Consider the following 72,089-nt stretch of genomic DNA (forward strand, 5'->3'; position numbering starts at 1 on the left):
GAACTATTTTCCGTTTTGTGTAAAGCGTACAGATCTAACCTGCATATCATTATATGCTTGGAGCCTGGCCATAGGAGCATCTAGGGTAACGTTCTGGCGGACGAGATGGCCACGTCAATCGCATCGCAAGCTGTTAACCCTACCGCTGCGGTGCCTGTTACAGATCTGAGGCCTATCTTGCGAAGGAGATTGCGAGACCACTGGCAACGCATGTGGGACGTGGAAACAGATAATAAGCTTCACCTGATAAAACCACAGTTAGGATTCTGGCCCTCTACTACAATATCGCGCCGAACAGATGTCCTATTCTGTCGTCTCAGAATAGGACACACGTTTGGCACCCATAATTTTCTACTCACTGGAAGTGAGCCTCCAACCTGTGGTAGATGCGGGGAGAGGCTGACCGTACTCCACGTCCTCCTGGAGTGTCGCGAAGCCGAATCTCAGTGAAAGAGACATTTTTCATTAGCATACGAACAGCACATTCCTCTTCATCCTGCAATGCTTCTTGGTCAAGAACCAGTTTTTAATACAGACACAGTCCTTGGTTTCCTCATAGATGTGGTCTTACATGTTATTATTCCCATGCATTCGTAGCGCCTCCTCTCTCCAGAGGATGACACTGCGATAATTGTTTTGCATAGCACATGCCTCCAGGCCCTTGTGTTTCAAGGGCTGTAAGGAGGCAGTAGTGCTCTAGCATTTCTTATAATCTCATATATCTTGCCTATCGTATCATTCTCTTTAAATGCACATAAATGTTCATAGTAGAAGTCATACGTCATCGCCATAATTTTAATATACAGATTTTACGCACTTTAGAGCGTATATTTTAAGGCCCCTTTACAGCCACGTCACACCAACTTCATGGTAATCATATTTACACTGCAAACTCATTAGCACAGACATGACGCTCTTTGGCCATACCTGGCCCTTGCGCCATAGAACCCCATACATCATCAAAAAAGACGCCGCTCTCCCGTGGGGCGATAACGAGGCCTCTGCATTCTCGCATCTAATGGACCTTCTCACAACGCCTCCCGTTCTGGCCCATTTCGCGTATTCTGCTCCTAAGGAAGTCCGTACTGATGCCAGTGGTCACGGAATTGGCGCAGTACTGGCACAACGCCAGCGCGCCCACGACCGTGTTATCGCTTGCGCCAGCAGGTTCCTCTCACCCGCGGAGCGCAACTATTACTTTACTGAGCGTCAGTGTCTGGCCCTAGTTTGGGCGGTTGCGAAGTTCCGCCCATACTTATATGGCCGATCCTTTTCCGTTGTAACAGACCATCAAGCGCTTTGCTGGTTATGCTCACTGAAAAATCCTACAGGAAGACTTGGTCGCTGTGCCTTAAGCCTCCAAAAATATCCGTATTCTGTCACCTACAAATCTGGCCGACTACACAAGGACGCTGACTGCCTGTCTCGCTAGCCGGTAGACCAGCCTGACGACGCCGACAGTAGTACCACCAACGGCATTTTTTCTGTGTCTGCCTTCGCTAACATCGCCGATGAGCAGTACTGAGACATATCGCTGCGAGCACTCATCGAGCGTGTGCGCTCTACACCTACCGACGCACCCGTGCGCCGGTATGTGCTCCAGGGCGGCATGCTGTACCGAAGGAACTTCCTCCCTGACGGATCTGATCTTCTTGTTGTCGTGCCAAAACATCTACGACAGACTGTGCTCTTTCAGATGCATGACGCACCCACTGCAGGACAACTTGGGGTAACCCGCACGTACAACCGCGTCCACCGCCGCTTCTATTGGCCTGGCCTCGCTCGCTCTGTCCGACGGTTGCTGCTTGTGATTCCTGCCAGTTTCCGAAAACGCCTCAGGTGCTACCTGCCGGTCATCTTCAGCCGATCACCGTCCCTGTGGAACCGTTCTTTCGTGTTAGATTAGACCTCCTCGGTCCCTTTCCCACGTCATCCTCTGGGGACAAATGGGTAGCCGTCGCAACTGATTACGCCACCCGATGCGCTATCACGCGGGCTCTCCCTGCCAGTTGCGCCAATGACGTCGCGGACTTTCTCTTGCGTGGCGTTATCTTGCTTCATGGCGCCCCGCGACAGCTGCTTACTGACCGTGGTCGTAACTTTCTCTCGAAAGTTATAGCCGACATTGTGCGTTCCTGCTCCATTCAACACAAGCTGACTACCTCATACCATCATCAAACCAATGGCCTGACAGAGCGCTTAAAGCGTACTCTTACCGATATGCTGTCCAAGTACGTTTCCAAGGACCACCACGACTGGGACATTGCCCTTCCTTACGTCACATTTGCGTACAATTCTTCTCGGCACGACACCGCCGGATTTTCTCCATTTTATCTACTGTACGGTCGCGAACCGACCTTGCCCCTAGACACGGCACTTCCTCCTGCTGCGATCTCAACAAGCGAGTATGCGCGCGACGCCATCGCCCTCGCCGACCATGCACACCAGCTTGCCCCTACTTAACTGACGGCCTCGCAAACCGCTCAGCAGCCTCAGTGCAACGCCCGCCACCGTGACGTACAGTTTTCACCTGGTGTGCTCGTGTTGCTGTGGTCGCCCTCTCATCACGTCGGACTTTCATAGAAGCTCCTTTCGCGATACACAGGGACCTGCCTTGTGCTGCGCCAGGTGACGCCTGTGACGTACGAAATTGCTCCTGTGAGTTCAACCTCGTCCTCTACTCTAGCATCTAGTGATGTCATAAAATAAAGACTAACTTTAGAGAAGGGAAACTGTACCTTCCGCAGTGGTACGAAAGTAAGCAGCGGCAGCGCATGGAACTTAGCGGGGGGGACGCCAGATGGCGATGCTTAACACGGAAGCGGAAACGCAGTTTCTTTTTTGTTTAGAGCAATATCCAATATGGCCGCTTCTCGCCGGTAGCGTGCGCTGTTACGCGCTGTGCTCGCCCTGCTGGCTATGCATTCTATGGCTCTGCGGCATGCCTTGTTTTGGCTGCCGCGTAGCTGGTGCGCTCTAATTGCCAGGAGACCAATGAGCCTCTACTGACGCCCATACAAACAAGACAAGTGAGTGAACTGAACGTGCGACTTTATTGGCAGAAGAAAAGCAGTGTCCCTGTACATCCTCGTGCAACAACAAAAATAAAATTTGCATGTCGAGATACGCTGGAATAATTAACGCGAGCTCCTATTTCGTTGTCAGACCTGGCGGTCTGGTAACAAGCGACAACCAGCAGTGCAAACAGGTTGGACGGAGCGTCCCACCTGTTTGAACCGACAGTTGCCGTTGAAAGTGAGCAAGTTGCATTGCGAGGCAGTCGGGTGATGCAAGCATCTGCTGCCGCAGCCAACACAGTACCATGGACTACCCGCCACTTTAGAGTTCAAACTCCTTTCCAACCTGCTTGTTTCTTTTTCTTCTTTCGGGGGCCACTAAAGTGTCGCTCGCACTTCGCGCCCTACTTTGTCTCAATGTGTTCATCGTTCGTTTCGTGGGCATCACCTCTGGCAGCCACTTTTGTGGGCCTTTCCACCCACGTGGCTATCAACGTCACACACTTCAGACCATGCGAGCACGTATGCTGGTCTCCATTCATGCAAGACCGCGGCCGCCGAGGAAGGCTTAAGCACAATTTGCCCACGGTGCATGTGAATTGGGAGCCCATGTCACTGTGCGCACTGCAGCAGCAGGTGCTTACCTCGAGAGACTGCTACCCAATGCAACTGACCAGGCCGCCACATCCGAGAACCATGGCCGAGAAGGACAGCATCTCAACGAAACTCTGCAATCAATCACTTCAGTGTACCACTCTCATAAGGTTCACTGTATACTCTATACATTGGTTAACATCAACATGGCATCAGCGAGCATTCGCGTACATGGGTGGCTTGCGGCACAGTCAGCCGTTAGAATACAGGTATAGCGCTTGCCTTCCGTCGCACCTGGCGGTCTGGTAACAAGCGACAACCAGCAGTGGAAACAGATTGTTTTGAACCTGTTTTGCTTCAGTAAATGGCAAAAACCCAGTCTTCCCAGCAAGGAGAGCAATTCTGGATGAGACCAGCAATGCAATATGGCGATGAGAAATCTTGCATTTAAGTAGGAAGCCACTACGCTCTGTAAGCAACGAAGGCCAAAAACAAGAAGGCAAATGCTACATAGCAACAATTGCTTGACCTGTACGTTTTGATGAGGGGGAAGAATTGGCTCGAAGAATAATTGAGAATGAAAAAGCTTTTATACTTGACACAAATGGAATTTGACAAGGCCAGGAAGCTAATTAAGAAAAGAAAACCAAAATCCACGAGTCGTTGAAGTGAAAAAGAAAGGAAGTGTTACCCTTACTTTTGCAAGGCACCCCAACAGTTGCCTACTGCAGCTTCTCCAGTTTTCTTTTCGCAGCAGATTTAGGTGCTTTTGACAAGCTTAACTTCCGGTTTTTCAACCGCAAATGCCAAAGAAGTCTAAGGTGGACATAGAGCTTCAGAAATCGCCGCTTGCAGACTGAACTACAAAATGGCAGATTGCCGGTCTCCTCGGCCACAATGGAAAACAATTCACTTGTAACAACTTGATGGTGTACAACAGCCTCTACCGGGTGTGTAAATTTGTCCTCAAGCTTCACGACATACGCATATGCTGCGTCAGTTGGAACAGTTAAATGGCCTAGGGATTTGCCGCTTATGGGAACAACTTCAAACATCATAAATAACTGACTAGGTTTTGCAAGGTCCTGGTTGCTTTCCTTCAGGAGGTCGTGGCACGAGCTGCACTGACTTTTCTTTAGGAATGCATGTATAAGATACCCACACACATAGCAAACTATGACCCATTTGCAACCATGCTGCTGCCGAATTAGCCCGAACATATTCTCAATTGGGTCCTGATTGAGTCGCCGGGTTAGCAAGAATTGAAAATTAAAAGAGTAGTGCAGATCTTGCCACAGCAACAAGAGTGCCTTGATTGTTACCTGCCATCCATATATAGTCGTAGGCCGGCGAGGGCTATCGAACTTCCAGGATTTCATCCAAGGCACGCAAGCCTTTAAAAATTCAATGTGCTCTGTGGACGAGGTCATGGCATGTGTCATTTTTCGCTCTTTTATACGTACTGCGGAGCTGTTCAAAGCATCAAATAGCTTATCCATCCTTTCTACAAAGCTGCCCGTGTGTGTGGCAGTAGGAGGCAGAACATTAAAAGCAATGAAGGCCTCAATTGCCAAATACACACTGTTGCTGAAGACCTGCGAGGCGAACTTTACTTTCATGTTGCCGAAAGGAGTCTGGTACAAATGCTTGTTAGTGATTTTAGGCAGGTATTTGAGCTTTAAGTGGTGGGTGGACTCGTATATCTTGAGTATGTGTTTCCATGAAACAACATCCTTGCCAACCTTGAGGTCACACTTCCGTAAGTTGTTCCTAGTACACTTCAATAAGTGTGGCGGATAAAAAATAAAGTATATTTTCGTCCCATCCATTTCAAAAAAAGGATCTTGTGGGGTTATTTTGAGGGCTCTCCCTAGTGCACAGTTGTTGGCAGCTTGGTCACAGATCAGTGCCTTTACAAGGAGACCACTGTCCTTCAGCTTACGAATTAGTTGTCTCAGCAAACTCAAAATTGCTTCAAAAGGAACTGTGCCGTCATCTATCATAAAACCTTCAGGTTGCAGCCACTGCTTCGCTATACCAGACACAAGAAACAAGAGTGCTGTGTTTGCTACACGACCAGACCTTTCAGTGCCACTGTCAACATAACCAAGAACATCATGCTTAGAGTCATAGTGCACCCCGCAGGGGCGTCTGCGCAAGCAGGCGTTTGGTGTGTTGCGACACCACGTACCCGAGCACACGAGGGTTGGACCCTCCCGCGTGTAGCCGTGCGCGGCTTAGCCGTGTCTGGGGAAAAGGGGATCCTGGGGGTTGAGCCGATGCTGGGTGTTTGGACCTTTAAGGCCCCCCGGCTGAGGCAACACACCCCTTTGGCCTCTGCTTCACATAGACGGCACCCCCGGACTGACCCACCCGGGGGAAATCGGCAGTCGCCTTTTCCTGTCTCTTCCTCTCGAATCTTCGTCTTTATCTCTTACTTTTTGACCTTTCCTGTCCTCTCCTCTCTTCCATTTACTTCATTCTCCTCGGCGGCAAGGGTTAACCTTGTGTGGGATAGCCAACCTTGGTTATAACAGATTTGGTTATAGTAGTGTCGTACAGCTGTCGCGTGCAGGCCGTCTTTTCACGGTCCTGCAGCGTCCCCTTGTTGGGCTCCATGGTGGGTGGCTGGCGGCGCTGCCGAATTTTTACACATATCTATGGCAAGTTCTTTTCCAACCCTTCCTGATCGCCCTCATAAACGAGGGCGCACCGAAGAAGTTTTCAAGTTTTTTGGCCGAAATAATGACAATTTTCCAAGATTTCATGTAGTACATTCAGAGAAAAAAGAAAGGGCAGCGAGAATGATCTCACCTTTTCTTGTTGCGAAGACACTTAGTGAAGCTTTTGGCCCAGGCTATAAAGTCTCTAAGTTGGCAAGTGGTGACCTCCTCTTAGAACTGCGTGATAAGACACAGTACGAGAAACTCTCTAATCTAGTATCCTTTGGGAATCTTCCAGTGACGGTCACACCGCACCGCACAATGAACACCACCCGCGGAGTCGTTTCCGATGCCGATCTCAAGGAACTGACTGAAGCCGAACTACTGGAGGGCTGGAGCGATCAAAATGTGACCAATGTCAAGAGAATAAAAATCAGGCGCGATGGCAAGGAGATTGAGACAAAGCACTTAATTTTAACTTTTGCATCAAGTATGCTACCTGAGACCATTGAGGCTGGCTACATAAAGATCCGAGTCAGACCGTACATCCACAATCCTCTCCGATGCTTTAAGTGTCAAAGATTTAGCCACAGTACACAGAACTGCCGAGGCCGCCAGACTTGCGCAAAATGTAGTGCCCAAGAACACCCATCTGACAATTGCGAGAATGCCCCACACTGCGTGAACTGTGATGGGGAACACGCCGCGTACTCGCGGTCCTGTCCATCATGGAAAAAAGAAAAAGAAATAGTCACAATCAAAGTCAAGGAAAATATATCGTTCAAAGAGGCACGCAGGCGGGTAGCATACCTGCCAAAGAAAAGCTCTGCCGAAGTGGCGCGTCAGGGGGCAGCGTCACAACGGCCTCCGGCGGCTGTCCGACCCACACGCAGTGAGTCGGCAGTTACGCCATCTGCCCCCACGGTGGTTGCAGCTAGCGCTGCTCCGCCAACTGAGCAGAAGGGACCATCGACCCCGAAGGTGGGCGCAGCCGAGGCTGCCACAACCTCCCCGGCCCCTTCCAGCGCTGGCCACAGCCGGCGCAGTCAAATCCCTCAGGGAGCCCCATCGACCTCCGGGCTGGTGGGCGCAGGGGTCTTGCCCTCCAAGGCGGGACTCCCTCTGAAAACGTCTCGCTCGCAAGAGCACGTGTCCGGAGCCTCACTAGAGGCAATGGACACAACACTTATCCTCAAGGCGCACCAAGCGCCTAAGGAGCGGCGAGGCTCCCTCGAACGCTCCAGAAAGGGCAAAACTCCCGTTACAGGGCCTCGAAAGGGCTCTGTAATTTAATCTCTGTAATTTTCATGATCACTACTTCTGTTTCTGTACACACAGCACCTACTGACTTCCAATATGGACACACAAATAATTCAGTGGAACATCAGAGGTCTTCTAAGGAACCTTGATGATGTGCAAGAGCTTATCCAAAAACACAATCCAACAGTGCTGTGTCTGCAGGAAACACACCTAAAACCACAACATACAAACTTTCTACGACCGTATGTCAAGTTTCGCAAAGATCGCGATGATGCAGTCGTATCATCAGGCGGTGTTGCCATTTTGGTTCATAAAGGTATTTCCTGTCAGCGTTTACAGCTTCAAACGCCCCTTGAAGCAGTGGCGGTTCGAGCTGTTCTTTTAAATAAGCTCGTCACCATTTGCTCGCTTTATGTACCCCCACACTTCAAATTAAACAAACATAAATTTCAGTCATTTATAGACGAATTGCCAGAACCTTATGTTGTTCTTGGCGATTTCAATGCGCACAGCTCCCTGTGTGGCGACTCTCGTACAGACGCACGAGGTCGTCTTGTTGAACAGTTCCTCTTTTCTTCCGGTGCGTGCTTGCTGAATAAGAAGGAACCCACGTATTACTCCCTAGCAAACAGAACCTTTTCTTCAATTGATCTGAGCATAGTTTCCCCTTCCATACTGCTCGAACTTGAATGGGAAGTTACGAAGAATCCTTACAGGAGCGACCACTTTCCCATACTGATAAGAACATCTAAAGAAAACGAATATCCACCACAGGCTCCTAGGTGGAAGATTGACACAGCATACTGGGCGAAATTCCGAAACTTAACTAGTATATCATGGGATGACGTGTCCTCGTTAGAAATTGATGCTGCTGTGGAGTACTTCGCAGCCTTCGTAATAGATGCCGCATCTAAATGCATACGTGAATTAAGCGGCTCGGCATGCAAACGGCATGTCCCGTGGTGGAACAATGAATGCAGAATCGCACGTAGGAATCAGAACAAAGCGTGGGGGTTGCTACGCGCTTCGCCCAATGCAGAAAATCTTGTCAACTTTAAAAAAGTAAAATCCCAAGGTAGGAGAACCCGCCGACAGGCCAGAAGAGAAAGCTGGCAAAAGTATCTATCGAGTATTAACTCGTTTAGGGATGAGGCCAAAGCCTGGAACAGAGTAAATAGAATTAGAGGGCGACAAACATATTCACTCCCTCTGGTAAATACACAAGGCGATACACTGCAAGACCAGGCAGACTCACTTGGGGAATATTTTGAGAGCGTGTCAAGTCCAACAAATTATGCACAGTCCTTTCTCAAATACAAAGAAACCGAAGAACGTAAGCCATTAACAAGAAAAGGTCGAGAGAATGAGCCTTACCACCGTCCTTTTTGTATTGCTTAATTGAGAGCTGCCTTGAGCGTATGCAACAGCTCCGCACCAGGATCTGATAGAATCATGTATGAAATGCTCAAAAACTTACACAATGACACGCAGGTTACACTACTCACACTTTTCAACACCATTTGGGATGCAGGGTACCTTCCAACCGCATGGAAGGAAGCCATTGTGGTCCCTGTTTTGAAACAAGGCAAGGACCCTTCCTCAGTGGCAAGTTACCGCCCGATAGCCCTCACAAGTTGCATTTGTAAGGTGTTTGAAAAAATGATTAATCGGCGACTCATCCATTTCCTTGAACTGAGCAAAATCCTTGATCCCTATCAGTGCGGCTTCCGAGAAGGGCGCTCCACAACTGACCATCTTGTACGTGTAGAAGCAAATATCCGGGACGCATTTGTACACAAACAATTCTTCTTATCCATATTCCTCGATATGGAGAAGGCGTACGATACGACATGGCGTTACGGAATCTTAAGAGATTTGTCAGAAATGGGCATCCATGGTAATATGCTAAACCTAATAGAAAGCTATCTGTCCAGTCGTACGTTCCGGGTAAAAGTAGGAAATGTACTTTCGCGTCCTTTTACGCAAGAAACGGGTGTACCGCAAGGAGGCGTGCTCAGCTGCACACTCTTCATCGTGAAGATGAACACGCTTCGCGCTTCATTACCACCGGCAATCTTTTATTCTGTCTACGTGGACGACATACAAATAGCTTCCAAATCCTGTAACCTCGCAGTGTGCGAGAGACAGGTACAGCACGGCCTGAACAAAGTCTCAATGTGGGCAGACAAGAATCGATTTAAGATCAATCCTAACAAAAGCTCTTGTGTTCTTTTTACAAGAAAGAGAGGCCTGGTTCCGGATCCTTCCTTAGAACTGTGTGGACAACGAATACCTATCAGCAAACAGCACAAATTCCTAGGAATCATACTTGACTACAGACTCACTTTGATTGCACACATTAAATATCTGAAAGAAAAATGTCTAAAAACAATGAACTTAATAAAACTTCTATCCCAGACTACATGGGGTAGTGATAGGAAGTGTTTAATGAACCTATACAAGAGCCTAATTCGGTCTCGATTGGATTATGGTGCTTTAGTATATAACTCTGCCGCCCCGAGCGCACTAAAGATCCTAGATCCTGTCCACCATCTAGGAATCCGACTGGCCACTGGCGCTTTCAGAACGAGTCCCATACAAAGTCTATATGTAGAATCAAATGAATGGTCTCTGCACCTACAGAGATCATACATTAGCTTTACATATTTCCTTAAAGTACGCTCTAATCCTGAACATCCATGTTTTGATACCGTTACTGATATGACGTGCGCTACACTTTTCAGCAATCGTCCTTCCATAAGACAGCCTTTCTCGCTGCGTGTGAAGGAGCTTAGCGATGAAATGCATGTCCCACTCCTCGAGCATCGCTTAATGCACACAATCAAGCTCTTACCTCCTTGGGAGTGGCAGGTGATACAATGTGACATATCCTTTATAAAAGTTACAAAGCATGCTCCTGAGGCCGAAATCCGAATGCATTTCCTAGAACTCCAACACAAGCACTCCTGCGCAGAGCTCTACACAGACGCCTCGAAGTCAAATGCCGGGGTATCCTATGCAGCCGTCGGCCCATCCTTCTCGGAATCCGACGTACTGCATCCGGAAACAAGCATATTTACGGCTGAGGCCTACGCATTACTCTCTGCTGTGAAGCATATAAGAAAATCAAAACTTCCAAAAGCAGCGATCTATACAGACTCCCTAAGCGTCGTGAAGGCCTTGATGTCAGTCTATACACACAAAAATCCTGTTTTTAGTGAACTCTACACCGCCTTGTGTAAAGCGTACATATCAAACCAGCGTATCATTATATGCTGGGTGCCTGGCCAGAGGAGCATTGAGGGTAACGTTCTGGCGGACGAGATGGCCACGTCAATCGCATCGCAAACTGTTAACCCTACCGCTGCGGTGCCTGTCACAGATCTGAGGCCTTTCTTGCGAAGGAGATTGCGGGACCACTGGCAACGCATGTGGGACGCGGAAACGAATAATAAGCTCCACCTGATAAAACCACAGTTAGGATTCTGGCCCTCTACTACAAAATCGCGCCGAACAGATGTCCTATTCTGTCGGCTCAGAATAGGACACACGTTTGGCACTCATAATTTTCTACTAACCGGAAGTGAGCCTCCAACCGGTGGTAGATGCGGGGAGAGGCTGACCGTGCTCCACGTCCTTCTGGAGTGTCGGGAAGCCGAATCTGAAAGGTTTTCTGAGAGATGTGGTCCTACATGTTATTAGCCCCATGCATTCCTAGCGCTTCCTCTCTTTAGAGGATGCCGCTGGGATAGTAGTACGGTATAGCACATGCCTCCAGACCCTTGGGTTTCAAGGGCTCTTAGGAGGCAGTAGTGCTCTAGCATTTATTATAATCTGATATATTTTACCTATTGTATCATTCTTTTTAAATGCATCAAAATGTTCATAGTACAGGTCATATGTCATCGCCATAATTTTATCATACAGATTTTACGCACTTTAGAGCGTATATTTTAAGGCCTCTTTACAGCCACCTCACACCAACTTCATAGCAATCATAATTACACCGCAAACTCATCACCACAGACATGGCGCTCTTTGGCCACACCTGGCCCTTGCGCCAAAAAACTCCACACATCATCAGAGTCATAGTGCAGGTTTAGTTTCAGAGAAATTTATCAAAAATAAGGACACATGCCCTGTCCATCAAATCCCAATTTTTTGTTTTTTCTTTCACAAAATCCAGAATCTCTGGCATCAATGCTGGTTTGAGCGATATTGCCGACAGCCAGGTTCTTACTGTTTTTACTGTTGGAAGGCTAAGGGGTTTTGCCAGGTACCTGTATGCTTTTGGGCTATTGAAATAGAGGTTCAGTGCAAACTGGCGGAACTTTGTTGGCCAGCGTCGTCCGTGCTTGCTCATGGGTTGTACGTGCTTGCTGAGGAATTTCTAAAGTCTTTGTTGAGGTACCTGGATGACTGCCAATATCCGTGCTGGTGGAATGTAGGCCGAGGCACTTTTCAGTCTTGACACCGTCCTCCGTAGGCTTGCTATTTAATCCAAATATTTCTGTATTCGCTTCTTAGTTCGTGGTGTAAAAGCCTTGCGGATTCGGCTCCGGCTTCTTCCTGTTGGCGTAGATGGTAGCTCTCCTGCGAGGAGGACCTAGATGTGCTTGGGACAGGCTCTGTTGGGGCAGAACAGCAACACATCAGATACAGCACATGCAAGAACGTCAGCAGTTAGCCACACACTAGCTGTTAACGCACCTTGGATGACAACTGCCGGAGTCGTGCTCACTGGGTAGTGGAGCTGCGTCAACTGACTGGGTTGAGGCGTGCTTGGGACAGGCTCTGTTGGGGCAGAACAGCAACACATCAGATACAGCACAGGCATGAACGTCGGCAATTAGCCACACACTGCCACACAATAGCTGTGAACGCACTTTGAACGACAACTGGCGGAGTCGTGCTCACTGGGTAGTGGAGCTGGGTCAACTGACTGGGTTGAGGCGTGCTTGGGACAGGCTCTGTTGGGGCAGAACAGCAACACATAAGATGCAGCACAGGCATGAACGTCGGCAATTAGCCACACACTGCCACACACTAGCTGTGAACGCACCTTGAACGACAACTGGCGGAGTCATGCTCACTGGGTAGTGGAGCTGAGTCAACTGACTGGGTTGAGGCGTGCTTGGGACAGGCTCTGTTGGGGCAGAACAGCAACACATCAGATACAGCACAGGCATGAACGTCGGCAATTAGCCACACACTGCCATACACTAGCTGTGAACGCACCTTGAACGACAACTGGCGGAGTCGTGCTCACTGGGTAGTGGAGCCTGGTCAACTGACTGGGTTGAGGCGTACTTTGGACAGGCTCTGTTGCGGCAGAACAGCAACGCATCAGACGCAAGAACTCAGGCGCAGTCAGTAGTCGAACAGCTTGCGTAAGCATCGGGAACGTTGGCTCAGAAATACAACTTTTATTGAAGGCACAATATTACAGCACCCAAAATGAATAATTAAATTACCTGATTTCAGCCGAGTGATAGCAAGGGTCATAGCAAAGGCTAGAACATTCTGCTGTAATAAGTTGAAATGGCAGCATAGTATTTGTACATTGGATGGGAGAATGTTCAAAGCCGGAACGAATAGGCACGGTAGCCCGTTTGCAATTAGGCTACGTTTTTTATCCTAAATTGAAATTGATATCCTGTCATTGGTAGTGAAGTCTTTACTTTGCCGGCCTAGCGACTACATGTGCGGTAGCTAACTATACCAAAATAAATATTCCTGCTGTATGCATCCTCACTGGACTATGCAATATGTAGTAGTTGTTCATATTTGACCAGGACTTTTTTAAATGTTCGCCCACCTCTATATAGAATACACTGCAAATGGCAGCATGAAATGAAGGTAGAGGATTGCAAGTGCCACCTGGAAGAAACATGGATGGTTGTGGCAGGACCAAAGACGTGCCTGGGAGTCCTTGCTCTGCAAGAGATAATACATGAATGTACAATAGAAGAATCAAGGTTTGCAAATAATAAACTCGCACAGTCACTATGCATGATTAACCGAACAAAAAAAATCTGGGAAACACTATACAATACGCAGATGTAGTGGTCATATCGCTAATGCGAAAATTTTTTCCTTTAAGAAAGCTACCATTTTTTATCTCCATTGTGGTGGACCTCAAGAACACACATTTGCCTGGCCAAACGAAGTAGTAAACACAAGTTTTGGACTATACATTTGCTTCTAACTAGCTGGTCAACAATGTTTTCAACCCGCTATGAAAACAATCTCTTCTCACAAGCAAATAAATGAGCTTGCATTTCTCTTGTGGCCTTTATTGTGCTACATGCCATGCTACTTGTGCCCATCTGCACAAGTGTAGCATGACACTTGTGTCAAAGAAATATGCCAGTTATTTACAAGGGCCATAGGTTGATCGAATGAGTCATTTAGGAGGGAAGCATTTGGGAGTGAGGATCAGCAGCGAATAGCTCAGCAACCATCTATTTGCAGCTGACATTATCCTGTTCCGCAACGCTAGGGATGAGTTACAGCAAATCATTGAGGACTTTAGCAAAGAGAGTGCAAGAGTGGGGTTGAAGGTTAATATGGAGAAGACAAAGATAATGATCAATAGCCGGGCGAGGGAACAAGAATTCAGGATCGCCAGTCAGCCTCTAGAGTCTGTGAAGGAGTATGTTTACCTAGGTCAGTTACTCACAGGGAACGCTGATCATGAAAAGGAAATTTACAGAATAAAAATTGGTTGGAGCGCATACAGCAGATATTGTCAGCACCTGACCGGAAGCCCACCATTATCATTGAAAAGGAAGGTGTACAATTAATGCTTTCTGTTGGTGCTAACATATGGGGCTGAAACTTGGAGACGTACAAAGACCCTCGAAAACAAGTTAAGGACTGCACAAAGCGCGATGGAACGATATATGTTAGGCGTAATGTGAAGAGACAGGAAGAGAGAGGTGTGGATCAGAGAACAAATGGCGATAGTCTATATTCTAATTTACATTAAAAGAAAGAAAAATGGAGCTGGGCAGGTCATGCAATGCATAGGTTAGATAACCGGTGAATCATTAGGATTACAAAATGGATGCCAAGAAAAGGAAGCACAATCGAAGATGGCAGAAGACTAGGCAGAGCAATGAAATTAGGAAGTGCTAGTTGGAATCAGTTGCCGCAGGACAGGGGTGATTGGAGATTGCAAGGAGAGGCCTTCATCCTGCAGCGGACATAAAATAGGCTGCTGATGATGATGCTTTACAAACATGCCTGGTTAATATGTCTGGTTGTTCCCGTGCCTCAGCTACAGAACGTACTGTTGCTGTTGCTTATTTATTTGTGACACGAGCACTGAACGTTTCTTTCCTTCATTCTCACATCGTCTACAATTTTTCTTAGTGCGCATCCCAGCTGCCGCTAACTCGCAGCTTGGCAAGTGTAAACAGCCCAGAACCAACCTTGCCTTAAACAATAACTGCTGTCATGCGACAACATGACTAAATTGTATCATTCCCCAGTTCCTTTATCAGTATGCCATCACATTTCAAGAGATATCCGTTTTGGTCACACACATGGATGTCACACAAGAAATTACGGAAAGTCATGTAGTGTTTTCTTTTTATGTTTAAACTAATAATGCTGCACCGTAAATATAAAACATTCATATGGTCTGCTATAAACTCACTACATCCATGTCAAGTCTAGGAAGCCAATACAGCATTCATGAAGGATTTTATTTTTGAACCCAGTGTTGTTTACATTGTAGTAGCGGCCAAAGTCCACACAATGGCCTTGTATTAGACAGTAGCTTCTCTTCAATGCGTGAGTGCCTTGCTTTACACAGGCACCATCCTTTTTACTGCATGTTTGGAAAATAAATTTTGACTCAATCAGAAATTGAAAAAAGATCAATTTTGCTATGTGAAATGCAAGAAACTGTGACACTGTAATGATTTGTAACTGCAGAACACATGCAAATGCACACCGTCCCATGTCAAAGAAAATTGAAAAAATACTTGCTAACACATATTTCTGGTCACAGAGAGTATATTAGTACGAAGAAAACAGCAAAATTACAATTCAGTAAAATGAATTAGTATGATGATAACCGAATTAGTAATTCATTTGCTGAACTATTCACAACCGAACACTCCCTCCAGAACATCGAAAAGGCTAGTATGGGCTGTACATTGGGTTTATAGCACAAAATGAAATTTTTCAGGCATCGAATCCAGCTTATCAAAAATGATATGTTGCGCTTTGTGGGGTTAAATAAATATTGCCACTGTTCATAACTTTGGTATCTACCTAACTACAATGTGTGTCAACAGCTTAAGTATTATTATGATCACAAATGAGAACATTTGTGCGCTCATTTTATACAATAGAAGGGATCACACTGCTGGTTTCACAAGCAAATGCATGAAAGACATGAAGCTATTATCAATGATGCATTCTTTTTCTGCATGAACGTGATGAACCGCTTCACTACTACAAAAATAAAAGTCCTCAGGTAAACCAAACTAAACAGCAAGAACAGTTCGAACCAGCAGGTACGAAATATGGGTGAATTATCGTGCGTGCAACTGTTTGATACAATAAATTCAATACTTTAGCTTCAGTTTATCAAAGGGTTATTTCATAGCACATCCTCTTTCTAGAGGATGCCGCTGTGATGGTAGTCTAGATAGCACATGCCTACAGGCCCTTGCATCCCAAGGACTCTGTAAGGCAGTAGTGCTTATTGGAAAAAGTATATCTGTGAGATATATCACTAAATCATCATTACTTCACAATGTGTATTTCGTGTCCATTGTACAGCCCATTAACCATCGGCATAATTTTATCTTGTATAGGTTTTATGCATTTTAGACCGACTGTTTTTAGGCCCCTTTACAGCCACCGTAACATCCGCCCTACGTTATTCATACCTCCATTGCGAACGCACTACCACCTGCCTGGCGCTCTTTGGCCACATTTGGCCCTTGCGCCACAAAACACCACATTCATCATCATCAAAGGGTTATTGGGTTCTGCGGACGAAAGAACTTGCAGGCGGACTCGAAAAAAAATACATTGATAAGATTACTCTGTCACCCATGGCTACGGCTGCGAGATAAAAAATGCGACGCGCGTTCCGATATCGCTTTCTCTTTCGTGAATTCGCAACTAAAAGTTTATTTCGGAAACAGCAACGGAGGGTCCTAACTGCCCATATGTAATGCAGCATCTAGTTCGTTAACTTGTGTCCGCCTGTAAATTAAAGAGAGCAATATTACTTAAGGATTCAGGCAGCGATATTAAACGACTCACCGGCACTGCTGTCCTCAGTCGCGGAATACGGTTCCCATTTCGATGCAGACGCATGGCTTACGACCGAAACGTAGCTTTCGGGCTTACATGTCGACTTGCAAACACGTCACTTCACCCCAAGTTAAGTAACGCGAGACATCGAATCGCAATAAACTAATTTTAGCAACAAAGAAGCAACCAGTCTAAGTGTACGAACGAATGAATCCCTGCCGCCATGCACTCGAAAGAAATTTTGAATCCAGGCGAGGGGTCACGTGGAAGATCGATGATGCTGAACGCTATTTGCGTTTATATTGACAAAAACAGTAAACTTACTCGTGAAAAGTACAGTAGCTAATTAGCAAAGATAATTTTACGGCTTATCTTATGTAATAAACATGCTTCGCTAACTGTAGGAGAAAGTTTGTAAAAAAATTGCGCTTATTACGGCGCCCCTAGCGGGAGATATTGAAACTAACTCGGGAATCCCTTGAGGTGTTCTACTATGCTTGTTTAATAGCAGCGGCGCGCGGTCGATTTTTTCGCCCTCTGTGGCCATTTCTTGAACTTGAGAGTGTGCGGGGCCTGGTGATGTCGCGCACGTCAGTAGGCTCAAGGCCTACTACACTGCTTCGGTTACCGGTCTTTAGTCGCTCCGTGACGGCGCTTTTGCCGCCAGGTGATAGTGCTACGGAACAGTATCTGCGCTGACGAAGAGGCGAGGAGTGCGAAGACGACGACGACGATTAGAGGCTTGCGCTGGCTGTTGCTTCTTGGCCAAGTGCGGCGTATTTTCTTGTAAATATACTTGTATATAGTTTTTCGTGTGCGCCTTCCTACGTAATAATATTCTACATATGCTTGTGTTACATGAACTGCTAAGTGGTTTTAAAAAGGGTAGTACTAAAACGTCTTTATTAAAGCTATGGACTCAAGGCCTGCGAGGGTATGGTGGAAGTGTGCCCATGCTCGTGAACAGAAGACCGTCTGAAGGAAATCTTCTAATGCTGCTAATGCCAGCATTAAGCTACCCTTATTTCTTTAGCGCAAAATTATGGTCGGAGTTAGATAAATCAGACAGAAAACACATGGTTTTTAGGTACCGTAGGCTATATTTCAAATGCTTTTCATTGTGGATGCGACTATGACATATTGATGCGTACCTTATCACATTTAGTTTTTTGTCCTTCTGGTATGAAGGAAATTGATATTATCTTTCCTTACACGCAAATGAGCTTGAATTTTGATTGGAAGGAGCACGAAAATAATTTTTTTTGCGTTTTATGTATAGGGTGAAGGATTTTACTGTTTGAATCAATATATATTCTGGATTTAATAAATGCATATGCATAAAACTGCGGATGAATTAGTTCTCCCTATCAGTTTTAGTTGTCAACATGCACGTTAATTCACCAGTGTTAGTCAGTGCTGAACACAGAAACAACCTAGAAACACAAGACACCTAATTAAAAAAAAATTTCATCCAATCCTTCACATCTGTTGCAGAAAGTATGTGTGCACTTTACTGCTGACAATGCCACAGTAAGAAACTTCGACATAGCAATTTTTGTGAGGAATCAGGCTGGTTGGAACTCCTGTCAGTGGTGAAACGAATTGGTACGATATCAGTGCGTCTTCGCAACACACATGATTGAAATGTAGTATGCTCTTCGACGTTATAAGTTGATCGGAATTGTGTCTACTTCGACATTGCTTTGTCCCAACGATGTGCACTTTAGTTACACTTTTGTGCTCTTTCTATGGTTTAGCACGAGCAGTTTGCTGTGAATGCATATGCTGATAATAGGCACGAAATTTACTGCTTTATATAGAAAATCCTAGTATACACTCACATATGTTTTTAACCGCGGTATGTCATCGCAATAGGGTTTGTGTTACTACTAAATTACGACATATATGTATATATATATATGTATATACATATATATCCCCGCAGGGGCGTCTGCGTCAGCAGGCGTTTGGTGCGTTGCGACACCACGCACCCGAGCACACGAGGGTTGGACCCTCCCGCGTGTAGCCATGCGCGGCTTAGCCGTGTCCGGGGAAAAGGGGATCCGGGGGGTTGAGCCAATTCTGGGTGTTTGGACCTTTAAGGCCCCCCGGCGGAGGCAACACACCTCTTCGGCCTCGGCTTCACATAGACGGCACCTCCAGACTGACCCACCTGGAGGAAACCGGCAGTCGCCTTTTCCTGTCTCTCTCTCTCTGCAAGCTTCGTCTTTCTCTGACTTTTCATCTTTCCTGTCTCCTTCTCATTTCTTTATTACTTCCCACGTTCCTGGCAGCAAGGGTTAACCTTGTGTGAGTAACCAACCTTGGTTATGTCATATTGGGTTATAGTAGCAACGTACAGCTGGCGTTTGCAGGCCGTGTTTTCAGGCCTTGCAGCGTCCCCTTGTTGGACTCCATGGCGGGTGGCTAGCGTTGCTGCCGAAAACTACACTTCCACACATGGCTGCTTCCTTTCCTCCACTACCTGATCGCCCTCAGAAAAGAGGGCGCACCGATGATGTCTTCCAGTTTTTTGGCCGCCAAAAAGAATCCTTCCCACGTTTCCATGTGATTCATTCTGCAAAACCAGATAAACCAGCACGAACAATCTCACCCTTCCTTGTTTCAAAGTCATTGACTGAAGTCTTTGGTCTTGGTTATAAGGCGTCGAGGATGGCAAGCGGTGATCTCCTCTTGGAGCTCCGCGATCAAAAAGAATATGAAAACTTGACAAAACTAGTGTCATTTGGGGAAACCCAGATAATTATAACCCCGCACCGCATGATGAACACCACCCGTGGTGTTGTATCTGACGATGACTTGATGGAGCTCACTGAGGCTGAACTCATGGAGGGCATCAGTGACGAGAATGTTATCAATGTTAAACGAATTAAGATGAGGCGAGATGGAAAAGAGATCAAGACGAAACACCTGATACTCACCTTCGGCTCAAGTGTCCTTCCCGAGTCCATCGAGGCCGGTTATATAACCTTCGTGTTCGGCCATACGTTCCCAATCCTCTCAGATGCTTTAAGTGCCAACGTTTCAGCCACAGTTCACAGAACTGTCGAGGCCGGCTGACTTGTGCCAAGTGCAGTGACAACGAACATTCCTCTGAAACGTGTCAGAACACTCCACATTGTGTTAATTGTGATGGCGAGCATGCCGCATACTCGCGGTCATGCCCGTGTTGGAAGAAAGAAAAACAAATAGTCACAATCAAGGTAAAAGAAAACATATCATTCAAAGAGACACGAAGGCGGGTTGCATGCCTTCCTAAGGCCAGCTTTGCCGAAGTGGCGCGTAAGGGGGCAGTGTCACAACGGCCTCCGGCGGCTATCCGACCCACAGTCAGTGAGTCGGCAGTCACGCCACCTGCCCCCGCGGCGGTTGCAGCTACCGCTGCTCCGTCAACCGAGGAGAAGGGACCATCGACCCCGAAGGTGGGCGCAGCCGAGGCTGCCTCAACCTCCCAGGTCACTTCCAGCGCTGGCAATAGCCGGCGCAGCCAAATCCCCCAGGTAGCCCCATCGACCTCCGGTCTGGTGGGCGCAGGGGCGTTGCCCTCCAAGGCGGGACCCTCCCTGACAACATCTCGCTCGCAAGAGCAGGTGTGCGGCGCCTCACAAGAGGCAATGGACACTACACCTGTCCTCGCGGCGCGCCAACCGCTTAAGGAGCGGCGAGGCTCCCTCGAACGCTCCAGAAAGGGCAAGACCCCGATTACAGGGCCTCGAAAGAGCTTTGTAATCTGGTCTCTGAAATCTCTGCAAATAACACTTCTCTTTCTGTACACACAGCACCTATTTACTACCAACATGGATACACAGATAATTCGATGGAACGTCAGAGGTCTTCTTAGAAATCTTGATGATGATGGGCAGGAACTCATCCAAAAACACAATCCAAAAGTGCTGTGTTTACAGGAAACACACTTAAAAAACAAACACAAGAACTTTCTCCGACAGTATATAACTTTTCGCAAAGATCGCGATGATGCCGTCGCATCATCGGGCGGTGTTGCCATTGTCACTCATAGAAGTATAGCGTGTCAACCTTTACAGCTAGAAACGCCCCTTGAAGCAGTGGCGGTTCGAGTTGTCCTACTAAACAAACTCATCACCATTTGCTCGCTTTACATATCCCCGCATTACCAACTAAACAAACATGAATTTCAGTCCTTGTAGATCAATTGCCGGAAGCTTATGTTCTTCTTGGCGATCTCAATGCGCACAGCAGCCTGTGGGGAGACTCTCGTATCGATGCGCGAGGTCGCCTCGTTGAACAGTTCCTTTTTTCGTCCGGTGCGTGTCTGCTGAATAAGAAGACACCCACATATTATTCTCTCGCAAACAGAACATTTTCTTCAATTGACCTCAGCCTAGTTTCCCGTTGTATACTGCCTGAACTCGAATGGGAAGTTACCAACAATCATTACGGGAGCGACCACTTCCCCATACTGCTAAAAACACATAAAGAAAAAGAATGTCTACCACAGGCTCCTCGGTGGAAGATCGATACAGCCGAGTGGGAAAAGTTCCGATACTTAACTAGTATCTCATGGAATGACATGTCTTCTTTAGGAATTGATGCTGCTGTGCAGTACCTCACAGGCTTCATTATAGATATTGCATCTAAATGCATATCAGAAGTAAATGGCTTGGCATGTAAACGGCGGGTTCCGTGGTGGAACGACGATCGTAGGATCGCTCGTAAGAAACAAAACAAAGCGTGGTGGTTGCTACGCGCTTCTCCCACCGCAGAGAATCTAGTCAACTTTAAGCAAGTAAAATCCCGAGGCAGGAGAACCCGCCGACAGGCCAGAAGAGAAAGCTGGCAGAAGTATTTACAGAGCATTAACTCGTTTACAGACGAGGCCAAAGTCTGGAACAGGGTAAATAGAATTAGAGGGCGACAAACATATTCACTCCCTCTGGTAAATTCACAGGGCGATACACTGCAAGAGCGTGTCAAGTTCAAACAATTATTCGCAATCTTTTCTCATATATAAACAACTAGAAGAAGATAAGCCATTTACAAGAAAAAGTCGAGAGAATGAGCCTTACAACCGTCCTTTCAGTATTGCCGAATCGAGAGCTGCCTTGAGCGCATGCAAGAGCTCCGCACCAGGATCTGATAGAATCATGTACGAAATGCTGAAAAACTTACACAATGACACGCAAGTTACACTACTTACACTTTTCAACACTATCTGGAACCCAGGGTACCTTCCGACCGCATGGAAAGAAGCCATTGTGGTCCCTGTTTTAAAACAAGGCAAAGATCCTTCCTCAGTGGCACGCTACCACCCGATAGCCCTCACAAGTTGCATGTGTAAGATATTTGAAAAAATGATAAATCGGCGACTGATCCATTTCCTTGAACAGAACAAAATGCTTGATCCCTATCAGTGTGGCTTCCGAGAAGGGCGCTCCACAACCGACCATCTTGTACGTACTGAAGGAAATATCCGGGACACATTTATACATAAACAGTTCTTCCTCTAGATATTTCTCGATATGGAAAAGGCGTATGACACAACGTGGCGATACGGGATCTTGCGAGACTTATCGGAAATGGGCATTCACGGTGATATGCTCAACGTAAGAAAAACCTACTTGTCCAATCGTGCCTTCCGGGTGAAAGTTGGCATTGTGCTGTCACGTCCTTTTACACAAGAAACTGGTGTACCCCAGGGAGGCGTGCTCAGTTGCACACTTTTTATTGTTAAGATGACAACGCTTCGTGCTTCCTTACCACCGGCCATTTTGTATTCCGTCTATGTGGACGACATTAAAATAGGCTTCAAGTCCTGTAACCTCGCAGTATGCGAGAGACCGGTACAGCATGGTTCGAACAAGGTGTCAGGGTGGGCAGAGAAAAATGGTTTTATAATAAATCCTCAAAAGAGTTCTTGTGTGCTGTTTACAAGGAAGAGAGGCCCGGTTCCGTATCCTTGCTTAGAAATGTGTGGACAACAGATACCTGTTAACAAAGAGCACAAATTTCTAGGTGTTATACTCGACAATAGACTCACTTTCGTCCCACACATTAAACATTTTAAAAAAAATGTCTGAAAACAATGAGCCTAATGAAACTTCTATCCCAGACTACGTGGGATAGTGAAAGGAAGTGCTTAATAAATCTCTATAAGAATCTGATTCAGTCACGATTAGATTACGGTGCCGTGGTATACAACTCTGCCGCCCCGAGCGCGCGAAAGATGTTAGACCCAGTTCCCCGCAGGGGCGTCTGCGCAAGCAGGCGTTTGGTGTGTTGCGACACCACGGACCCGAGCACACGAGGGTTGGACCCTCCCGCGTGTAGCCGTGCGCGGCTTAGCCGTGTCCGGGGAAAGGGGGATCCTGGGGGTTGAGCCAATGCCGGGTGCTCGGACCTTTAAGGCCCCCCGCGGAGGCAACACGCCTCTTTGGCCTCTGCTTCACGCAGACGGCACCCCCGGACTGACCCACCCGGGGGAAATCGGTAGTCGCCTTTTCCTGTCTCTCTTCTCAAACCTTCGTCTTTATCTCTCACTTTACATCTTTCCTGTCTTCTTCTCTCTTCTATTTACCTCCTTCTTCTTGGCGGCAAGGGTTAACCCTGTGTGGCTATCCAATCTTGGGTACACCATATTTGGTTATAGTGGCGGCGTACGGCTGGCGTCATGCAGACTTGCATGCAAGCTCTGCAGCGTCCCCTCGTTGGGCTCCGTGGTGGGCGGTCGGCGCTGTTGCCGAATTTTTATACATTTTCATGGAAACTTCTTTCCCCAAACTTCCTGATCGCCCTCAGAAACGAGGGCGTACCGAAGATGTCTTTAAGTTTTTTGGCAATCGTACACAGAACTTTCCCCGCTTTCATGTCATCCACTCTGATAAGCCTGAGAAGACAGTAAGAATGATCTCGCCTTTCGTTGTCTCGAAAACTCTGACGGAAGTATTCGGTCCCGGATACAAAACATCGAAAATGGCTAGCGGTGATCTTCTCCTAGAGCTTCGCGATCAGAAACAATATGAAAAACTGTCCAAACTTGTATCTTTTGGGGGTGTTCCACTCACAGTGACCCCACACCGTACCATGAATACTACCCGTGGCGTTGTATCGGATGCTGATCTGCTAGAATTGTCTGAAGCTGAACTACTAGAGGGTTGGAACGATCAGAACGTGATCAATGTTAAGAGAATTAAAATAAGACGTGACGGAAAAGAAATCAATACCATGCACCTAATACTTACATTTGGCTCAAGCAACCTACCCGACGCTATCGAGACAGGGTATGTGAAAATCCGAGTGAGACCGTACATTCCAAATCCCCTACGATGCTTTAAGTGCCAGCGATTCGGCCACAGCTCACAGAACTGCCGAGGCCGCCAGACATGTGCAAAATGTAGTTCCCGTGACCACGCCTCTGAAACGTGCGAAAACGCTCCACACTGCGTGAACTGTGATGGCGAGCATGCCGCATACTCGCGGTCATGCCCGTCTTGGAAGAAAGAAAAAGAAATAGTCACTATCAAAGTAAAAGAAAACATATCATTCAAAGAGGCACGCAGGCGGGTTGCACACCTTCCTAAGGCTAGTTTTGCCGAAGTGGCGCGTCAGGGGGCAGCGCCACAACGGTCTCCGGCGGCTGTCCGACCCACACCCAGTGAGGCGGCAGTGACGCCATCCGCCCCCCCGGCGGCCGCAGCTGACGCTGCTACGCCAACACAGCAGTCGGGGCCATCGACCTCGAAGGTGGGCGTAGCCGAGGCTGCCCCAACCTCCCTGGCCCCTTCCAGCGCTGGCAACAGCCGGCGCAGCCAAATCCCTCAGGGAGCCCCATCGACCTCCGGGCTGGTGGGCTCAGGGGTCTTGCCCTCCAAGGTGGAACTTTCGCTGGTAACTTCTCGCTCGCAAGAGCACGTGTCCGGCGCCTCACTAGAGGCAATGGACACTACACCTACCCTCAAGGCGCAACAAGCGCCTAAGGAGCGGCGAGGCTCCCTCGAGCGCTTCAGAAAAAGCAAAACCCCGGTTACAGGGCCTCGAAAGAGCTCTGTAATCTAAGACATAACTTCTATTTTCGTACACACAGCACCAAATTAACTTCATTATGGACACGCTAAATATGCAGTGGAACGTCAGAGGTCTCCTCAGAAACCTTGATGATGTTCAAGAACTTCTCTACGAACTCACTCCAAAAGCGCTGTGTGTACAGGAAACCCATCTTAAATCTAAACACACTAACTTTCTTCGTCATTATGTTATTTTTCGTAAAGATCGTGATGATGCCATCGCATCATCTGGCGGTGTAGCCATTATAATCGACAAAGGTATAGCGTGCCAACATCTACAACTACAAACGCCCCTAGAGGCAGTGGCCGTTCGAGCCATACTTCTAAACAAACTTATTACCGTCTGCTCTCTGTATATACCTCCGCATTATCAGCTCCATAAACATGAATTCCATAAATTAATAGATCAATTACCCCAACCCTATTTGGTTCTAGGAGATTTAAATGCACACAGCAACCTATGGGGCGACTCTCATTGCGATGTGCGAGGTCGACTGATTGAACAGTTTCTCTTTTCATCTGGTGCATGCCTTTTGAATAGTAAGGCACCTACATTTTATAATACTGCACATAAAACCTATTCCTCTATAGACCTCAGTATTGCATCTCCCACCCTTTTACCTGATCTTAAATGGAATGTTATTGGAAATCCATACGGTAGCGACCATTTCCCGATAATTCTGTCTACACCGAAGATGAATGAATGTCCCCCACAGTTTCCTCGGTGGAAAACTGATTCAGCCGACTGGGAACAGTTCTCAAAAATTACTCTCATATCGTGGACTGACATCTGTGCTCTAAGCCTAGAAGCTGCGGTTGGATACTTCACCTTTTTTCTGATTGATGCCGCAACCAAATGTATCCCAGAAACAAAGGGATCATCTAACAAGCGCCGTGTTCCGTGGTGGAACGAGGAGTGTCGTAACGCGCGTAAAAAGCAGAACAAAGCATGGGGGTTGCTCCGCGATTCTCCAACTGCAGAAAACCTTGTTAATTTTAAGCACGTCAAATCTCAGGGAAGGAGAACGCGCCGACAAGCTAGAAGAGAGAGTTGGCAAAAATATATATCAGGAATTAACTCTTACACGGATGCGACAAAGGTCTGGAATAGAGTGCACAGAATAAAAGGTCGACAACCTTACTCGCTACCCTTAGTAAATACACAGGGAGATAGTATGGAAGACCAGGTGAACTTTCTAGGCGCACACTTTGAACACATATCCAGTTCGTCACACTATTCTGACACATTTCAAAGACATAAAACACGAATAGAACGGCAGCCATTAGTACGAAAAACTGCAAAATGTGAGGTATATAATAGACCATTTGGCATAGCAGAACTTCAAGCAGCACTAAACGGCTGCAACAAATCTGCCCCAGGCTCTGACCGCATAATATATGAAATGTTAAAACACTTGCCATCTGAAACATTAAAAACTCTTCTTTTTCTTTACAATGGTATATGGTCTTCTGGCCAGATTCCATCTGTCTGGAAAGAGGCCATTGTAATTCCCATTTTGAAACAGGGTAAGGACCCTTCCTTGGCAAACAGTTATAGACCGATAGCGTTGACAAGCTGCCTATGCAAACTCTTTGAAAAGATGGTGAATAAACGCTTGCTCCACTATCTGGAAACCAGCAAAATATTAGACCCATACCAATGCGGTTTCAGGGAAGGTAGGTCGACGACAGACCAGCTTGTCCGCATGGAAATGTACATCCGTGAAGCCTTTATCCACAAACAGCTTGCCGTTTCTGTGTTCCTTGATATGGAAAAGGCGTATGACACCACGTGGCGCTTTGGGATCCTTCGGGATCTTTCTGGAATGGGTATACGCGGCAACCTGCTGACCATTATTGAAAGCTACCTGTCTGACAGAACGTTTCGTGTTAGAGTTGGCAATGTGGAGTCACGATCATTCGTACAGGAGACAGGTGTACCGCAGGGTGGAGTGCTGAGCTGTACACTCTTTATTGTGAAAATGAACTCGTTACATACCGTCATACCTCGCACACTCTTTGACTCTGTTTATGTGGACGATGTACAGATAGCTTTTAGATCGTGCAATCTTAGCATCTGCGAGAGACAGCTAAGCTCGGCCTAAACAAACTCTCAAAGTGGTCAGAAGAAAATGGTTTTAAATTTAACCCTCAAAAAAGCACATGTGTTCTCTTCTCAAACAAGAGAGGCATATCACCAGGACCCACTATTCACCTTAATGGTGAACGACTGTCGGTCAGCCTTGAACACAAATTTTTAGGTATTATCTTGGACTCAAAACTTAATTTTACTCCACATTTGAAATATCTCAAAGCGAAGTGCCTGAAGACAATGAACCTGCTGAAGCTACTTTCTCGAACAAACTGGGGCAGTGACAGGAGGTGTTTGCTTAGCCTATATAGGAGCCTTGTACGATCACGCCTCGACTATGGAGCCGTGGTGTACCAATCCGCATCGGATAGTGCTCTCAGAATCCTCGACCCAGTCCACAATCTAGGCATACGGCTGGCAACAGGCGCATTTAGGACAAGCCCTGTGGAAAGTCTGTATGTGGAGGCGAACGAATGCTCGTTACATCTGCGCAGAACGTATCTAAGCTTCTCCTACTTTTTAAAATGTAAATTGAATAACGAACATCCGTGTTACTCAATTGTCCTTGACTTGTCTTCTGCAAGACTTCACCATAACCGCCCATCTGTTCGAGCTCCTCTGTCTGTGCGCTTAGAACAACTAGCTCATGAAACTGGTATTCAACATCGAGAAACAGTCCTAATGACTCCCACTAACATTGCACCACCTTGGGAATGGCAGAATATCCAGTGTGATATGTCTTTCGTCGCGTTAACAAAACATGCGCCTGAGGTACACATACATTCACACTTCCTCGAACTCCAGGCTAAGTACTCCTGCGCGGAGTTTTATACAGACGCTTCAAAGTCAACTTATGGTGTAGCTTATGCAGCTATCGGACCGTCATTCTCAACGTCCGGTGCATTAAATCCAAACACCAGCATTTTCACAGCGGAGGCATACGTGATCCTCTCTGCTGTGAAACATATAAAACAAACAGGTATAATAAAGGCTGTCATATTCACAGATTCATTAAGCGTTGTTAATGGCATATCAAGTCTGCGAAAACACAAAAACCCTATCCTTAATGAAGTCTACAACCTTCTATGTTCAGCATACATGTCGAAGCAAATAATTGTTCTTTGTTGGGTGCCTGGCCATAGAAGCATAGAGGGCAACGTTGCTGCTGACGAAAGGGCTACATCTGTAGCTTTTTGTGACGCAAACTTCAATTTACCTGTACCCTACACAGACCTTAAGCCTTTTTTTTTACAATATAAACTACGGAAATATTGGCAAAGGCAATGGGACACTCAGGTATCCAACAAACTGCATTTAATCAAACCAAAGATAGGGAACTGGATTTCTGAGAAAACAACAAGACATCAGGAAGTACTGCTCTGTAGATTAAGAATTGGGCATACCTATAGCACTCACTCGTACATTCTAACTGGAACTAACCCTCCAACATGCACTAGGTGTGGCAGTAGACTTACAGTCCTTCATGTTCTCGTTCAGTGCCCATTATTAGAAAGGGAGAGAAAAAAGTTCTTCCCATTCTTATACCGTCATAATGTGCCTTTACACCCAGTCTTCTTTTTAGGCAAAGACCCTCCATTTTAATTTTAAATTAGTACTGAACTTCTTAGAAGAAACAAATACAATAGACATTATTTGGCCAGGCTATTTGTAGCACAGCCTCTGCCTAGAGGCTGTAGCTGCAATGGAATCACTCGCAAAGCACATGCCTCGCAGCCCTTGCGCTGAAGGGCTCCGCAGAGGCACTGGTGCTGCTATAAATTAACACGTTTTAGTATCTACTCATTCACAACGTACTTTTACAACCATAGAGCTCACTTTTCATTGGCATTATTTTAATAGATACAGATTTTACACCATTTTTAGCGAATATTTTAGGCCGATATACAGCCACTCGTTTCACGCCATATTCAACGATACTCATTGCCATTCATAATCAAATGTCATGGCGCTCTTTGGCCATTTCTGGCCCTTGCGCCAAGAAACAATATCCATCGATGTTAGACCCTGTTCACCACCTAGGTATCCGCTTGGCCACGGGCGCTTTCAGAACAAGCCCAATTGCAAGCCTATATGCCGAATCGAATGAGTGGTCGCAGATTGTACATCAGCTTTACATATTTCCTTAAAGTACGCTCTAATCCTGAACATCCATGTTTTGATACCGTTACCGATATAACGTGCGCTACACTTTTCAGCAATCGCCCCTCCATAAGACAGCCTTTCTCGCTGCGTGTGAAAGAGCTTAGCGATGAAATGCATGTCCCACTCCTCGAGCATCGCTTAATCCACCTAACCAAGCTGTTACCTCCTTGGGAGTGGCAGGTGATACAATGTGACATATCCTTTATAAAAGTTACAAAGCACGCTCCTGAGTCAGAAATCCGAAAGCATTTCCTAGAACTATACAGTACAAGCACTCCTGTGCAGAGTTCTACACAGACGCTTCGAAATCAAATGCCCGGGTATCCTATGCAGCCTTCGGCCCATCGTTTTCGGAATCCGATGCACTGCATCCGGAAACAATTATCTTTACGGCCGAGGCCTACGCATTACTCTCTGCTTTGAAGCATATAAGAAAATCAAAACTTCCAAAGGCAGCGATCTATACTGACTCTCTAAGCGTCGTGAAAGCCTTAATGTCACTCAGCAAACATAAAAATCCCGTGTTTAATGAACTATATTCGGTCTTGTGCAAAGGGTACTCATCTAACCAGAATATCATAATATGCTGGGTCCCTGGCCATAGGGGAATCGAAGGTAACGTTCTGGCGGTCGAGATGGCCACGTCTATCACATTGCAAGCTGTTAACCCAACTGCTGCGGTGCCTGTCACAGATCTGAGGCCTTTCTTGCGAAGGAGATTGCGAGACCACTGGTAGCGCATGTGGGACGCGGAAACGGATAATAAGCTCCACCTGATAAAACCACAGTTAGGATTCTGGCTCTCTACTACAAAATTGCGCCGAACAGATGTCCTATTCTGTCGTCTCAGAATAGTACACACGTTTGGCACCCATAATTTTCTACTCACCGGAAGTGAGCCTCCAACCTGTGGTAGATGCGGGGAGAGGCTGAACGTACTCCACGTCCTCCTGGAGTGTCGGGAAGCCGAATCTGAGAGAAAGAGACATTTTTTATTAGCATACAGTCAGCATATTCCTCTTCATCCTGCAATGCTTCTTGGTCAAGAACCGGTTTTTAATACAGACACAGTCCTTGGTTTCCTCATAGATGTGGTCTTACGTGTTATTAATCCCATGCATTCGTAGCGCCTCCTCTCTCCAGAGGATGCCACTGCGATAATTGTTTTGCATAGCACATGCTTCCAGGCCCTTGTGTTTCAAGGGCTCTAAGGAGGCAGTAGTGCTCTGGCGTTTCTCATAATCTGATATATTTTACCTATCGTATCATTCTTTTTATATGCATCTAAATGTTCATAGTACAAGTCATACGTCATCGCCATAATTTTATCATACAGATTTTAGGCGCTTTAGAGCTTATGTTTTAAGGCCTGTTTACAGCCACGTCACCCGAACTTCATAGTAATCATAATTACACTGCAAACTCATGAGCACAGACATGGCGCTCTTTGGCCATACCTGGCCCTTGCGCCACAATACCCCATACATCATATATATATATATATATATATATATATATATATATATATATATATATATATATATATATATATACAGTGAAGTAGAGGCGCGTATGAAGCGGTTTATTGACGTTTCGGCCGGGGTCCGGCCTTCATCAGATTCATATATATATATATATATATATATATATATATATATATATATATATATACGCTACAAAAGCTTGTTGCATTACTTCAGGAACCCTTCTGTTATCACAATTGGGGCTGTTGTTACGATAGGTTTCTGTCGTACAACAGTAGTTCGCTGCAGAACAACAGAAGGGTGTCCATTACCTCAGGAACATTCTATTGTCACAATTGGGGGCCTGTTGCGACGATAGGTTTCTGTAGTATTTCAACAGCTCTCTGTAGCACTACAGAAGTTTGTCGGGTTACTTCAGGAACATTTCTGTTGTGGCAATAGGGTGCCTGTTGTGACGATGAATGTCTCTGTAGTACTACAAAAATCTGTTGTAGTGCTTCAGCTTTCTGTTGTAACGGTACACTTGGACATAGCGCACATCAGAAAAGTATGTCGCTGTAACGGGAATCTGTAGTTACTACAGAAAAATTCTGTTGTACAAGAGAAATTTCTGTAGTACTGAAGGCAACCTCTGTTGTCATATTGAACTGGGATAGTGCTTGAAGAAGAAAAGAAGGATTGTCGGCTTAAGTTTCGTAGCATTGCTCCAGATTTACGCCCTGCCTTCCATGCAAAAACAGTGCACGCAAAACTATTCGATTTCACTTGAAGTTTACAAATCTGCTAAGCAGCACTAACAGTAAATATACGCAGGTGCAACAAATCTCCAACCTTGTCCCAATACAGCCTACACGTACTGGTTTATTCCTTAAGCATTGGTAGCTCATACGCCTAACGGGTAGTACATTCACCATTTCATAGGAGCTTACCGCGAAATATTTTCAGTCTTTGGTAACGCTCACATCATTGAGCTTAAGAATGCAAGGTGGCGGTTAAGCAGCCCGGGCATTTGTTATGGCCATAGAGTGTTCGTGTGCATGGCTATTACTTTGTATGTGCGTCCGCGCCTAATCTCTGCCCCGCCAACTTGGGTCTGCGGGCAGTCTATAGTCAAATGCCATGCGATAATGGGCTTGAGACGCCACACGGCCCCGGGAATGGACCAAAATACCAATAAGGCACTCGTAAATCTTGACAGCTCCTCGCTACTAGAGCTTACCGCTCATCTTAACGAAGTATGGAGGAAAGGAAACCTTCCTGAGGACTGGAGAATAGCCGAGGTTCGTCTGATACCGAAGCCAGGCAAGCCACCAACCATTGAGAACCTACGAACGATCTCCCTCACTTCGTGTGTAGGAAAACTCCTAGAGCACATTGTTCTCAATCGGTTACAACCATTCCTAGAGGACTCGGGGAAACTTCCAACAACGATGATAGGATTCCGTGCACACCTCTCAACTCAAGACATCCTACTTCAGCTGAAAGAGGAGGTGATTGTACCAGCGACACGCAACTCCCCCACGGCTATCCTCGCCTTAGACCTTAAAGGGGCGTTCGATAACGTCAAGCACACAGCAATCTTACACAGGCTAAACGCCCTGGGCTGTGGGGCCAGGACGTACACCTATATCAGAGATTTCCTCTCAGATAGAAAAGCCATCCTAAAGGCCGGGGACAAAGCCACAAACCCCTTCCCACTGGGCGGGCGCGGCACACCACAGGGCGCAGTGTTATCCCCTCTCCTTTTCAATATCGCCCTAATAGGCCTACCGCCGCTCCTCGATAGCATCCCAGGGATCCGGCATGGCCTATATGCCGACGACATTACCATCTGGTCGTCCACAGGGTCCATCGGGGAAATGGAGAACCGCTTGCAGGAAGCTGCAGATGTGGTGAGCGACTATGCTAAGTCATGCGGGCTCAGCTGCGCCCCCCGAAAGTCGGAGCTACTCCTGGTCTCACCGCGAAAGAAGCACACATCTGACTCGCCCACTATCAACATACAACTGGAGGGACACACCATCGCTCCGTCTCAGAGCGCAAAGATATTGGGAATGGGTTTCCAGTCGGATCGCGCCAATACAATATTAATTCAAAAGCTTAAGAATACAACAGCCCAAGTTACGCACATGATCCGGCGAATAACAACCAAGACAAGAGGCATGGGGGAGGCGGACACGCTTCGGCTTGTCCAAGCCTTCGTCGTGTCTCGAATAACTTACGCTATTCCATACGCACTACTCAACGAGACGGAACTCAATAAAATCAACACATTGATCAGAAAGGCATATAAGCAGGCGATGGGCCTGCCAATCAGTACGTCCACAGAACGCCTACTACGACTAGGTGTACACAACACGGCCGAGGAGCTGATCGAGGCACATTTATCCAGTCAGCGAACAAGGCTGGCGATTACGGAAGCAGGGAGGTCCATTCTCTTACGCCTGGGGCTCTCTGCCCCTCTGAGCCATCCGCCGCCTCAGAATGTGATCAGACTGTGAGCTCACCCCATGCTATCCGGAAAAACATCACCGTACGTCCTCTACCTCGCAATATGCACCCACTGCACCACGCAGAGCGAAGGGAGGCCCGCGCCCTGGCCATACACAAGCGATACGGAAGTTTACCCTCTACAGCCTACACCGACGCGGCTTCTTACTCCAGACGCGCAGCCACAACAGCCACCGTAGTCGTCAAAACAGAACATCGGAGCAGCATTTCGCTCACACGAAACAATCCCCTCCGAGCCGAGGAAGCGGCCATAGCCCTCGCGCTCTCCCAAACAGAGGTTGAAGTCATAGTGACCGACTCCCAACAGGCGTGCCGCAACTTTGCTAGCGGCAGAATTCATACCACTACGCTCCGGATCATCAATCAAAAGCCGCCAACGAGATCAGTCATGATCATCTGGGCGCCAGCTCATCAAGTCATTCCTGGCAACGAGGTCGCCAACCCCGTGGCTCGAGATCTGACCCACCGAGCCGACGCCGAGGAATCTGAACCCGAGCGCATGCACCCTCTAGTCTCTTACCAAGACATCACACAACACTACAAGCTAACCCGCAGAACATATGCACCCCCACACAAGTCACTACCTAGAGAGCAGGAGCGATTCCTCCGAGCTCTACAGGTTAATACATTCGCCCACCCAACCAGAAATCACCTCATACACCCTACAAAATTCTCTCCGCAATGCCGCTTCTGCACAGAGCCCGGGGTCCCTCAGGCACATAGTAGGGGGTTGCAGAGCGGCACCATTAAATCTTCCGAACCCTTACCCCACTAACGAGCTTTGGGAGAGAGCCTTGGCCAGCTCCGACCTCGAGGATCAGCAACGGCTGATTGCGATGGCCCAGGACGCGGCCCGAGCTCAAGGCATTCTGGAATGAGGACGCCTCTCCAAAGCTGCATTTACCCAATAAAAATGTTTATTCTCTCTCTCTCGGCGGGTATGTGCCGCTGTTCAATGACCCTATTTTACGCCAACTTCGGTCATCGGGCATTTGCCACTAGGCATGTGCTGGTAAATCCCTCTTATGCCACCTTGGGTGACTGTATTTGCGCGGCGTTTCATAACTATTATATGAAACATACGATGAACAATTAATTACCAAGCATTAAGATTGGTAAAGAAGTTAAAGTCGCCAATCGCCTATGATGGATGCACCGACAATTTTCTTCCACAATAAGGAATATTGATAACGACATCGCGATTCGGATATACTGTGTGATCAATCCGAAGCCACTATTAGTCATTTTCCATGCGGCAGGAGCGAAGGGCGTGTTTATCATTGTTTTTATTTTCACCACGAGCGCAAGGAAGAGGACAAAGAAGAAGAGCCAGTCCACTCGGCCGTCGGTCACGGGGTGGGCCATGTGAACGACGCGGGAGTCGACCATCTAAGCGAGCCTGATCTGCAGCCTGTTACAGGTACGGGCGAAACTGTTTCTTCCGTAGTTCCTGAAAATGAGTTTCACCGCGTACGCGCGCGATCGGTCTTTAGCCATTTTTTGCACTCACTGGCGCGGAAGTAAGACGCGCCTGCACACAGTGATTGATGTATCCGGAGCCAACACTTCGACAAAGACGACTTGTCTTCAGCACTCGGGCATGGGGCCCAGTACGGTGATGACTGCGTCAACACGAGACCCTTTGTCGGAAAGCTGGCTCCCGAAACATCTCTGGCTGGCCACGATCTGTCAAGTTGTCTTTATCCTCCTGCAAATCTATGTTTTGTTAGATACCCGCATAGAATATTTTCGCAAAAGTTCCGTCGGTAATAGCGGCCACTCAGCTGCCCCATCACAAAGCTGGAACCACGTGTGCAGTTGGCTGTGGGTTTTCGCCAACTGTTGTCCCTTTGGGGCGCAGTACGGAACCAACCCTGGCCAAGAGGAAGGCGAGTTTGAGTGAGCAACTAAAATATATTGCCACCGTCCGCAGAGAGACGCCACGGAAACGGCCCGATATATTGAGCAATAACACACGCGTGTGTGGGATGCGTCCAGCGAATCTATCTGTCCACGGCCATGCACGTTGCGAGGAGCATATGCGCTTTTACGTTTTTACGCTTTAGCATACCGGTTCCCAGTCATGTCAGGAGCTGGACACATACGCCTCAAGATGAGCATTGACTTTGTCGACGTCAAGTCGCAGCATGTGCTATTGAAAACCGGTTCCTCCGTACGCCCGTATGGGATACGTGTTCTAGCGCTGCTTTGGGCGCGCGAAGTTACAGTGTTGGTTTTCTATAACTAGAGAGTCTACTGTGGAGACTCCGCAATTTTCATCGAGGCTTGACGTAGACGCGACGCTTATATGATGGCGCTGATGCCAAAGGTAAGTTGCTAATTTGCATGTGACGATGGTTTACGGTAACCTAATACGCAAAGCTGTATATGTCCCTTCTGAAAGGTCACGTTGGCGTGTCAAACGACAAAGGCATAAGGAAGTGGCAGGCATCGGCGCGCAGAAATGAAATACAAGTCACATGTGAAGTGTTCGTGCGGCGTTTCGGTCGGCGTCAGTTTGCACATTTAGTCCTAGAGCACATTGCGAACTATCGGCGTTCAAGCGATTGTGGTGGGGCCCCTGCAGCTCAAGGTTAAAGCAAAGTGGTATTAGGTATCCTGCTTTCTGGCAAGTGGAGAAAAGTAGACGCGGTCATATGCTTATGCAGCTTGAACACTACTCAGCCGGCAGGTGACTACAAATCATGCAGTTGCGTCTCTAGCAGCACACGTTCACGCTATTTATGGTGGCGTATTTCACAACGTTACTAGGCTAAGTTAGTAACGTTGGTAAGCTAGTCTACATTAACGCTGGTATTTCCCTTCCACTCCTATTGTCAACGCGGATATTTCCCGAAGGTTCGGTAACGAGGCGCTTTTATCGGTGACGGCACGTGCTGGTCATGTCATATAGATAAGAGTTCTGAACATAATTCATCTAAGCGGGCACCGGAAAGACATCTTAACAAGCCGAAAACTGCGACGGTTTGACAGCGATTAGTGAGCCTGATAGCGGGACAAATTTTCTGCAGAAGAACCACTATCTTGGCGTTGTGTTTAGCGCGTTTATATTCTGCGCCTCCTATGTGGCATACGTGGCTTGGAATACCGGTCGGTTTTTTTTCTTACGATTTTGTTCAGGGGCAGCTTTGTCAAAAATTGTCACTTTCATTGAAAATAATTGTTCGAAGCGGCAACACTTGGCCGGGTTATACGGGTGGCGGTGCTTAGTTTCTTTCATTTGCCGGCTCGCAGGGAACGATTACAATGAAAGGTCTGGAGACACTACTGCCCCCTGTACTTTCGAGCGTTCATTGTTCATTGCGCGATCGGTATTGCGCGATCGGTCATTCCGATGTTATCAAAACGACCGCTAATACCAAGACCTAATGCTTTGTCTATTGCATTAAATTGCTTTTACGCTTTCTGGCCACACTGATAGCGTCTCGGCGAACGCACGGCGGCGTCGGCCTCTTTTTTTCGCTCGAGGTAGTGCTGTGGTGGCTAGTATAGTAGTGCGAGCCAGCGAACATTCCAAGTCGTGTCGCCGCTTATGTTAAAGCGAATACCTTATCGCCCGTTTCGTGGTCTGTGGTTGGCCGTTGGATAATCCTCGTTGGTGGTTGCTGTTCGGGGGTCAGAAAAAGAAACGTGCATAAAAAAGGCGCGTTCGCTCACATTGCAAGGACACGCTGAATCAATTTAGATTGGTGAGCTATTCAGAAAAGCTCTACGTTCCGTGACTTGGCGGTAACACATTGATCATTAGAGGAGAAAATGACTGCTAGAGTTATATTTTTGGATTTCTCACCGGAACACCAGGGCGGGTAGATAAGTGTGACGTCACGGATTGGAAAGCATATTTTTTTTTCTCTGTGTGCAGTTTTGACCGCTGCGATTCCATCAAAGTTTGTAAAGCTTCCTCAGTTCAATCTATATGGCTCTTTTAGAACGCGATTTAGTCCATTTTTGCCGAGAAGTAGTTCACTGAGCCCGAGCAGACGGCTTCAAAATCTGCGACGTCATGATGACTTGTTGCGAGGTTGAAGGTCGCGTCGCCATCCGTCTTTCGTATTTGCCTATTTTCTGACTTGCCTAGTGTCTTGTCGGTGTTAAGAGTGGCTATTTTCGTACTGTACAAGGGTTTTACAAACACAGTGAAAATCGTCTTCCGCTTTAGTGTCCATTTAGCAGCTCTTATATGCGCAGACACTATTGGCGGCGACATCCCTTGCATTTGAGGCCAAAATTCATTAGGCCGGTGGGTCTCTCGTCGTGCCAGTAATTGGGCAAAAAAGAACGTGCCGTCCCAATTGCGACTCCTTGCTCTGGCAGGCTCCGGTGGGTGCCCGCCCTCGGCAGACGCGACAGCGTGGTCCACGGACCTGCAGCGGGAGATGGTGACTCTCGCTGGAATCCTGGGCGCCTGTCTCACGCTGGCTGCCTGTTGTCGCGCCGCCACGACGGAAGCCGAACCACCGAGGCGTAAGCGGCCACCGTTCTCTGCGCAGTGAGCTCGCATGCAGGGCACGGATGGCGCAAGCATACAGTCACCCACAAAGGAGTTTACCGACTACGGGATCTCGGAAAACGTTGAAGTTACGAGCAGCCAAGAACAGTAGCCATCGAAACCGTACTTTGTAATGTTATTCGGATGTAATAGTAGAGGCTGGAAGTGCGAATACCGGGCTTGCCTTGCGAGGCTGCAGGTACATTCAGCTTTGTCTGAAATCCCTTGGTGCGGAAAATTTTGTGGAGCACTGTGCGTTTCCGGGCCCTAGTAAAGCTCATTGCGAATATCAGCATGGATCTCAGCCCATATATATATATATATATATATACGCAGTACGGTAGTATAGAACTCTAACACAGCGCTTCGTAGTGCAGTTTTGTCTCCGCGAGGTTTTCTACGGAATAGGTACTTCATATATTGCAGCTACAACTTGTGTGCGTAAAGTCACGTCAAATCGCGTATTATTTGTGCACAGATGTGCTTCCATAGTATGTGACCGAAGTCTTGGTCACAAGCGCAAGTGGTTCGCCGTTGACGCAGGTCGCAAAAACATGTCCCAAGGCTTGTTCGGTGGGGGAAATAGGTCCATGTTTGTCACGGCTTCTATCTAATAATTACGTAGTATCTACTGAAATAAAAGTATAAGACCTAATATTACACTTCTAAAGGTGTTTGTTTGGCAGAGCTCGGGAGCAGCGCAACGTCGACGGGCAGGGCAGTCACAGCTTCCAAGCACGAGAGCCGTTGCTGAGCAGGAGCGCTCGACCCACTAGCGTTTAGAGCCAGTAGCGCTGAACCCACTAGCGTCTCTTCGACAATCTCTTCGCTACAACCACCCCCCGGGAGCGAGAAGGGAGCCGTCCGGCGACCTAAGAGCTCGTCACTATGAGCGGGTCGTAGTAAGGCTTTAAACGGTCGACATGGACAATGTCTCGTCCACGGCGGCGCATGTCTTCAGATGGCTCAACTGGTTCGATGACATAGTTTACAGGAGATGCGCGTTCGAGAACACGATAAGGGCCTTCATACTTAGGGACCAGTTTTGATGAGAGGCCAGGGGCAGTTAAAGGGACTGAGAGCCACACGAGCGCTCCCGGATCGAAGGTTACCGTGGCAGTGGCGTCACCGCGAGTGCTCCTCCGGCGCTCTTGATCATCGGAAGTAAAGGCCCGTGCGAGGTCGCGGCACTCTCCTGCATGTCGGACCGTGTCAGAAATAGGGACGTACTCGGATGCATCCGGCCGGTACGGAAGAATGATGTCGATGGTGTGCGAAGGGTGTCGACCATACAGCAAGAAATAGGGGGAAAATCCAGTGGTGCTCTGCGTAGCGGTATTATACGCGTAGGTGACGAATGGCAGAATGGCGTCCCAGTTCGTGTGGTCGGAGGCAACGTACATTGAAAGCATGTCGCCGAGCGTACGGTTGAAGCGTTCGGTGAGGCCATTCGTTTGAGGGTGGTACGCCGTAGTCGTACGATGAACAACGTGGCACTCTTTGAGAATCGCTTCAACTACCTCCGACAGGAAGACGCGTCCTCGATCGCTGAGCAATTCTTGGGGTGGACCATGCCGCAGGATGAATCGGGGAAGCAGGAATGATGCAACATCTCGCGCTGTAGCTGCTGGGAGAGCGGCGGTTTCAGCGTATCGGGTAAGGTGATCTACTGCCACAATGGCCCAGCGGTTACCAGCCGACGTCAGGGGAAGTGGTCCATACAAATCGATGCCAACGCGCCCGAACGGTTGGGTAGGGCAGGGTAGAGGCTGCAGGCCAGCTGGCGAGAGGTGGGGTGGAGATTTTCGGCGCTGGCAGTAGGGGCATGAACGAACAAACTTTTGAATGTAGTTGTACATTCCTCGCCAGTAGTAGCGTCGTCGGAGGCGCTGGTAGGTTTTGAAAAGTCCCGAATGCGCACACTGTGGATCAGAGTGGAACGATGCGCAGATTTCAGAACGCAGGGTTCGAGGTACAACTAATAACCACAGGCGGCCGTCAGAGGTGTAATTGCGTCGATGAAGCAGGTCGTCGCGAATGGCGAAATGGCGAGCTTGACGGCGCAGTGCACGAGTGGTTGGCTGCGATGACGGATCAGCAAGGCAGTCTATGATGGAGGCAATCCAGGGGTCCTTGCGCTGCTCAGAAGCGATGGTCCCAACGTCGACGGAAGAGACGTCAAGCTGGGATATTGCGCAGCAGGCATTGTCGTCTGGCAAGGGAGAACGTGAGAGGGCGTCAGCATCAGCACGCTGGCGTCCGTTGCGGTACAGTACGCGGATATCGTAATCCTGTAAGCGAAGCGCCCAGCGGGCGAGACGGCCTGAGGGATCCTTCAATGACGACAGCCAGCATAGTGCATGGTGGTCCGTGACGACATCAAATTGGCGACCATACAAATAGGGCCGGAACTTGGTAAGCGCCCAGATGATCGCCAGACATCCTTTTTCCGTGACGGTGTAATTGGTCTCGGCTTTAGTAAGCATACGGCTGGCATATGCCACAACATATTCAGGAAACCATTCTTTGCGCTGTGCTAAGACAGCGCCGAGGCCAACACCGCTGGCATCTGTGTGTACCTCAATAGGTGCCGTTGGATCGTAGTGGCGCAAAATGGGAGGAGACGTCAGCAAACGACGGAGCTTAGGGAACGCCTCGTCGCACTCGGACGACCACGAATGGAGAGGTCCGTTGCTGCCAAGGAGCTTCGTCAGGGGTGATATGACGGCGGCGAAATTGCGAATGAAGCGCCTGAAGTAGGAACACAAACCTACAACACTGCGCAGTTCTTTGACGGACGTCGGTTTAGGAAATTCAGCTACGGCACGAAGTGTGGCTGGATCGGGGAGGATTCCATCCTTCGAGACGACATAACCTAGTATCATGAGCTGCCGCGCTGCAAATCGGCACTTCTTTAGGTTCAGTTGAAGGCCAGCGTTCGCTAAGCAAGTCAAAACATGCCGTAGGCGTTGAAGGTGCGTGGTGAAGTCAGAGGCAAAAACAACAACGTCGTCGAGATAACATAAGCACGTGTGCCACTTCAAACCGCGGAGGACTGTGTCCATCATGCGTTCAAAAGTTGCTGGCGCGTTACAAAGTCCAAACGGCATGACGTTAAATTCGTATAAGCCGTCGGGTGTGACAAAGGCTGTCTTCGGCCTATCGACGTCAGCCATGGGTACTTGCCAATAGCCGGAGCGTAAATCTAGAGATGAAAAGAATTCTGCTCCTTGTAGGCTATCGATGGCGTCATCAATTCGGGGCAGCGGGTATACATCTTTGCGAGTGATCTTGTTCAGGCGGCGATAGTCTACACAGAACCGTACCGAGCCGTCTTTTTTCGTAACAAGGCCCCGCAGGGGCGTCTGCGCAAGCAGGCGTTTGGTGCGTTGCGACACCACGGACCCGAGCACACGAGGGTTGGACCCTCCCGCGTGTAGCCGTGCGCGGCTTAGCCGTGTCTGGGGAAAAGGGGATCCTGGGGGTTGAGCCGATGCTGGGTGTTTTGGACCTTTAAGGCCCCCCGGCGGAGGCAACACACCTCTTCGGCCTCTGCTTCGCATAGACGGCACCTCCAGACTGACCCACCTGGAGGAAATCGGCAGTCGCTTTTTCCTGTCTCTCTCTACCCTCATCTTCGCCTTTCTCTCCCACTTTTCCATCTTTCCTGTCTTCTATTCATTTCTTTTAACTTCCTATTTTCTGGGCGGCAAGGGTTAACCTTGTGTAATATATCCAGTCTCGGGTATATGTATATTAGGTTATAGTGGGAACGTACCGCTGGCGTACGCAGAATAGAAGTTTTCTAATCCTGTGACGTCCCCAGGTTGGGCTCCGGGGTGGGCGGCGGGCATTCCTGCCGAATAAAGTAATCCTATATATGGCTTCAAATTTCCCCACACTCCCTGATCGCTCCCTGAAGAGGGGGCGCACCGATGAAACGTTCAACTTTCTGATGAAACCAAAAGAAATATTTCCCAAATACCACGTAATACATAGTCAACATGAAACCAAGACAGTCCGTACAATATCCCCATTTGTGGTTGCAAAATGTCTGACAGAAGCAATCGGCTCTGGTTACAAAGTTACTAAGATGGGAAGCGGCGACCTTCTTCTGGAAGTGCGTGACAAGCTTCAATACAGTAAACTGACTAAACTTGTTGCCTTTGGTGACATTCCTGTCTCTGTGGGCCCCCACCGGTCAATGAACACTGTGCGTGGTGTCATTTCTGATGACGACCTCCTTGAACTAAGTGAAAGCGAGCTGTTGGATGGATGGCAAGACCAAAACGTTGTAAAGGTGCAGCGAATTAAGTTAAGACGCGATGACAAGGAAATCCCAACAAAGCATGTAATAATAACGTTCGGAACAAGTGAACTGCCTGATTCGATAGAGACCGGATATTGCAAACTTCGCGTACGACCATATATCCCCAATCCGCGCCGATGCTTCAAGTGTCAGCGTTTTGGGCATGCATCTCAGAGCTGCCGAGGGCGTGCTACTTGTGCAAAATGTGCATCTAAAGACCACACATCAGATAACTGTTCTTCCGCGACCCACTGCACTAACTGTGATGGAGACCACCCCGCCTATTCGCGATCGTGCCCATCATGGAAGAAAGAAAAACAAATAATCGAACTGAAGGTTAAACTAAACATTTCTTTTCCAGAAGCGCGGAAGCGTTTTTCTGTCCACCACCAATCAAATCCGTCCTACAGTGATGTGACGCGCCGGGGGGCAGTGCCACATCCTCTGGCGGCCGCGCAAGTCACACGGAGTGTGACGGCGGTTACGCCATCAGCCCCCCTGGCGGGAGCAGCCACTGCTCTTCCGCCCCCTAGCACGAAGGGCCAGCAGACCCCCGAGCCTGCCGGTCCCAGGGCCACTGCTCGAGCAGACAGGCCCCAAAAACCCCCGAGAGTGCCCGCTGAACGGGCGTCATCCAGCGCCTCTGACGAGGCGATGGATGTAACAAAAACTTCTCCGGCGTCTCAAACGCCGAAGGAACGGCGTTGCTCCCTGGAGCGCGTCAAGAAAAAAGAAATACCCCGCATCCAGGGGCCTGGAAAGGTCCCTTGAGCCAACCTAAGTGATATCTCTTGACACACATCACATAAACACAAACAATATGGATACACAAATATTACACTGGAACGTGAGAGGCTTGATCCACAACCTCGACGATGTCAAAGAACTCTTACACAAATACAATCCAAAGGTGCTGTGTGTTCAGGAGACACATCTTAAATCTACACAAACAAACTTTCTTAGGCAATACGCTATTTTCCGGAAAGACCGAGATGATGCTGTTGCATCGTCCGGTGGCGTAGCAATAATAGTCGACAGAGGCGTTGCTTGTCGGCAACTGCAACTCCAAACTCCTCTTGAGGCAGTGGCTATCGAAGCAGTTATATTCAATAAACTAGTCACCATCACGTCTGTATACATCCCCCCAAGTTATCAACTCTCTAGCACAACATTTCAAAGCTTTATTGATGAGCTGCGTCACCCTTACATAGTCGTCGGTGATCTAAACGCGCATAGCACACTGTGGGGCGACTCACGCTGTGATGCGAGAGGACGGCTTATAGAAAACATCCTATTCACTTCAAGTTCCTGCTTGCTTAACAAGAAAAAGCCAACATTTTACAGCCCTACGCATAAAACATTTTCTTCCATAGACCTAAGCATAGCGTCTAGTACAATTGTGCCATATCTCCAGTGGGATGTCATTAATAACCCTTATGGCAGTGATCATTTCCCCATCGTTCTAAACCTTAAAAAACAAAGTCCGTGTCATGCACATCTTCCTCGATGGAACGTTGAGTCAGCCGACTGGACGAAGTTCCGCGAACTAACGCAGCTGCCCTGGAATGATATCTCTGAACTCAGCTTAGACGACGCAGTAGCATACATAACCGCGTTCATTATTGAGGCTGCATCAGTATGCATTCCCCAAACAAATGGGTCGTCCTCTAAACGACGTATTCCATGGTGGAATGAGGAGTGTAGGGAAGCCAGGAAAAAGCAAAACAAGGCTTGGAATCTCCTCCGTAACTCACCAACCACAGAGAATCTAATTAATTTCAAGGCAATCAAGTCGCAAGGGAGAAGAACGCGCCGCCGCGCTAAACGGGAAAGTTGGAAAAACTACATAAGCAGCATCAATTCATATACAGACGAACGAAAAGCCTGGAACAGGGTGAACAGAATAAAAGGCCGCGAAACTCATTCCTTACCTTTATTAAATACACAAGGAGACACTCTTGAGGATCAGGCAAATTGTCTAGGATCACATTTTGAGCACATTTCCAGTACATCTCATTACACGGATACATTTCTAAAATACCAGCGGCTTGCAGAACAGATGAATTTGGGTCGGAACAGCTCATCCAATGAAGGATACAATCGTCCATTTGGTATGGCTGAGTTCCAAGCCTCACTGAACTGTTGCAACAAGTCCGCTCCAGGAAGTGACAGAATAATGTATGAGATGATAAGACACCTACACCCTGAAACCCAAAAAACATTACTGTCACTCTTCAATTCCATGTTCTCTGCCGGCTACATTCCTTCTGTCTGGAAAGAAGCAATCGTGATCCCTATTCTCAAAGAGGGCAAGGACCCTTCCTCACCCAACAGTTACAGGCCTATAGCTCTGACTAGTTGTCTATGCAAATTATTTGAGAAAATGATTAACCGTCGCCTCATCCATTTTCTTGAAAGCAACAAGATACTCGATCCATTTCAGTGCGGTTTTAGGGAGGGTAGATCCACAACAGATCACCTTGTCCGCATCGAGACAAATATCCGTGATGCCTTTGTCCACAAACAGTTCTTCCTATCAGTATTTTTTGATATGGAAAAGGCATACGACACAACCTGGCGCTTTGGAATTCTCCGTGATCTGTTTGAAATGGGAGTTCGAGGCAGCTTGCTGAACGCGATTCAGAGTTACCTCTCCAATCGCACGTTCCGGGTTAGAGTTGGTAACGTTCTGTCTCGTCCATTTACGCAAGAGACTGGTGTTCCACAAGGTGGTGTGCTCAGCTGCACTCTTTTTATTGTAAAAATGAACTCGATCCAGTCTGCCATCCCACATACTATGTTTTATTCTGTATATGTGGACGACATCCAGATAGGTTTCAAATCATGTAACCTAAGTATCTGCGAGCGACATGTGCAGCTTTGCATAAATAAATTATCTAAGTGGGCGGACCAAAACGGTTTCAAGCTAAACCCACAAAAAAGTACATGCGTCCTGTTTTCTAACAAGAGAGGCATACTTCCGGACCCCGCAGTAGAACTGAATGGAGAACGGCTATCTGTGAGCCATGAACACAAATTTCTAGGAATCCGTTTAGACAGCAAGCTGACTTTTGTACCACATCTGAAGTATCTGAAATCAAAGTGCCTCAAGACTATGAATCTGCTGAAGCTCTTGTCGCGCACATCTTGGGGAAGCGACAGGCGGTGCCTTTTAAAGCTTTACGAAAGCCTAATATTAACACGGCTTGACTATGGAGCAATAGTTTATAATTCTGCTGCACCTAGCGCTTTGAAAATGCTAGATCCTATTCATCACTTAGGCATCCGCCTTGCTACAGGTGCCTTTAGGACTAGCCCCGTACAAAGCCTGTATGCTGAATCTAACGAGTGGTCCCTGTATCTTCAAAGAACATATTTAAGTCTTTCTTACGCCCTCAAGGTGAAATCAGATTTGCATCATCCATGCCATTCAATTATTTACGACCTGTCTACGGCTAGGCTTTTCCATAACCGCCCAGGCACTAGACCTCCTCTGTCCCTTCGGTTGGAAGCATTGTCTGAAGAAACGGGTGTGCCGATATTAGAGAATGTCATAATGGCAACTACGCGGCTTCCACCGCCGTGGGAGTGGCAGACTATCGAATGTGACATCTCGTTTGCAGAAATATCAAAACGAGCACCTGAAGCACACATACGGTCACATTTTCTTGAGCTTCAGGAGAAATATTCTTGTGCTGAATTTTACACAGATGCCTCTAAGTCTTCGTCTGGTGTTGCTTACGCAGCACTAGGACCAGCATTTTTAATATCCGGTACATTGAACCCACATACATGTATCTTCACAGCGGAAGCATATGCAATCCTCTCTGCAGTGAAGCACATCAAGCAAACAAATCTGACTAAGGCTATAGTGTTCACAGACTCACTGAGTGTAGTGCGAGCTTTAATGAATGTACGTAAACCTAAAAACACTGTCTTTAATGAACTGTATTCATTGCTATGCTCAGCTTATAGTGCTAAACAAACGATCATCCTATGCTGGGTACCTGGCCACTGTGGCATAAAAGGCAACGAAGCTGCTGACGAGAAAGCTACTTTAGTAGCTTTTAGTGACACGGACATAGACATACCCATCCCAGCCCCAGATCTTAAAGCATACTTGCGTTACAAGCTCAAAATCTGTTGGCAGCAACAGTGGAATGCCGAGATATCGAATAAACTGCACTTGATAAAGCCTAAATTAGGATATTGGGTATCGGAGAGAATGTCACGATATAACGAAGTCCTCCTTTGCCGATTAAGAATAGGACACACTTACGGCACTCACTCTTACCTCTTGACTGGGGGGGATCCTCCCACTTGCAGTAAGTGCGGTCAAAACCTCACAGTCCTGCACGTTCTTATTCAATGCCCTGCAATAGAAACACAGAGGAAAAAGTATTTCATTTCTGCCTATCGCGAAAATATTCCTCTTCACCCGAAATTTTTTCTCGGCAATGAACCGCTTTTTAATCCGAATCTAGTTTTAGCGTTTTTAGCTGAAACAGACAGTCTCCAAATCATTTGGCCAGGACATCTTTAGCTCACGTATACCAGCCTTGTATTCAAAGGCTTTCTTGAATCTTAAGTGTCAGTGCTATGTTTTATTGCATCATGCTTCTAACGAAACCCTATTACCATAGCCCACAGCTTTACTTAGTCATTATTTTAGCGACTATATATTTTACGCCATCCACAGCGACCGATTTTAGGCCTTTTTACAGCCATGTCACATACACCATGAGAAATTCATTGTCTAATTCATTGCCTGCATCATTCACAATGCACTGTTAACATTACCTTTGTCATGGTGCTCTTTGGCCATCCCTGGCCCTTGCACCATAAAACACTACACATCATCATTTTTCGTAACAAGGACGACAGGGGATGCCCATGGACTGTTCGAGGGTCGGATCACTTCGCGGCGAAGCATATCGTCTACTTGCTCATTAATCACACGACGTTCCGTGTCCGAGACGCGATATGGTCGTTGCCGCAATGGCGGTTGGGAGCCAGTGTCAATATGGTGCGTGACAGCAGACGCCCGGCCCAAGGAAGGTTGCTCGACATCAAAAGAAGAACGAAATTCTTCTAAGATGCGCAGAAGCTGCGAACGCTGAAGTGGGGTGAGGCCATCGGCAATAGATGAATCGAACACACCTGTGGGCAAAGGGTCGGACGTCGCGAGAGAACCGAGCGTGTTGTAACAGGCGCAGGACGTGTCTTCGGGAACATCCGTAATTTGTACGGCGTCGATCACTTCCACGTGGCCAAGACATTCGCCTTGAAGCAGCATCACAGGGTATGAGAAGGGGTTATAGACAAAAATAGCTGTGGAGCCCTGTTTGACGTTCACAGTCTCAAAAGGCAGCAGCAGACGTTTTCGAGTGTAAAAGCGGCCTGATGGAGAAAGTAGTGCGATGGCGTCAGAGAGGCTGCTGCAATGCATTGATACAATCACTGACGAGTTGGGAGGAACGTTGGTGTCGTGTCTGACGAGTAGTTTGTTTGCAAAAGAAGCATTATCGGCAAGCGTCATATCTGAGATCGGCGACAGTTCTAGTTCGGCCCGTGCGCAATGAATGACGGCATCGTGGCGGGCGAGAAAGTCCCACCCCAGGATAACTTCGTGGGAGCACGAGGAAATCACAATAAATTCGACGGCGTATACAACGTCCTCGATGAGAACACGAGCGGTGCACGCCGAAATCGGGTGAATACGCTGTGCGCCTGCTGTGCGGAGGGCGAATCCAGCAATGGGCGTCGTAACCTTTCGAAGGAAGCGACAAAGCTTTGCGTCCATAACTGATAGAGCGGCTCCGGTATCCACGAGGGCATATGTGCGCACACCGTCAACTAACACGTCTATCACATTGGTCGGGCTAGGTTGAGGACTTCCGCGTTTCGACGGCGTCGCAGCCCTTGCCTCATGGACTGCGACAATTAGTTTTCCTCATCCCGAGCTTCGGGACGAGGCCGCATCGGTGATGGGGAGCGGCGGCGTGGAGAAGTTGAGCGGCGGATGTTGGCGGACCGGCGGAATGGTGGCGACGCAGCCCGAGGTTCGTCGTCGTAATAAGGGCGCGGAGAACCCGCCATAGAACTTGGCCCATAAGGTGTAGCGCTAGGTGACTGCACGCGACTACAGTAGCGTGCGACGTGGCCTGCATAGCCGCACGCAAAACATATTGGTCGATTGTCCGCTGTACGCCACCGAGTCGTTGCGGCAGGTCCCATCCATGTGGAAGGACGCGTTGGACGTGGCGCCTGGTGAAGTGATTGCATAGCAGGCTGTTGTCGGGGCATAGCGAGGACTTCGGCGTACGTGAGAGGTCCCCGTTGAGGGAGTTGTTGAGGCTGGGTGACGACTTCCGCGTAGCTGAGTGGCACAGCCGTCGGGATCTGTTGGGGCCTGGCCATGACTTCGGCGTAGCTGTGAGGCGCAGCCGCAGGAACACGCTGCTGGTGCTCAGGCAAAACCTCGTGCAGTTCTTGCGCTATGACGCGGCGAAGCGGAGGCGCAAAACTTGGCGTAGGCGCGTGTACCGACTGCGGCTGTGCAAAATCCATCAACGAGAGTTGCCGGGCAACTTCCTCGCGGACGAACGCCTTCATTTCTGCGAGCAACGCTGCCTGGGTGGACATGGCAGCCAAACCAGCGAGGTGTTCGTCACGCGGTAGAGATCGACGGGTCAGTGACCGCTGCCTGCGGAGTTCTTCATAGCTCTGGCACAGTGTGACAATTTCAGCCACAGAGCGTGGACTTTTGGCCAGCAACATGTTAAAGGCGTCGTCTTCTATGCCCTTCAGTATGTTTCGGATTCGATCAGACTCCGCCATGGTCGAATCGACTTTCCTGCATAGATCCAGGACATCTTCGATATAACTGGTGAATGTTTCGCCTGGCTGTTGAGCTCGTTCTCGCAAACGTTGCTCGGCACGCAGCTTGCGAACAGCAGGGCGACCAAATACATCGGCGAGGGAAGTCTTAAATTCCGACCATGTCTGGAACTCTGCTTGATGGTTGTTATACCACAGGCTGGCCACTCCAGCGAGGTAGAACAGAACATGGCTCAATTTGGCTGCTTCATCCCACTTGTTATGGTCGCCTACCCTGTCGTACGCCGTGAGCCATTCGTCCACGTCAGTGTCGTCCGCTCCAGTGTAGATAGGAGGGTCGCGATGACGAGGCACCCCGGGACACGCAGTGGGTGCAGGAGGAGGCGTTTGCTGGGAGGCGTCTTGGGGCATGGTAGATGGTAGGGTACGGGACCGGAGTTCCAGGATGATCGTCTGAGGTTACACCGCACCTCCACCAATTCTAAAGGTGTTTGTTTGGCAGAGCTCAGGAGCAGCGCAACGTCGACGGGCAGGGCAGTCACAGCTTCCAAGCACGAGAGCCGTTGCTGAGCAGGAGCGCTCGACCCACTAGCGTTTAGAGCCAGTAGCGCTGAACCCACTAGCGTCTCTTCGACAATCTCTTCGCTACACACTGAATAACATGACCCATATGCATATATTTTTTTTCATGTGTGACGCACATGTTCTTTTTTTTTGGTTTACGACTGTTAATCATTGAGAGAAGTTCCTCTAGAGAATGATCGTAGCATTTCTTGTAATGCTTAAAAACCAACATTTAATTAAGTTATACTTTTCCGTAATATTGCAATGACAGAAGCAGGCATGTTGTTGAACAACAAGTTGTACTAATCACGCTCATGTGGTATGCATGGAGAATTACAAAAAGTAAAACACAGACAAAAGATGCCAATACATGCATCTAAGTCGCTGTTGTCGAATCTTACAGCGAAGGTATTCCTGATTATACGTAGCCGTCAGGGTCATCAACGGGGCACTAAGATATTAAATCCGTAAGCATTTCTTTGTCTACCCAACGAGGAAACTGTCCGTCCATCCGTCTGTCACGTAGGACGAATCGTAATAAACGAATTAATGTATGAAACAAAGCAAACTCGAAAGAAAAACGTTGGCCGTGGTGAGTTTGGCACCTAGAACTCCACGCTCAGAATCCGATTGTCGTACCCTCTAGGCTAAATACCCATGCTTGCAGAAAGTTAACATATCTGAGCCATATGAATGTGTTATCCCGGCGGTACAAAACAAATGTCAAATGAGAACAGGTTCTATGAAGACATTGGTGAAAGATTTGGTGATGATGGTATAAAAGCCATCTCTAGGTCGACATGCAGAGCCAACTTCAAGCATTGCAGACCGGAAAAAAGACAGTTTTGCGAAAATTTAATGCCGAAACACGCCACATTTCCAATGTGCTTGGGTGGTCGTGGAATGCGCATTCCGTTTAGGCGTTCCTTCACTGACAGATGTCCCACTGATTTCTTAGGCCCCATGTACTTCACGTCGCGCAACACACATATAAGCAGTCAATGAGTTAATAAGGAGTGATGACGGGTTATATGGGTCTCATCACGGTTGATAATGGTTCGACGCGGTTGGGTAAGGTACTAAAGAGCGGTTAGGGCTTATAATGGTCGGAGCAATTCTGATAAGGTTAATAAGCGCCGATAAGGGTTCATAAGAGTCGGATCAAGTTCGATAAGGTTATAAAGACCGATGAAAGTTATAAGGGTTGGATCGTCTCCAATAAGGTTGATAAGAACAGATAAGCATTGATAAGAATTGTATCGATTGCGATAAGCTTGATACCGACCGAGAAGGAATGATAAGGCTAAGAAGCCAATTAAGTTGAAAGCAACATGTAAGGGTTGGATCTAGTCTGATAATGTCGATAACGACCGAAAAGGTTTGATGAGGGTTTGTACTGGTAGGATCCAGTTTGATAAGATAGACAATGACACCGGGCTGCACGGAGAGGAGCTAGTGGCACTATGCTTACGCCTACTTAGACAACTCCCAGAGGAGCTACTGCCTGGATTTGTTTTTAGGTTTCTTCGTTAGTGAAGGCTTCTAGTATCTATCGTGCAGTTTTATCATGGTGCTTGTAGGTTACATGCTTTTTCATTGAAGCATGGGCAGCGTAGACATTGTTCGCAGCGGAACGACAGTTAACGAACGTGCGCGCCTTTTGAAGCCGAGATGTGTAATGGTACATTCCGTTGATTTGTACGGTGCTGCATCTCGGATGGCGATCGACCAGATCGCGGTCGTGCTCGTAAGGCGAGAGTGAGAGCGCTTCCGAGCGTATTGAGCTGTAGCGGCGCTCTGAAAGTACCAGCTTCGCCGAAAATTAACACGTGCTGCCTTTCCTCGGGCGCCTTGGTGCACCGGATTCGGTGAAGTATGATGCGGCGAGCGTTTACATAAACGCGACAGTAGCGTATCGCATTTCTTAGCGCGTCACGCCATTGGATACGGTGCGTCCCCTTGCGTCCGCAACAGTGGTGTCTAGCAAGGCGGTATACTTCTTTCCGGTGGCTGCATTTCGCCGGTGACTAAAGCAGCGCACGCCAGTGCAGGCGTCTCGCTTTTTCCTCTGTCCCTCCATGCAATACACCAGCGTTTACAACCCGCTGGTGTGGCTTAGCGGCTATGTTGTTGCGCTGCTAAGCATGAGGTCTCGGGCTCGAATCCCGGCCGCGGTGGCCGCCTTTCGATGGGGGTGAAATGCAAAAACGCCCCTGTCCCGTGCATTGGGAACAAGTTAAAGATCCCGTCGTGGTTAAAATTATTCTGGAGCCCCCACTAAGGCGCGCCTCTTAATAAAAGCCTGGTTTTGGCACGTAAAACCCCTAAAAATTCATTTATTATTTAAGCGTGCACATGTTTAAGCGTGCTCATGCATGCGACGGGCTAGAAATTCTCATTCGTGCAAACGCTGGATATGCGACCTGCTTTTGTCGTATTGGTGCTGACGCGGCTCGTGTCTGAGTGGAGGTGACCAGTCGCGGTTTCCCATCGTATGTGACGTTTTGCCGCTGTGCACACATGGTTACGCGTTCGATTCCCAGTCGCGGCGGGCGCTTTCCCATGGGGGCGGAATCCGAAAAAGGCTACTGGCATTGCGCAATTGAAAAATGTAGGTAGAATCCACTCATATCTTAGAATTTGAGATACGAAGCTTTCGTGAAGCTGTTGAATAATTGCCAAGCAACTGATTGTACTCTGCACAGTGTGTTGTCGAACATAGATTACCTACCTACCTGCCAGTGAAGACGACAATACACGTAGACACCCATCACGTGACCCACATGACGGTGCGCTACGCTGCCTCTGCCTAGGCCCCCTTTGTTGTGAGTCGACAATCTAACAAGAGGCACCGCGCCGACTTCGGCGGGTGGATCCTGGAGACAGTGCAGCAGTGAACTGCACTTTACTTGGCGAAAGACCCACCCCAAGGGTGGGCCAAACTCCAAATCCAATTAAAATATGCACAGAAAGGTTTCATTTAACTAGGAATCGTGTTCTTAATGACGTGTATTTGTTTCAATGGGAATATTTACGCATTAGTTGTTTTTTTCACTGCGTGATTGCGTAGAAGTAAGGCGAGAAGCAATAATACGTGTAAGGGTCGTACAGATGGTAGTGCCGTTCTGCATGCGAAATGTTCGCCCTGTAACCCAGTATTAGCCGCGATGAGGGAGGGTTCGCAAAGAAAGTTTTAATTTAATAAAACATCAGGTGTTGTTAAGTGCACAGTGACGTGCGTCAGCGGCTCAGCGGCTGTGTCTTTGTACTGCCGAAAACAAAGTTGCCTGTTCGATTCTCGTCTCCGGCGACGAAATTCCTCCAGTAGCGGAATGCAATGATGCTCGTATCTTCAGGCGCACCTTAAGGAACAGCAGGTGTTCAAATATAATTGAAAGCCCCCTACTACGGCGTCCCACATCGCCCGCCTTGGAGCTTTGATAAGCTATAACCCACAATTTTTTAAACTTTGAGTGCACGGTGACCTCGCTGTGAAATACAGGGTGCCCTGTTTCATCCCACGTATTTTTTTATTGTTCACCTGAGGCAGGAGAAGGCAGCTGCGATGAGACCAGCTTGGCCGCCAGCCTGCGACAGTGTGACGCAAAGTTTGGTTCGACCAGCGCACAGGACACCGGGCTCAACGCGAAGACGGCCTGCTCGTAAGTAAAAACAACTCAAAAAAGAGTTTCATTGCATGGAACTCACGCACAGCCTGACTACTTTAATCGTTGCCGTCGTTATGACAAATACTGCCCGAACTTTATTTTTGTCTAGAAGCAGACCTTTCTTGAGGACAGTACTGATAAGGGGCTGCTAGGTAATGGCTCATTATACCGGATGTATTTTTTGAACATTGACCGAATTTTTAAATGTCGGCTGTGGCATATAACACAAATCTACTCATTGAACTGGATTAATGAGAGAGGCGGGTAATACACTGGAAATCAGAATGCGTAATTGAATAACTATAGCAATGATCCACTGAACTTTCTAACTGATTAGCGCACATGTTACAATGCACAAATTGCACGAGCTTTAAATATGGAAGTCGTTTCGAGATAAGCGCTGGGAAACTTGTAGTATAAATGTGCTGCCGTTCCACGAACTTCGTTAACAATCGGGCTTGTTATGCGTTGAATCTCTAAGGCTACTGGAATGCCACTGCATTTAGTCGCAAACCTTCGATAAGGTGTATCTCAAAATTGATTTTTAGCAACACAGCGTTTTAAGCGTCTTGGTATGACATGATGATGCTTATAGCGCGCGGAAAGGCAATGACACGGAATGCCGTGAAATAAATTACTCGATATAAACGCTGTTGTAAGTCAGCGCCTGTGTGCATCACGTCTTTTCGCGCGCCATAAGCCTCGTAGAAATTGGTGTCTTCCTCAGAATTCCTCCCAAGTATATCTGACTTTCGAAGTCAACGACTACAGACTGAATGCTTTCGGCGCAGCGCACCCGGCACAGGACAAAAGAGCGACACAGAACACACGCAAACATGGCGCCAAGTTTCAACAAACAGCTTATTAGCGGGATCAAGCACACATGTGACCGTCACTAGGTGCGCAACAGAACACGTGCTCTGAGCATACTCACAGTGATAGCGTGACATGTAGCTGACATATCTTGCGATTAGCATTGACGCCAGCCGCAAAAATTATTTTTGTAGTCAGATGGAAGTTTTGGAGATACATGTTTCACCATGGATGGCTATGTACTCTGCTTAAGTGATTAGCCTGATCAACTCGTTCACGCCTTTATCGAGAATCACAGTATCAATAAAAATAGGTAGGCATGCGCATTTTTTGCAGTGAAGTGCGAGAAAGCCATCGGGCTTCTCCTTGTTTAGATTGCCGTTATGTCCATGTAGCCTATTAGTAAGGCACCTGCCAGTCTACACGTCATACATAGCTTTGCTCGTCGTTGGTAAGCGGCGAATGACATCTATCTCTGTCTTTCTTTTCACCCCTTATTTCCTTTGTGCGCGCCGGCCTGGCCTTCCCTCAAAGACTTACTGTTTGACTTGCTTGGTGCTGAAAGCGCTACTGTGATGTTAATAGGCTGCGCAATTTTTTTGGGGTGCTGTGGCAGTCGGTGAATGTGTTGCATCACTGCTAACAGTTTTTTTATGTCTATTGCGGCTTGCTATCGCAAATTCTTATGTCTGAATGGTATTTAGCAGTCCTCACGCTACGCATTTAGTGATATGGTCTGCATACGTGGAGACACATAAAGAACGCGTCCCTTATGTCGAGCTACTCATGTTTTTCCAGCAGATACCCAGCGGTGCATTTTCACCACGTGTCTCTTTCCAATATAATCGTCCTAAACGGGACATACGCTTTACAGGTCCTTCCGTTAAAGAAACGCTTTCGAGGCACGTTTTTTCTTCTTCTCGATACTCCTCGGCACCTTTGTTAGATTCATCTGCTTGCATAACTCGACGGCCCTCGCTTGGACCTCAGTCCCTCAGCCTGATATTGTGCTCAATAGTTAGTGCTGTAATTGCAGCATCTGATTTGGTATCAAAGGTCATGTGCCCGGCAGGAGCGTCTGTGTCAGCATGCGTTTGGCGTGTTGCGACACCACGTACCCGAGCACATGAAGGTTGTACCCTCCCTCGTCTGACCGTGCGCGGCTTAGCCGTGTCCGGGAAAGGGGGATGCTGGGGGTTGAGCCGATGCCGGGTGTTTGGACCTTAAGACCCCCCGGCGGAGGCAACACACCTCTTCGGGCTCGGCTTCACATAGACGGCACCTCAAGACTGACCCACCTGGAGGACATCGGCAGTCGCCTTTTCCTGTCTCTCCCTCCTCGAATCTTCGTCTTTATCTCTCACTTTTTGACCTTTCCTATCTCCTCCACTCTTCTTTTTACTTCCTTTCTCCTGGCGGCAAGGGTTAACCCTGTGTGGCTATCCAACCTTGAGTACACGATATTCGGTTATAGTGAGGGCGTACGACTGGCGTCGTGCAGACTTGTATACAAGCTCTGCCGCGTCCCCTCGTTGGGCTCCGTGGTGGGCGGTCGGCGCTGTTGCCGAATGTTTATACATTTTCATGGAAACTTCTTTCCCCTCCCTTGTTGATCGCCCTCAGGAACGAGGGAGCACCGAAGATGTCTTCAAGTTTTTTGGACACCAAACCCAGAATTTTCCCCGCTTCCACGTTATTCATTCGTAAAAGCCAAACAAAGCAGTGCGAAACATTTCACCATTCCTTGTCACAAAGCTATTGACTGATGTTTTTAGTCCAGGTTACAAGGTGCCGAGAATGGCAAGCGGTGACCTGCTCTTGGAACTCCGCGATCTGAAACAATATGAGAAACTGCCGAAACTAGTATCATTTGGGGAGACCCACATACCAATAACCCCGCACCGTAAAATGAACACCACCCGTGGTGTTGTGTCGGATGATGATCTGCTTGAGCTTACTGAAGCGGAACTCCTGAAGGGCTTCAGAGAGCAAAATGTTATCAATGTCAGAAGAATTAAGATGAGGAGAGATGGTAAAGAGATCCAGACCAAGCACCTAATAGCAACCTTTGGTTCAAGTGTCCTGCCCGAGTCAATCGAGGCCGGGTACATCAAGCTCCGTGTCAGGCCGTACGTACCCAATCCACTCCGATGTTTCAAATGCCAGCGCTTCGGCCACAGTTCGCAGAGCTGCCGAGGACGCCAAACTTGTGCGAAATGCAGTGCCCCCGAACACACTTCTGAAGCTTGTGAGAATGCTCTCCACTGTGTAAACTGTGATCGGGAGCACGCCGCGTACTCGCGGTCGTGTCCATCCTGGAAGAAAGAAAAAGAAATCGTAACGATCAAAGTAAAAGAGAATATCTCATTCAAGGAGGCACGCAGGCGGGTTTCATACCTGCCCAAGAAAAGTTTTGCCGATGTGACGCGCCAGGGGGCAGCGACACAACGGCCACCGGCGGCTGTCCGACCCACAACCAGCGAGTCGGCAGTTACGCCATCTGCCCCCGCGTCGGTTGCACCTAGCGCTGCTCCGTCAACCCACCAGACGGGGCCACCGACCTCGAAGGTGGGCACAGCCGAGGCAGCCCCAACCTCCCCGACCCCTTCCAGCGTTGACAACAGCCGGTGCAGCCAAATCCCCCAGGGAGCCCCATCGACCTCCGGACTGGTGGGCGCAGGGTTCTTGCCCTCCAAGGCGGGACCCTCGCTGATAAATTCTCGCTCGCAAGAGCACGTTTTCGGCGCCTCGCAAGAGGCAATGGACACTACACCTATCTTCAAGGCGCACCAACCGCCTTAGGAGCGGTGAGGCTCCCTCGAACGGTCCAGAAAGGGCAAAACCCCGGATACAAGGGCCTCGAAAGAGCTGTGTAATCTAAGGCATGACTTCCGTTTCCGTACACACAGCAGCACCTATTCAATTCCGATATGGATACACAAATAATTCAATGGAACGTCAGAGGTCTTCTTAGAAACCTTGATGATGTGCAGGAACTCATCCAAAAACACAATCCAAAAGTGCTGTGTTTACAGGAAACACACATAAAATACAAACACACAAACTTTCTCCGACACCCCGCAGGGGCGTCTGCGGTAGCAGGCGTTTGGTGTGTTGCGACACCACGTACAGGAGCACGCGAGGGTTGGACTCTCCCGCGTGTAGCCGTGCGCGGCTTAGCCGTGTCTGGGGAAAGGGGGATCCTGGGGGCTGAGCCGATGGTGGGTGTTTGGACCTTCAAAGCTCCCCGGCGGAGGCAACACACCCCTTTGGCCTCTGCTTCGCATAGACGGCACCTCCAGACTGACCCACCTGGAGGTAATCGGCAGTCGCCTTTTCCTGTCCTCCTCTCCATTCTTCGTCTTTCTCTCCCACTTTTCCATCTTTCCTGTCTTCTCTTCACTTCTTATTACTTCCGTATTTCCTGGCGGCAAGGGTTAACCTTGTGCACCCCGCAGGGGCGTCTGCGTCAGCAGGAGTTTGGTGTGTGGCGACACCACGTACCCGAGCACACAAGCGTTGGACCCTCCCGCGTGTAGCCGTGCGCGGCTTAGCCGTGTCTGGGGAAAGGGGGATCCTGGGGGTTGAACTGATGCTGGGTGTTTGGATCTTTAAGGCCGCCCGGCGGAGGCAACACACCCCTTTGGCCTCTGCTTCACATAGACGGCACCTCCAGACTGACCCACCTGGAGGACATCGGCAGTCGCCTTTTCCTGTCTCTCCCTCCTCGAATCTTCGTCTTTATCTCTCGCTTTTTGACCTTTCCTGTCTCCTTCTTTCTTCTTTTTAGTTCCTTTTTCCTAGTGGCAAGAGTTAACCCTGTGTGGCTATCCAACCTTGGGTACACCATATTCGGTTATAGTGACGGCGTACGACTGGCGTCATGCAGACTTGTATGCAAGCTCTGCCGCGTTCCCTCGTTGGGCTCTGTGGTGGGCGGTCGGCGCTGTTGCCGAATATATATACCTATTCATGGAAACTTCTTCCCCCTCCCTTGCTCAACGCCCTCAGAAACTAGGGCGCACCGAAGATGTCTTTGGACGCCAAACCCAGAATTTTCCCCGCTTTCACGTTATTCATTCTGAAAAACAAAACAAAGTAGTTCGAAACATTTCACCATTCCTTGTTTCAAAATCCCTGACTGATGTTTTTGGCCCAGGTTACAAGGTGTGGAGGATGGCAAGCGGTGACCTCCTCTTGGAGCTCCGCGATGTAAAACAATATGAGAAACTATCGCTACTAGTGTCATTTGGGGAGACTCCATAACAGTAACCCTGCACCGTACAATGAACACCACCCATGGTGTTGTGTCAGATGATGATTTGCTTGAGCTGACTGAAGCGGAACTCCTGGAGGGCTTCAGCGTTCAAAATGTGATCAATGTCAGAAGAATTAAGATGAGGCGGGATGGTAAAGAGATTCAGACGAAGCACCTAATAATTACTTTTGGATCAAGTATCTTGCCCGAGTCAATCGAGGCAGAGCACATCAAGCTCCGTGTCAGGCCTTACGTGCCCAATCCACTCCGATGTTTCAAATGCCAGCGCTTCGGCCACAGCTCGCAGAGCTGCCGCGGCAGCCAAACTTGTGCTAAATGCAGTGCCAAAGAACACACCACTGAAACTTGTGAGAACGCTCTCCACTGTGTGAACTGTGATGGAGAGCACGCCGCTTACTCGCGGTCGTGCCCTTCCTGGAAAAAAGAAAAAGAAATTGTTACAATCAAAGTCAAGGAAAACATAACTTTCAAGGAGGCACGCTGGCGGGTATCATACCTGCCCAAGAAAACCTTTGCCGCTGCGGCGCGTCAGGGGGCAGCGTCACAACGGCCTCCGGCGGCTGTCCGACCCACAAGCAGTGAGTCGGCAGTTACGCCATCTGCCCCCGCGGCGGTTGCAGCTAGCGCTGCTCCGTCAACCGAGGAGAGGGGACCATCGACCCCGAAGGAGGACGCAGCCGAGGCTGCCTCCACCTCCCAGGTCCCTTCCAGCGCTGGCAACGGCCGGCGCAGCCAAATCCCCCAGGGAGCCCCATCGACCTCCGGGCTGGAGGGCGCCGGGGTCTTGCCCTCGAAGGCGGGACCCTCGCTGGTAACTTCCTGCTCGCAAGAGCACGTGTCCGGCGCCTCACAAGAGGCAATGGACACTACAACCATGCTCAAGGCGCACCAAGCGCCTAAGGAGCGGCCAGGCTCCCTGGAACGCTCCAGAAAGGGCAGAACCCCCGTTACAGGACCTCGAAAGGGCTCTGTAATTCAATCTCTTTAATTTCCACAATCACTACTTCTGTTTCTGTACAGACAGCACTTATTTACTACCAACATGGATACACAGATAATTCAATGGAATGTCAGAGGTCTTCTTAGAAACCTTGATGATGTGCTGGAACTCATCCAAAAACACAATCCAAAAGTGCTGTGTTTACAGGAAACACACTTAAAGAACAAACACGAACTTTCTCCGACAGTATATAACTTGTCGCAACGATCGCAATGATGCCGTCGCATCATCGGGTGGTGTTGCGATTCTTACTCATAGAAGTATTGCGTGTCAACCTTTACAGCTACAAACGCCCCTTGAAGCAGTGGCGGTTCGAGTTGTCCTACTAAACAAACTCATCACCATTTGCTCCCTTTACAAACCCCCGCATTACCAACTGAACAAACATGAATTTCACTCCTTGATCGATCAATTTCCAGAACCTTATGCTGTTCTCGGCGATTTCAATGCGCACAGCTCCCTGTGGGGTGACTCTCGTATAGATGCGCGAGGTCGCCTTGTTGAACAGTTCCTTTTTTCTTCTGGAGCGTGCCTTCTCAATAAGAAAGAACCCACATATTACTCTCTTGCAAACCGATCCTTTTCGTCAATAGACCTTAGTATAGTCTCCCCGTCTGTACTGCCTGAACTTGAATGGGAAGTTACCGACAACGCTTACGGTAGCGACCACTTCCCTATACTGCTAAGATCATAAAGAAAACGAATATCCACCATACGCGCCTTGGTGGAAGATTGAGACAGCTGATTGAGAGAAATTTCGATCTCTAACTAGTATCTCATGGGCTGACCTGTCTTCGTTAGGAATTGACGCTGCAGTCGAGTTTTTTACAGCATTCATAATAGATGTCGCATTTAAATGCATATCAGAAGTAAAAGGCTTGGCCTGCAAACGGCGTGTCCCATGGTGGAACGACGATTGTAGGATCACTCGTAAAAAACAGAACAAAGCGTGGGCTTTGCTACGCGCATCTCCCACTGCGGAGAATCTTATTAACTTTAAGAAAGTAGAGTCCCAAGGCACGAGAACCCGCGGACAGGCGTAAAGAGAAAGTTGGGAAAAGTTTTTATCGAGTATATATTCCTATACAAATGAGGCGAAAGTCTGGAACAACGTTAGTAGGATAAATGGCGACAAACATATTCACTTCCTTTGGTAAACACACAAGGTGAAACACTGAAAGATCAGGCAGACTCACTTGGGGAACACTTTGAGAGTGTGTCGAGTTCAAACCATTATTCCCAATCCTTTCTATCCTTTCTCAGATACAAACAAATAGAAGAACGTAAGCCATTAACAAGAAAAAGTCGAGAGAATGAGCCTTACAACCGTCATTTTAGTATTGCCGAATTGAGAGCTGCCTTGAGCGCATGCAAGAGTTCCGCACCAGGGTCTGATAGAATCATGTATGAAATGCTCAAAAACTTACACAATGATACGCAAGTTACACTACTGACACTTTTCAACACCATCTGTGATGCAGGGTTCCTTCCAATCGCATAGAAGGAAGTCATTGTGGTCCCTGTTTTGAAACAAGGCAAAGACCCTTCCTCAGTGGCAAGTTACCGCCCGATAGCGCTCACAAGTTGCATTTGTAAGGTGTTTGAAAAAATGATAAATCGGCGACTCATTCATTTCCTTGAACAGAGAAAAATGCTTGATCCCTATCAGTGTGGCTTCAGGGAAGGTCGCTCCACAACTGATCACCTTGTACGTATTGAAGCAAACATCCGTGACGCACTTGTACACAAACAGTTTTTCCTATCCATATTCCTTGATATGGAGAAAGCATACGACAGAACCTGGCGCTACTGAATCTTGAGAGACCTGTCAGAAATGGGAATCCATGGTAATATGCTAATCCTAATAGAAACCTATTTGTCCACTCGTACCTTGTGGGTAAAAGTCGGCAACGTTCTCTCACGTCCTTTTACACAGGAAACTGGTGTACCTCAAGGAGGCGTGCTCAGCTGCACGCTCTTCATCGTGAAAATGAGCACCCTTCGTGCTTCATTACCGCTAGCCATTTTTTATTCTGTTTACGTAGACGACATACAGATGGGTTTCAAATCTTGCAACCTTACAGTATGTGAAAGGCAAGTACAACAGGGCTTTAACAAAGTGTCGAAATGGGCAGAAGAAAACGGATTTAAAGTGAACCCCAACAAAAGTTCTTGTGTGCTTTTCACAAGAAAGAGAGGGCTCATTGTAGAACCCAGCAACGAAATGTATGGTCAGCGAATTCCTGTAAACAAAGAACACAAGTTCTTAGGCATCATACTTGATTCTAAGTTAACTTTTATTTCACACATAAAGTACCTCAAGGTCAAATGCTTAAAAACAACGAACTTACTTAAATAGTTATCCCACACAACATGGGGCAGCGACAGGAAATGCTTAATGAATCTTTACAAGAGCCTCATTCCATCACGCTTGGACTACGGTGCAGTGATCTATCATTCTGCTGCCCCCAGCGCGCTAAAGATGCTAGATCCGATCCACCATCTAGGAATCCGACTGGCCACTGGAGCTTTCAGAACAAGTCCCATTGAAAGTTTATATGCAGAATCAAATGAGTGGTCACTTCATCTGCAGAGAACATACATCAGCCAAACATATTTTCTGAAAGTTCACTCAAATCCTCAACATCCCTGTTTTAATACCGTTAATGACATGACATATGCTACACTCTTTCGCCATCGTCTCTCCCTAAGACAGCCTTCCTCGCTGCGTGTGAGGGAGCTTAGTGAAGAAATGCATGTTCCACTCCTCCAGCTTCGCCTAATGCATCCAGCCAAGCTGCTACCTCCTTGGAAGTGGCAGCTCATACATTGCGATATATATTTCGTGCAAGTCACAAAGCATGCTCCAGAGACTGAAATCCAAATGCATTTCCTGGAATTCCAGTACAAATACTCCTGCACAGAGTTCTACACAGATGCATCGAAGTCACGCGACGGGGTGTCCTATGCAGCCGTCGGTTCATCTTTCTCGGAATCCGATTTACTGCATCCGGAAACTAGTATCTTCACGGCTGAGGCCTACGCAGTCTTGTCGACCGTGAAGCATATAAGGAAATCAAAACTCAAAAAAGCAATTATATATATGGACTCCCTTAGTGTTGTGAAGTCTTTGATGTCGTTCTGTAAGCACAAAAATCCTATAATAATTGAACTCTATTCCGTCTTATGTAAAGCATATGTATCTAACCAGCATGTGATTATATGCTGGGTGCCTGGCCATAGGGGCATCTAGGGTAACGTTCTAGCGGACCAGATGGCCACATCAATTGCATCACACACTGTTAATTCTACCGCTGCAGTCCCTGTCACAGACCTGACACCTTTCTTAAGAAGGAAACTGCGAAACTACTGGCAGCGCGTGTGGGACCTGGAAAGAAATAATAAGCTGCATGTAATGAAGCCACAATTAGGTTGCTGGCCTCCTGTAACAAGATCACGCCGGACAGATGTCCTGTTCTGTCGTCTAATAGGACACACTTGTGGCACGCATAACTTTTTACTCACTGGAAATGAGCCTCCAACCTGTGGTTGATGCGGGGAGAGGCTGACCGTCCTCCACGTCCTCCTGGAGTGTCGGGAAGCCGAATATGACAGAAAGAAACATTTTCCCTTAGCATACCGGCAGCACATTCCCCTTCATCCTGTTATGTTACTCGGTGCAGAACCGCTCTTTCATACCAGCGCAGTCCTAGGTTTCCTGAAAGATGTTGTATTACATGTAATTAGTCCATACGTTCGTAGCGCCTCCTCTCTATAGAGGATAGCGCTGTGATAGTTGTTTGCATAGCGCATGCCTCTCGTCCCTTGGGTTCAAGGGCTCTGGCGAGGCAGTAGTGCTCTTAGAAAATTTTAGCATCTCACATATTTTGTACATTGCATCATTTTCCCAATGCATTCTAGTGTTCATAGTATTCGTCATTAGTCATCGCCATAATTTTATAGCACGTAGATTTTACGCACTTTACTGCGACTATTTTAGGCCACTTTACAGCCAAGTAACATCTTCCATTATACATTAACATTACCACTTGCCATGGCGCTCTTTGGCTAAACCTGGCCCTTGCGCCACAAAACACCACACATCATCATAACCTTGTGCATTATGCCCAACTTCGGGTATATGTATTTGGTTATAGTGGGGATGTACCGCTGGCGTGCGCAGAACTGGATACTTCCCGTCCTGTGTCGTCCCCTGGTTGGGCTCCATGGTGGGTGGCGGCCATCCCTGCCGAATATTATTATAACTTATGGAATAAAATTTCCCTCCACTCCCTGATCGCTCCTTCAAGAGGGGGTGCACCGAACATTCCTTCAACTTCTTCATGAGTCACAAAGAAACATTCCCAAAATTCCATGTCATTCACAGTCAACATGAAAGCAAGACAGTCCGAACAATATCTCCTTTTGTTGTGGCAAAATCATTGGCAAACTCCATCGGCCCAGGTTACAAAGTAACTAAAATGGGAAGCGGCGATCTTCTTCTTGAACTTCGTGACAAGACACAGTACAGTAAATTGTCAAAACTAATTGGTATTGGGGACATTCCAGTTTCAGTAGGCCCACACAGATCTTTGAACACTGTCCGCGGTGTCGTCTCTGAAGATGACCTGCTCGATCTTAGTGAAAGTGAGCTACTTGAGGGATGGCAAGATCAAAATGTAGTAAAGGTCCAGAGAATAACGATTAGGCGGGACGGCAAGGAAATCCCCACAAAACACATTATCTTAACTTTTGGAACTACCAACTTACCAGACTCAATAGAAACAGGATACTGCAAACTCGGTATAAGGCCATACATTCCTAACCCACGCCGATGCTTCAAGTGTCAGCGGTTCGGGCACGGTTCACAAAGCTGCCGAGGGCGCACTACTTGTGCAAAATGTGCATCAAACGAGCACTCATCTGACACTTGCACTTCCACCACCCATAGTGCTAACTGTGACGGGGATCACCCAGTGTACTCCCGTTCTTGCCCATCCTGGAAAAAAGAAAAACAAATAATCGAAATCAAAACCAAACTGAACCTTTCCTTCCAAGAGGCGCGCAAGTGCTTCTCGATGAACCAATCTTGTGTGTCTTACACCGATGTGGCGCGCCGGGGGGCAGCGCTACATCATTCGGCGGCCGCCCAAGACACACGGAGTGTGACGGCGGTCACGCCACCAGCCCCCCCCCCCCCCCGGCCGGAACAGCCAGCGCTGTTCGGGCCCCCTCAAAGGAGGAACAGCAGACCCTCGGGCCTGTTGAACCCAGGGCCACTGCGCGTGCAGATAGGCCCACCACCCCCGCGAACGTGCCCGCTGCGCAGGCACTATCCACCGCCTCAGACGAGGTGATGTACACGAACACAAATCCGGCGTCTCAGACGCCCAAGGAACGGCGCGGCTCCCTCGAGCGCGTCCGGAAGATAGACAGATCTCGTTTCACGGAGCCTGGAAAGGTCCCGTGAGATAATCTAATCTATATTTCTTAGACACACAGCAAAAAACACATACATTATGAATACACAGATAATACAATGGAATGTGAGGGGTTTACTCCACAACCATGCGACATTAAAGAACTCTTAAATAAGTACAATCTGTTGTGTATCCAAGAAACACATCTTAAACCTTCACAAACAAACTTTCTCCGACAGTATGTCATTTTCCGGAAAGACCGCAACGAGGCCCTTGCCTCGTCGCGCGGTGTGGCAATTATAGTAGATAAGTGTGTTGCTTGCCGGCAGTTACCCCTTAAAACGCCCCTAGAGGCAGTTGCGGTCAGAGCAGTGCTTTTTAGTACGCTGCTGACAATTGCATCTTTATACATTCCTCCCAACTGTCAACTCTCCAAAACTGAATTTGATAGCTTTATTTCGCAACTCCTGGAACCCTACATTGTCGTTGGAGACTTAAATGCTCATCATACCTTATGGGGTGACTCTCGGTGTGATGCCAGAGGACGTCTGATTGAAAACTTCCTCTTCAATACAGGGGCATGTTTGCTAAATAAGAAGGAGCCAACATTTTACAGCGTTGCTAACGAGACATTTTCATCTATAGATCTATCCATTGTTTCAAGTACAGTCCTGCCGTACTTGGAGTGGAAAGTACATAAGAATCCATAAGGGAGTGATCATTTCCCGATTGTATTAAAATTAAGGAAACGAGACGATCGTTATCCACATATAACCTAGTGGAAAGCTGACTCAGTGAACTGGCAGCGATACGGAGAGCTGACATATATGACCTGGGATGATATTCGTGCGCTTAGTATAGACGATGCAGTGTCATATTTAATCGCTTTTATTGTCGACGTAGCGTCGATATGTATCCTGCAAACAAATGCATCGCCTAATAAACGACGTGTTCCCTGGTGGAATGATGAATGTAAGGAGGCACGAATGAAACAGAATAAGGCTTGGAATCAGCTCCGTGACTCTCCGACTATCGAAAACCTTATCAGCTTTAAGAAAATCAAATCAGAAGGCAGAAGAACGCGCCGCCGTGCCAAAAGGGATAGCTGGCACAAATACATTTCCGGAATTAACTCTTATACAGACGAAAGAAAAGCCTGGAACAGGGTAAACAAATTAAAAGGCCGCGAAACTCCATCCTCTACCATTAGTAAACACACAAGCAGACACTATTGAGGACCAAGCTGATTGTCTAGGAGCGCATTTCGAGCACATTTCTAGTACATCTCATTACACAGAAACATTCCCAAAATACCAGCGACTCGCAGAACAGCTGCATTTGGGTCGGAAAAGCACATCAAATGAACTATACAATCGTCCATTTAGTATGGCTGAGTTCCAGGCCTCCTTGAACTGTTGCAACAAGTCCGCTCCAGGAAGTGACAGAATAATGTATGAGATGATCAGACACTTACACCCTGAAACTCAAAATACACTACTGTCACTCTTCAATTCCATCTTCTCTGCCGGCTACATTCCTTGTGCCTGGAATGAAGCAATCGTAATCCTCATTCTCAAAGAGGGCAAGGACCCTTCCTCACAGAACAGTTGTAGGCCTATAGCTCTGACAAGTTGTCTATGCAAATTATTTGAGAAAATGATTAACCGTCGCCTCATCCATTTTCTTGAAAGCAACAAGATACTCGATCCCTTTCAATGCGGTTTTAGGGAGGGTAGATCCACAACAGCTCACCTTGTCCGCATCGAGACAAATATCCTTTGTCCACAAACAATTTTTTCTATCAGTATTTTTAGATATAGAAAAGGCATACGACACAACCTGGCGCTATGGAATCCTCCGTGACCTGTCTGAAATGGGAATTCGAGGCAACTTGCTGAACGTGATTCAGAGTTACCTCTCCAATCGCACGTTCCGTGTTAGAGTTAGTAACGTTCTGTCTCGTCCATTTACGCAAGAGGCTGGTGTTCCGCAAGGTGGTGTGCTAAGCTGCACTCTTTTTATTGTCAAAATGAACTCGATCCAGACTGCCATACCACATACTATGTTTTTTTCTGTATATGTGGATGACATCCAGATAGGTTACAAATCATGTAACCTGAGTATCTGCGAGCGGCAAGTACATCTTTGCAAAAATAAATTATGTATGTGGGCGGAAAAAAACACTTTCAAGCTAAACCCACAAAAAAGTACATGCGTCCTGTTTTCTAACAAGAGAGGCATACTTGCGGATCCCGCAATAGATCTAAATGGAGAGCGGCTATCTGTGAGCCATGAACACAAATTTCTAGGAATCATTTTAGACAGTAAGCTGAATTTTGTACCACACCTAAAGTATCTGAAATCAAAGTGCCTCATGACTATGAATCTGCTGAAGCTCTTATCAGGTACATCTTGGGGAAGCGACAGGCGGTGCCTTCTAAAACTTTACAAAAGTCTAATATTAACACGGCTTGACTACGGAGCAATAGTCTATAATTCTGCCGCACCTAGCGCTTTGAAAATGCTAGATTCTATTCACCACTTGTGTATCCGCGTTGCTGCAGGCGCGTTTGGGACTAGCCGTGTGCAAAGCGTCTACGTCGAATCAAACGAATGGTCATTGCACTACCAAAGTACATATTTAACTTTTTCCTACGCCCTGAATGTTAGCTCAGATGTTAAACATCCTTGTCATTCCACTATATGCGACTTGTCCACTGCTAGGCTGTTTCGTAACCGCCCGGCCACTTGGCCTCCTCTGTCCCTCCGGTTGGAAGCACTCTCAGAAAACACAGGGGTCCCACTTTTACACAATATCCTAATGGCTCCTACACGGCTTCCACCGCCTTGGGAGTGGCAGACTGTAATATGTGACATTTCTTTCTTAGAAATATCGAAACAAGCAGCTGAGGCTCACATACAATCGCATTTTCTTGAACTTAAAGAAAAGTATTCCTGTGACGAATATTACACAGATTCTTCGAAGTCTCCTGCTGGTGTTGCTTACGCAGCTCTCGGACCCTCATTTTCGACATCTGGGCCACTAAACCCACACACCAGTATCTTCGCGGCAGAAGCGTACGCTATACTTTCGGCTATTAAGAGCAAGCTTTAGCTCGGACCCAACTCCGACACGGCCTATTCAAATACATGTAAAACGCAAAAACGCTTTTATGAGATAACCCCTGGGCCAATTTTGATGAAATTTGTTGAATTTGAAAGAGAAAGTTAAATTCTAGTGACTGTTGGAAGCGGAATTTCGATTTAGGACTTGAATTTTCTTATAACAATTTTCAAATATTTGACCGTTTGAAAAAAATAAAAGCACGAAGTTTACAAATTCATAGCTCTGCATCAAGAACTGATATCGCGGTTCTGTAAACGGCATCCATTAGATCATTCAAAGCGGACAAATTCAGTATGTCATTTTACATCTTACGTGAATTTGTTACGTTGGTTACAACGGTTTTGCAAAAGTTGTATTTCCCTATGATTAAATTTTTTCATATTCATGTGTAACATATCAACTTTGTCCGCTGTAGATGTAGTATTAGATGCAATTCACAGAATTGTATTATCATTTTTAGTGGTTGAGTTATAGAGTTGTAAACTTGATAGTCTTGTTCTTTGAAAATTTACGATTTTTGCCAATTTTTAATAAAAAATTGACGACCTAACTCAAAAATTCGAAACAAACAGTCACTAGATTTGAAGTTTGTCTTTTAAATGCAAGAAACCTCGTCAAATTTGGTGCATTGGTTGCCGAGAAAAACGAATTCTCCTTTTACATGTATTTAGATAGGAGCACTCGAGCTAAAGCTTCCTCTTAAAAACATAAGGCGCAGAAATGTCGCTAAGGCTGTTCTATTTACAGACTCATTAAGTGTCGTGAGAGCCCTAATTACCTTACGAAAGCATAGTAGTCCCGTTTTGAATGAGCTGTATAGCTTGTGCTTCGCATATATGTGCAACCAAGCGATTATCCTACGCTGGGTAAATGGCCATAAAGGTATAAAAGGCAACGTATCTACTCACGAAAACGCTACGTCAGTGAGTTTTAGCGACACAGATGGAAATATCCCCATTCCTGCCACAGACCTAAAGCCCTTTCTGCGCCGTAGATTGAGGAAACATTGGCAAGCAGAGTGGGATACACAAACATTGAATAAGTTACATGTTATAAAACCTAGATTGCAGAATTGGATAAGTGACAAAACGGCACGGTACAAAGAAGTACTTCTTTGCCGATTAAGAATAGGACACACTTACAGTACTCACTCCTACCTCTTGACTGGCGGGGATCCTCCTAATTGTAGTAGGTGCGGCGATAGCCTGACAGTCCTCCATGTTCTTATCCAGTGCCCTGCAATAGAAACAGAGAGGAAAAAGTATTTCCCTTCTGCATATCGGGAAAATATACCATTTCGCCCTGCATTTTTTCTTAGTGATGAACCGCTTTTTAAACTGCAAATAGTTTTAGATTTCTTAGCTGAAACCGACATTCTGAAAATAATTTGGCCAGGAAATTTTAACACGTGATTACCAGCCCTTGCATTCGAGGGCCGTCTTGATGATTTAGTGTTTTTTTTTCAAAACCCAACTGCCATCATCCACGTCCATAACTAATCAGTGTCATTATTTTACTAGCTATATATTTACGTCATTTACTGCGAACGTTTTTAGGCCCTGATACAGCCATGTCGCACCTAGCGTAATAAATTCACTGTCCACGCCATTCAGAATAAATCCTTCAAGTTACCATTTGTCATGGCGCTCTTTGGCCATCACTGGCCCTTGCGCTATTAAAAAACCACATATCCTCATCATCAAACTTTCTCAGACAGTATATAACTTTTCGCAAAGATCGCGATCATGCTGTCGCATCATCGGGCGGTGTTGCCATTGTCACTCACAGAAGTATAGCGTGTCAGCCTTTACATGTACAAACGCCCCTTGAAGCAGTGGCGGTTCGAGCGGTTCTTCTAAATAAACTGGTCACCATTTGCTCGCTTTACGTACCCCCACACTACAAATTAAACAAACATGAATTTCAGTAATGTATAGGCGAATTGCCAGAACCTTATGTTGTTCTTGGCGATTTCAATGCGCACAGCTGCCTGGGGGGCGAATCTCGTATAGACGCGCGAGGTCGTTTTGTTGAACAGTTCCTTTTTTCTTCTGGTGCGTGCCTTCTGAATAAGAAGAAACCCACATAATACTGTCTTGCAAACAATACCTTTTCTTCAATTGATCTGAGCATAGTTTCCCCTTCCATACTGCCTGAACTCGAATGGGAAGTTACGAAGAATCTTTACGGAAGCGACCACTTCCGCATACTATGAAAAACACTTAAAGAAAACGAATATCCACCACAGGCTCCTAGGTGGAAGATTGACACAGCATACTGGGCGAAATTCCGAAACTTAACTAGTATATCATGGGATGACGTGTCCTCGTTAGAAATTGATGCTGCTGTGCAGTATTTTGCAGCCTTCATAATAGATGCCGCATCTAAATGCATACGTGAAGTAAGTGGCTCGGTATGGAAACGGCATGTGCCGTGGTGGAACGATGAATGCATAATCGCACATAGGAATCTGAACAAAGCGTGGGGGCTGCTACGCGCTTCGCCCCCTGCAGAGAATCTTGTCAACTTTAAAAAAGTAAAGTTCCAAGGTAGGAGAACCGGCCGACAGGCCGGAAGAGAAAGTTGGCACAAGTTTTTATCGAGTATTAACTCGTTTAGAGATGATGCCAAAGCCTGGAACAGGGTTAATAGGATTAGAGGGCGGCAAACATATTCACTCGCTCTAGTAAATACACAGGGCGATACAATGCAAGAGCAGGCAGACTCACTTGGGGAGCACTTTGAGAGTGTATTATGTTTAAGCCATTATTCGCAATCCTTCCTGAAATATAAACAAATAGAAGAATGCAAGCCACTCATCAGAAAATGTCGACAGAATGAACTGTACAACTGTCCTTTTAGTGCTGCCGAGTTGAGAGCTGCCTTGAGCGCATGCAAGAGCTCTGCACCGGGATCTGTTAGAATCATGCATGAAATGCTCAAAAACTTGCAGAATGACACGAAAGTTAAACTACTCACGCTTTTCAACAACATCTGGGATGCAGGGTACCTTCCAACCGCATGGAAGGAAGCCATTGTGGTCCCTGTTTTGAAACAAGGCAAAGACCCTTCCTCAATGGCAAGCTACCACCCGATAGCACTCACAAGTTGCATTTGTATGGTTTTTCAAAAAATGATAAATCGGCGACTCATTCATTTCCTTGAACTGAGCAAAATGCTTGATCCTTATCAGTGCGGCTTCCGAGGAGGGCGCTCCACAACTGACCATCTTGTACATATAGAAGCAAATATCCATATTCCTCGATATGGAGAAGGCGTACGATACAACGTGGCGTTACGGAATCTTAAGAGACTTGTCAGAAATGGGCATCCATGGGAATATGCTAAACCTAAAAGAAAGCTATCTGTCCAATCGTACCTTCCGCGTAAAAGTCGGCAATGTGCTTTCACGTCCGTTTACTCAACAAACGGGTGTACCCGTTTCTTGGCGTTTCTGGCGATCAGCTGCACGCTCTTCATCGTGAAGATGAACACGCTTCGCGCTTCATTACCACCGGCAATCTTTTATTCTGTCTACGTGGACGACATTCAAATAGCTTTCAAATCCTGTAACCTCGCAGTGTGCGAGAGACAGGTACAGCATGGCCTGAACAAAGTGTCAATGTTAGCAGGCAAGAATGCAATTAAGGTCAATCCTAACAAAAGCTCTTGTGTTCTTCTTACAAGAACGAGAGGACTTATCCTAGATCCTTGCATAGAACTGCGTGGACAACAGATACCTGTAAACAAAGAACACAAATTTCTAGGTGTTATACTTGACTACAGACTCACTTTCGTTCCCCACATTAAGCATATTAAAGAAAAATATCTAAAAACAATGAACATAATAAAACTTCTATCCCAGACTACATGGGGTAGTGACAAGAAGTGTTTAATGAATCTCCAATAAAGCCTCATTCGATCACGACTAGACTATTGCGCCGTGATTTATCACTGTGCCGCCCCGAGCGTACAAAAGATGCTAGACCCAGTCCACCATCTAGGAATCCGACTGGCCACTGGCGCTTTCAGAACGAGTCCCATACAAAGCTTATATGTAGAAGCGAATGAGTGGTCGCTTCATCTGCAGAGAACATACATCAGCCAAACATATTTTCTGATAGTCCACTCAAATCCTCAGCATCCGTGTTTTAATACCGTTAATGACATGACATGTGCTACACACTTTCGCAATCGTCCCTCCGTAAGACAGCCTTTCTCGCTGCGTGTGAGGGAGCTTAGTGAAGAAATGCATGTTCCACTCCTCGAGCTTCGCCTAATGCATCCAGCTAAGTTGCTACCTCCTTGGGAGTGGCAGCTGATACAATGCGACACATCTTTCACTCAAGTTACAAAGCACGCTCCAGAGATTGAAATCCAAAAACATTTCCGGGAACTCCAGCAGAAACACTCCTGCACGGAGTTCTACACAG

At 47.5% G+C, this 72,089-nt stretch overlaps 1 protein-coding gene across 1 annotated transcript; it reads left to right on the forward strand.

Annotated features, from left to right (window-relative positions):
• Positions 1-22,392: 22,392 nt before the first annotated feature.
• LOC142559349 (uncharacterized) lies at positions 22,393-53,015 on the forward strand. The gene is made up of 4 exons (XM_075670962.1): positions 22,393-22,419; positions 34,429-34,546; positions 37,462-37,611; positions 52,900-53,015. Exons 1-4 carry the CDS (start codon positions 22,393-22,395, stop codon positions 53,013-53,015), a joined length of 411 nt encoding a protein of 136 aa, XP_075527077.1.
• The last annotated feature ends 19,074 nt before the right edge of the window (positions 53,016-72,089 follow it).

The sequence above is a fragment of the Dermacentor variabilis genome, chromosome 10, assembly GCF_050947875.1.
Source record: "Dermacentor variabilis isolate Ectoservices chromosome 10, ASM5094787v1, whole genome shotgun sequence".
NCBI classification, from domain to species: domain Eukaryota; kingdom Metazoa; phylum Arthropoda; class Arachnida; order Ixodida; family Ixodidae; genus Dermacentor; species Dermacentor variabilis.

What these genes read in the sequence shown, in the direction of transcription:
- LOC142559349 (XM_075670962.1), top strand. Translation starts at nt 22,393, where the DNA reads ATGGGCATTCACGGTGATATGCTCAAC. An exon ending in TTCACGGTGATATGCTCAAC is followed by an intron (nt 22,420 to 34,428) that starts GTAAGAAAAACC and finishes TTTCACCACGAG; the next exon opens with CGCAAGGAAGAGGACAAAGA. An exon ending in TGATCTGCAGCCTGTTACAG is followed by an intron (nt 34,547 to 37,461) that starts GTACGGGCGAAA and finishes TTGCTCTGGCAG; the next exon opens with GCTCCGGTGGGTGCCCGCCC.